Below are 72,089 nucleotides of genomic sequence, written 5' to 3' on the forward strand. Positions count from 1 at the left end.
TCATCCCAACTGTTGTTATTTTATTCCACGATATTGATCAAAATACATTAACCAAAAAAAGCAACGAAATAAACAATATCGAGGAGCTAAATTTAACACGATTGGAAAAACAAGTTCTTAGATAATTGGATTACCAAACGTTTATATAAATATAAATTGATAACATTGGAAAAATCCTCCACGCCGAAATGCCACAACCAACTTTACGAGTGTAATCGAATCAATGCACCACTGTTACACATTAGTATGAATCATGAAATATTATAACATGACAATACTATTGAGGGTTATGTTTACTTCGCACCTCTCGTGAAAAGATGCTATTTGCAGATTAGAATAAATAGGGAGTATTTTTGCGATTTAAAAATTATATAATGTTTGTTTCAATAAGGTAAATTATAACCACTACTGTCAAATTACGAAAATCCGCTTTATGTTTATAAATCTTCTTACATGTTTATCCTTACAGTTTCAAATCTAGTGGAATTTTCTAGATTATATGGAATATTCTCAATTTTGGATCCGTTTTGTCCCATTCGGGCTCCACATTTTGAAGCTAGATGATCATAAGATGTGTTTTTTGGCTTGTATATATCAAATTGTGGTGCATTAGAAACTGTATTATTTCACAAAATGAGTACAAACTAGAGAACATTCCACATAATCTAGATGATTATGTTGAATTTGACACCATAAGGGTGGAGATGTAAGAAGATTTATAGTTAAGGGGTAGATGTAACTATCCAAACATGAGAGATTTTTTTCGTAATTTAACCATACCTCAGGGCATCTCCTGTCGATGGGGGGCGGCTCCCCCGGGGCTCCCCCGACCCCGACCCCGACCCCAACCCATTTTTCGTCCAGCTGACCAATCTCTTTCTTCTAATTTTTTCCAACACCACTCTCACCATATAATAATAATAATAACAATAATAATAATAATAATAATAATAATAATAATAATAATAATAATAATAATAATAATAATAATAATAATAATAATAATAATAATAATAATAATAATAATAATAATAATCATAATCATAATAATAATAATAATAATAATAATAATAATAATAATAATAATAATAATAATAATAATAATCATAATAATAATAATAATAATAATAATAATAATAATAATAATAATAATAATAATAATAATAATAATAATAATAATAATAATAATAATAATAATAATAATAATAATAATAATATAATTAATAGAATATTTACAATAAAATTACTATTTTAAATTAAAAAGATCGAATTAGAGAAAAAAACGAGAAAACTAAAGTGAAAAAAAAAGAAATTAATAATAAAATGAAAATAAATAAAGAAAAAAGAAAGAAACAAAAAAGGAAAAAAAAAGGAATTAAAATAAATTAAAATAAATAAAGAAAATATACAAAGAAACAAAAGAAAAAAATAAAAAAGAAAATACTAATGTGGAAGAAAAAAAAAAAATGGAACAAAAGCCTCATACGTGAAAGACACGTGAGGCACCGGAACCCCCCACCCCAGCCCCCACCCCTACTCATTAAACATATCAGCCCCTCCCCCACCCCACCCCTCCCCCAACACATAGGAGATGCCCTCAGGGTGGTTATAATTTACCATTTTCAATAAGATAATGAAAGGGTAGTTCTTAGGTTTTTTCTCTTTTTTTATTTTATTTTATTTTTTAATTAGTGATGCATTACTTAAGAAAATTAAAGTATTATTGAAGTCCAGGGCACTGATATCACTAGGAATAATATATGTTCCAACTAATCTTATATCTTCAAACCGCCATACATAAACAATGTGTTGACTTGATAAATAAATAAATAAAAATTACAAATATATATATATATATATATATATATATATATATATATATATATATATATATATATATATATAATAGCAGTAGTAGTAGTAATAATAAAAAAAATTATTCATGAAACGAGATTTAAAAAAAATTATTCATGAATAAATGTGTACATATATGCTTTACAAATTGTAGTGAATGAGTGACAACATTCAAGTTGTCACACTAGGTTCATTTAACTAGTGATAAGATTCAAGTTGTCACACTAGATTCATTTTATTAGTGACAACATTCAAGTTGTCACTCTAGGTTCATTTTATTAGTGACAACATTCAAGTTGTCACTCTTCTTGCTTAAGTGACAACATGAATGTTGTCACTTTAACTAAAATCTAAAGTGACAATATTTTGTAAGTTATCACAAATGAGCATTAGCGACACAGAATTAGTGACAACGTAGTGACAACATTATATTGACACTAAATTTCATTTGTGACAATTCTATGATCTAATGTGACAACTTGTGTTGTCACTAAAATTCATTTTTCTTGTAGTGTTTGCCTTTTCAATTGAGGTGGAACGATACTTTGAATCATAGAACAATCGATAATATCGGACCAGGTGGAATGAGCTTTACAAAACTAAGAATCTTTGTCTTGAAACTAGGAGATTACTTGCTTGAAAATTTTAAAAAACTTATACTTAATTTGATTACCAAATTTTTAATAATCTTTTAATTTAATTGTTTACTATTTTTTAATAATATTTTAATGTCTAAACAATCAAATTAAAAAGAAAATATAAATACATTTTGATGGACAATTTAGTAATTTCACGTCTTAAATCAGCTACCGGCCGCACATCCAGCAAGTAAGCCACACGAAAATCAACTAAGGGGGTTTCTGTCTTTGACTAAACTGCACAGGGGTTTTTTGCTACTTTATTTATTACACGGGGATTTTTGCTATTTAGAGATAGCACAGGGGTACTTTTTGCAGTTTACCCCAGTGCGTGACTATATATATATGGGGGCAACTATTTTGAATACTAACTTTTGCTTAGTTGAATACTACCTAGTTGAAAACCACAATTGAGTACATATTTTTAAGTTTTTTCTTACTTTAATACCAAAATAAAAATAAAAGTACAAAAATACCCTTTCATACAAAATACTAATTACATTAATTTTTCTTTGAAATTACCTATTTGAAAACCAAATAAAAAAAAAAAAAAAAGAAAAAAAAAATCAAACACAAAAAACTCCCTCCGTCCACGCCGCCCGACGCCGCCGCCGCCGCTCCAACCATCGCCGCCGCCGGACGCCGACGCCAAACACCGCCTAACGCCGCCCACGCCGCCCAACGTCGCCCAAAGCCGCCGCCGTCGTCGTCTTCGAATAGTAAGTTATAGTTGTTTCGATTTTTTTTTTCTTTAATATTTATTGAAGATTTGAATGTTTGATATGGGTAATTAGGATTTGGTTGTTTTAGGTTAGAATGATCGTTAATTAGTAATGGGTGCATCTGATTTCAGTCGATTTGAGCATTGATTTGAGATTCGTGGGTCGGTTCTTCGTTCTCCATTTTCGACCTGTACATGTCGAATTTCGATGAATTTTCGACAGGTTGTTGTCGAAAATTCATCCAAAATCGACATGTAGATGTCGAAAATGGTGAAAATGTTGAGTTTGGATTTTGTAATTTTCGACAGTTAACTGTCGAAAATGGGTTGCATTTTCGACAGCAACCTGTCGAAAATGCAATCCATTTTCGACAGTTAACTGTCGAAAATTACCCCATATTTCGACAGGTTTCTGTCGAATTCGAACTGTGAAATTTTTTTTTTTTTTTTTTTTTTTTTTTTTTTTTTTTCTTCCTATTTTTATTTGCTTGTGTTTATATTATGTATATTAATTTTTATTTGTGTGTTATTTTGCAGTGGAAGAACCACGTCAACCTCGTATACCTCCGACTGTCTCGAACCGTAAAAAGAGGAAGGAATACAACATGCACGAAGTGACAGTTGTCGACGAATGCCATACCGTGCTCTTGCCTCTCGCTGAAAAGCTTTGGATCGCTCGATAGGGGAAGGAACGTGAGACACTGATACTTGGATAAGTAGACAAGCACAATATTGTATGTTGAAGCAATTACATGACCCATATTTGGCAAAGACATCCAATGATCACGAGTTGCAGGAACATCCCAGTTACTCACAATAGCTTGCATGCTTCTAACGGTTTCTTCGCCACGGTGCATGGTCGTGTAAGTGGAAAAATTAGAAGTCAACTCCCGTAGCATGTCATCTCGCACTCGACCCCATTCATCTTCTCCAAATCCCATCATAGAGGCAACTGCCCGAAATCCACAGTGTCCATCTGAACCGACATTGACGATTTCTCGAACGTGCATACGAAATCGTGGATGGATCGTGTCAATGTACTTGTTCTTGCCGATCAAACCTGGTGGCAATCCCACATCTGCATCTTCAAATAATGGTTTGACCGACTCTTGTGTCGGTATAGTGCTTTTTCCTGACTCTTGAGTTGGTATAGTGTTGAAAGAATCATTCGAATGCCCTCGTAATCTCATCAGTACGTTCCAAAATGAGTATACTTATTTGTCCACACCGATACAAGTCTCTCCTTGTACGGATCCAACCATGAATTAGCTACATACTCTATAGCCGGGAGATAACCAATAAATGTTCTTTTCAAATCCTCCCAATCCTCATTGAACTCCTCTATGGTATTTCTTTCAATAAGAGCCGAAAAACTCGACTGAAATTGCTTCCATTTGGTGATGTCCTTTGGGAACAATTTCTTACAATTGGCCACTATATTCTTGTTCACATGCCACCGACACAGCAAGTGATGACTCGATGGATACACATTGGCCACTGCTTTCATTAAACCCAAATCTCGATCTGTTACAATACAATTAGGCCGAGGACAACTGGTCATGGCCTCCTTCAAACAACGCAACGCCCATTCAAAATTTTCCGTCTTTTCGTGGTCCAAGTAAGCAAAGGCAATTGAGAACGTCTTGTTGGTACAAGTAAAACCCACAATCTCAAGAAATGGGAGTCCGTAACGATTGGTCTTGTACGTGCAATCGATGACGAATACGTACGGATACGACTGTGCCAACTTAATGCATTTCGGGTGGATCCAAAACAAGTCGGTAATCGCATTCAACTCGTTCGATCTATGGTACGAGAGGTATTCATCTTCTTTCAACTTGACAAACAATGATTGCAATTGAGATCTCCCATCCAATTCACTGAAATTTAACTTAGAGATAGTATTGTAAACTGTCTTCATACCAGTTACATTAGACGGGTCCTTTTGCTTCAATGCTCTTAGAATTGCCCTTGGTTTCACCATTGCTTTCTTCATAGTGTGAACAAAGGAAACATCCTCCTTTGATAATCTTCCGGCATAAGAGTGTCCGTACAAGTTTTCGAATAAGTTGTGGTTGTGAATACCACAACTAACATCCAATTTCCACTCAGCCTTTTCATCATCCTTGTGTTCCCTTGTCCCCTTCAATTTAAACGGACAATTGCATTTCTTTGAACCGGTGCTCCTTTTTCCCGGTCTTTGATCATCTTCACCTGGTACCTTCTTGCCAACATAATGGCCCCCACGCTCACAACGAACAATCACATACGGTGTCCTACGTCCTCTATCCCCGTCACTCGAACCCCCAATCATTAACACCATTCCAATTCTTTTACATACTTCACGAACCCATGCCATTAAAGCTTCTTTTGTTGGGAATTTTTCTGACGTGGTAAATGAATGGGTGCAATCGATCTACACAAAAGTGTCGAAAATATAAGACAAGTAAATTTGCAACAGGAACCAAATCGACACTTAAGTGTCGAATTATGATGAAATTTTCGACACTTAAGCGTCGAAATTTTGGGTAATTTTCGACACCTAAGTGTCGAATTATGATGCAATTTTCGACACTTAAGTGTCGAAATTTTGGGTAATTTTCGACACTTAAGTGTCGAAAATTGCATCATAATTCGACACTTGGGCGTCGAAATCTAAGGGTATTTTCGACACATACATGTCGAAAAATAGGTGTATTTTCGACCTGTATGTGTCGAAAATACATGGCGAGCTTTAAAAAAAAAAAATTTCAAAATCGATGTTTTAGCTCAAAAAATACATGAATACATACCTGAATGGGTTCTCCTTGCTCGTAAACTACCATTCTATTGTCATTTGAGGCCATTTTGCAAGTTGTGTAAGGTTTTGATTTCTTTTGTTTTGGGGTTTTTTAGGAGGGTTTTTGGGGAGGGAGAAGAAGGAGGTGGAGGAGGTGAGGGGTTTGGGAGTGAGGAGGGAAATGTTTTTTTTAGGTTTTTGATTATTTGGTTTTTAAGAAAGAAAAATAGTATTTGTAATATTATTTGGTTTTAATTTTCATTAAGGGTATTAAAGTAATTTACAATTAATTATTTAATTTCTATTTTTTTGGTATTCAACTAAGCAAAAGTTAGTATTCAAAATAGTTGTCCCCTATATATATATATATATATATATATATATATTCTGAACCTGTTAACTTATAAGCTGTCTTAATTTCCTGTTAAATCCAGATTATTAATGAGCAATTCAACAAAGCCAAGAATGAGATCCATGTCTTATTTGGCTTATGACAGAGGCTGAAAACCTTGAAAAACAAAAGGTCTAGTTTATACACACATATATATATACATATATATACATACACATGGAAGTCGAAAACGGTGATCGAAAAAAGAAGGTACAAAGTACCGTGCTGAAAAAACTCGAGAGATTTCTATCGTTCGATGGGCAAAAGAAACCTTCATCATCATCCAATAGCATTAGCAGGTTAACCAAGAGCAGATCATGGCACAGCAGCACCACCACTAGAAACAAGACGAAAGAGAAGGCTCCGACCGGGTGCTTCTCGGTCTACGTGGGCCCCGAAAACCAGCGGTTTGTGATCAAGGCTGAATGTGCGAATCACCCTCTATTCCGGAGGCTGCTTGAGGATGCCGAGTCGGAGTACGGTTTCAAAGTCGAAGGGCCTTTGCGTATTCCTTGCGAAGTGGATCTTTTCTGCAGGATATTGGCTGAAATGGATAGTAATATTTATGGTGATCAAGAATCGGATACTTTGGGTTTCGGGTGCAGCTCGTTCGGCCCGATGGTCCGGTAAACGCGGCACTGGTTACGGCCTTCTCACTCCGCCGCACTTGCTCAAGATAAACCACTTTTAAGGCCATATATATACAAACAAGTGTCTTAATATATATATATATATATATATATATATATATATATATATATATATATATATATATATATATATATATATATATATATATATATATATATATATATATATATATATATATATATATATATATATATGCAATCAATTAATCATGATCGATGTGAATAAGAGAAAGATTAAAGTATTTGGCTTACCGAGTTGTATTTCATTCATGTGGTTTTTATGCAGGAAAATTACAATTTGAATAGAGTTTGACAGACGTGAAACCCTCACATGAACACAGAGAAATGGGAGGAAAGTTATAACGGAATCGGACAAGAATTATATACGCTTAACATATCATATATGTATATGTGATGAATGTATGTTCTAAGAAATCTTAGTTCTTATGTTTTTGGATTGCAGTTATCTCTTATTTTTTGTTTTTCTTTTCTTGATCATTTTACTTTTAGAGGAGTGACTTTGTTTTTGTTATAGGTTTACACTAGCTGTTGGCGTATAATCTTTTGTGTTATAACTTGGAGTCGGCAACAATTGTCCAAGTACTGGAGGTCCTGTGGCAAATATAAGAAATTTATTAAAGGGTGTTCGAAATTTAATTAGAAAAAATATATAAAAGAGGAAGCACTGTAAGCTTATGGGGGGTTTGGGGGCGGCACCCAAAATTAGTTTTTTGACACGAAAACACGTAAAATAACACTAAATGTTTTTTTTAAGATATAATTAATTTACATGATCGTTTGAATGAGATGATTCACTTCTGACCTACCCGATAATGACATTTGGTTTATCGATAACAATCATGTCCAAGGGTGTGCAAGTGCACACCCTTGCTCCAAACTGGCTCTGCTAGTGGGTATGGGTGGATCAGACTAAAATTGAATGTCGCGGACGCTTGTGTGTGCTGAATGCACTGTAAAATTAAGATTTGCATCTTTACTGTGTAACGTACTAATTGGTTTTAAAACAACTGATAGCGCCTCAGACGCATATTATATATGTATATGTATTCACATGTGCCTCGGGGTTGATAATCTGCATGAATTCTTCTCTTCTACAAATAGTTAAAAGGAAAGAAAATCACCGGATCAAGCATCTGTTTTTAGGTGTATGTTCGATTGCCATTAATTGCATACACAATTTTGCAATACTAAATGTTAGTTTATTTGGACCGAAAGTAACTCGGACCGTAAACAAAATACGGCAATTAAATGTTATTATCTAATAAAATTAGGTTTTTGTTCGATTACATTGGTCACATTAATTCGGATTGTATTGATTCAATATTGGCCAATTAGTTATTAGTTAGTTAGTAAGATGTTCGATTCCATATATTAGATTTATATATGGTGCTAACTTTGATTTTTCATCCACTTCTATTATTTAACGTTAATCAAATCATATTTTGTACCGTTTAGAGGAGTAAGATTATATTTTTTTTTTCCAGCATAACCTACAAAATTAATCGCAAGGGAATGACAACTAATAACTTTTTTTTATTGCAGGTATGATCGAGTTAATTTGGATCTTGTCTGTTAGAATCCGAGAGGATTCTAATTTTGGATTTTCAGCACGTGTGTGAAAAACGTGTATAAAGCTAGGGAAATTTCCTTAGTTCTTTAAACTCTTATTTTGTCATAAATTTATTTAATTGCCTAAGTGTTTTGTTAACAAGGAATTTTCTTGAGAAAGACTTTCCTTTGTTACACAACTCATTTTCCTTACGTGAGATTACAACTAACCTAATGGGCTCTTATCTTTTGTAGGGCTCTTCTATTCAACTAAGGAATTATAAATATAGGAGCATCATCGTGTTTGGAGGCCGTCCCTTTTGTGTGAGAGAAAAGTTATTTTCTGCTCTTTACGTTGTTGCTCCTGGTAGCTGATCTTATTCGAGAAGAAAAGTATATTCAAAGATTTGCTTCTTTCACGTGAAAAGAAGATCGGTTCTTCGGGAGGAGAACTCAGAAGATCTCGGGAGGAGGTCGATCCGCCGACTAAGGGACTCAGCGTTGAAGGAATTTCAACCGTGCGGAACTAGGGACGTGGTGCAAAGTGAAGATTGATAATTCAGCGTAGTATACAAGAACGGCGTCGACAAAGAGGGAGTCTTTGTATTTCGATTAAGTCCTATTACTGTATTCGTAAAACTAAAAATTAGTAAATTTCATTTGCAGGTCCCCGTGGATGTAGGGTACAATTGTATTCGAACCACTTTAAAATTTGTGTCTTTTTATTACTGTTCCATTAACTGTTGCAACTCTTCGTAAAACAGTAGAACAGTATCTAAAACTGAATCTGGAATTTATCGGACACAAATATATAATTAATTTGCACGAAATAATTCTAACAATTGGCATCAAGAGCCTGTCACTAAATACATCTAGTGAGATTTTGGGAACTGATTACTCTTATTTTGTGCAGATATGAATACTCAACGAGAAGGATCTTCAACTACTCGCCCACCTCTCCTAATCGGCTCCAACTACTCATACTGGAAATAAAAAATGAAGATGTTTATCAAATCCATAGATGAGAGAGCATCGCGCGCCATCATAACTGGTTGGACACCTCCCATGATCAAAGGAAAAGACAAAGTGGAAGTATTCAAACCAGAAGCAGATTGGAGTGATGGAGAGATACTACTCGCAAACTACAACTCAAGGGCCCTAAACGCAATATTTAGTGGTGTTGATGATAATCAATTTAAACTAATAGCGTCATGTGAATCTGCAAAAAGAGCTTGGGAAATCCTTCAAGTCACATACGAAGGAACGTCAACTGTAAGGACATCCAAGTTACAGATGCTGGCCACCAAATTCGAAAATTTGAAGATGAAGGAGAATGAGACGATCAGTGACTTCCATGCTAAACTATGTGATATCTCCAATGAATCATACGCACTCGGTGAACCTTACTCGGAAAGAAAACTAGTGAGAAAAGCGATGCGCTCATTACCTGAAAGATTTGCTTACCGAATTGCTGCCATTGAAGAAGTCAGAGATGTTGACACGCTCAAACTAGACGAACTCATGGGGAAACTTCTAGCACAAGAACTCAATCATGGTGAAAATCATCGTGAAAAGCCTAGAGAAAAGAAGATAGCCTTTCAAGCAGAAACTTCATATGCAACACCCCAAAATTCGTCAACTCAAGAAGATGAGCAGACGGTAGAAGAATCCTTGGCACTACTATCGAAAAACTTTGGGAAATTCTCAAAAATATCGGTAAAAGGGGAAACCTTCCCAACACAGGGAAACCCGTGAACTTTCAAAACTCTAGGAGAAACTCAAATCAAGATAACTCAGATGAGTCAAAACCAAGAAGGATACAATGCCGAGAATGCGAAGGCTTTGGTCACATTCAATCAGAATGCGCAAACACCCTGAACAAAAAGAAAAGAATGTCACTTACTACTGTTTGGAGCGATGAAAAAGAATCTGATGACGACCAAAGAAACAACGATCAAGTCACTAACTTTGTGGCATTCAGCAGCAAAGTTCCTCTGGACAGCTCATAATCAACTGTTGCAACAGACTGTAAAACAGAATCCAGGTATGAAAATGTGTGTTCTGATTATGACAAAAATCTAAACGAAAATTCTTCTTTTGCAGAGGATCCAAACAGCAGCAGTGATGAGGAAGAACCAACCTTGGACGAAGTAAATGAGGTATATGAAAAAATGTACCAAAAATGGCTCGACGTTGTTAAGGTAAATAACTTCCTGGAAAAGGAGAAGCTTGTTCTTATAGAGGAAAACAAGACACTAAAGGTAAGAATCTCTACGATCTTGAGGAGAGGGTCATATCTAGTGATCAAGAGAAAAATGGTTTGCAGGCTAAACTTACTCAAACTCAAGAAGCAATTGCTAAATTGAACATGGGTACAAGTAATCTAGATGAAATCTTAAACAACAATAAGCTAAACTATAATCGTCTAGGCATAGGAGGAAGTCAGCTACCCAAAGTTGATCTAAAGCGAAAGGAAGATCAAAACAGAAAAATCAACTTTGTTAAACAAGCTTCTGTCGCACAAACAAGTGCAACTGTTGAAGCAACGAAGCACCATTCAAAGAAAAGGTTTATTCCCACCTGTTTTTTCTGTCAAAATCCAGGTCACATACGTCCTAGATGTTTCAAATATTTAAAACTTGTGAAAAAACTAGTGGCTCGTTCTCTGTACTCTGCTAGGGCTGGTTACGCTCCTTCACCCTCTCAAAAACCCAAAAATAAAATTGATATTTCCAATAGGCCTCAGCAAAAAAATTGGGTTGAAAAGTCCACGTTTAAATGTTTATCTGCCATTACTTCTTTAAAAGCAAGTACTGCTAATGATTGGTATTTTGACAGTGGATGTTCACGACGTATCACTGGTGTTAAAGAGTTTCTGAAAAACTATCAACAAATCACCGGTGGAGCTGTTACCTTTGGAAACGGGAAAAATGGTGAAGTGATAGGGAAAGGATCGCTAAATCATGAGAATCTGCCAAAGCTGAAGAATGTACTACTTGTAGAAGGACTCACGTCAAATCTGATAAGCATCAGCCAGTTATGTGATCAAGATCTTGAAGTCAGATTCAACAAATTCACATGTCGAGTCTTAGACAAAGACGAGAATTATGTTATTCAAGGAACCCGATCATCTGACAACTGCTATATTCTTGTATCTACTGGTCCACTGGAAGAGGAACCAACAAAGGAATCAGATAACAGCTCTAGTGTCACACCAACAGTTCCAACAGTTGATGTAACCTCTACCATTTCAGAAGAAAGTGACGCTGATTCTGAAACAGGAGATGAAGCTGAAGTCAGCCCTCTCGAATTGGATGACCAAACTCATAAGGAACCCTAAAAAAGAGTCAAGAAGAATCATCCAGTCGATCAAGTCATTGGTCCGGTAGAAGAAGGAATTCAAACCAGAGGTAAACCCAAGGTGGACTACAAGGAAATGGCAAGAACTCCTACGGGAACGAACGACAAACTGTCGCGACAGTTGGATGCAACCTCTGTAGATCCCACACTATATCGAAGCATGATAGGTTTTAGCGATGTTGATTAGGCAGGTGAAGCAGATGATCGAAAAAGCACGACGGGAGGATGTTTCTATTTTGGGAATAATCTCGTCTCCTGGTACAGCAAAAAGCAGAATAGTATCTCACTTTCCACTGCCGAATCAGAATATATCGCCGCAGGTAGTTGTTGTGCTCAACTCTTATGGATGGAACAAATGGTATGTGATTATGGTATTAGTCAAGATTTATTGCATATTTATTGTGACAATATGAGTGCAATTAATATTTCCAAGAATCCAGTACAGCACTCTTGAACTAAGCATATTGAAATTCGTTAACATTTCATTAGAAATCTGGTAGAGGAAGGAACTGTCTCATTAGAGTATGTCACAACGGAAAAACAACTTGCTGACATCTTTACTAAACCCCTAGATGCACAAAGTTCGATTCCTTGCGAAATTCGCTTGGAATCTGTATTGTCTGACCTGTGCAGTTGCATAAACTGTTGCAACAGTCGGTGTCCAGACTTGCAACTTTTAAGATTTTAGGGACACATCACACATACTGCATTTTGTTCATCTAGGTTATGCATTAGACATACTGCATGTGATGAAAACTCTTGTGTATTGGATATTATCTGTACTTTCGAACTTTGTGAGGTAGAACTTCATCAATCCCCAAATGATAGCTACAAAGACTTTAGCTTATTTACTACCCTTCACAGTCTCGTCATGGTTAAACACTCTCATAAGGAAAAGCTGCCTCTCCAAATGAGTGAAAGCTACTCTTGAATTTTTGTTAATACTATATTTAATGTCAATCAATTGGTCTGTGAATAGTTCGAAGCCTTTTTGAGTTGAGTCAGTAAATCACGTGGCCGAAAGCTCGCTACAGGGCTCAATTAGAAAGCCAAAGGGGACTACACATTGCACGACCATTATAAATTTTATATACGGTCAGTGAATAGTTCGAAGCCTTTTTGAGTCGAGCCGGTAAACCACATGACCGAACACTCACTACACGGCTCAATTAGAAAGCCCAGGGGACTACACATTGCACGACCATAATTATCTCGCTATTTTAATTGCTCTGCCCTTCATGAAAAAGCTACCATTGGTAGTGTGTGTATGCTACCTAATAAGAGCGTTTTTGTGCTTGATTTGAGGGTACTAAATTTGTTGTTAGTCTCCTTAGTCTGTCTCTTGGAGCTTGTTTTTTGTTAAAATTGAAGATAAACCCCATGGGTTTGATAGTCCTAATAGTATCCTATTCACTTGTGTTTATTCACTCATATTTTTTTTTCTATCTCACGTTTATTTTGCGTCCTTGTTATTCACCTCTGCATGTTAGGCATTTATTTAAAAAAAAAAAAAAAAAAAAAAAAACCGGGGGTGAGTTCGTAATTTTTGGCGGCAATAGATTTCTTCGGAGTAACCCACTGTTCTGAGCATTTTTTTTCTTCTCGAAGTTTATTTGAAGTGTGTTGGGCTTCATATGCGACGGTTGAGAGTGTGATATATCTGAATTTGGTCTTCATTAATTGAATTTATTGTGAGCATAATAATCATATTTGCAATTTTATCACTATACTCTTCCAAATTGCTAAACTACCCATGAGCAGACCAACAGTCATCCCTGGATAATCACCTCTTCACGTTTTTTTTCTCTCTCCAATTTTTTTCTCTTCTTCCCTACTGCTCTGTTTGCTTCTTCTTCTTCTTTTGCAGCAAACTCCCAAAATTTCAACAAAATCGAAGGGAATCAACAACATCGTCATGGGGAAACGAAAAAACATCGGTGTTTCATCCTCGTCGTCCAAAAGGGGGACTTCTCGACCAGCAACCACGTCTCCGGCGCATCCACCGCCGCCTCGCCGCTCCGGTCGCCAATCTGCCTTCCGGGAGCCATCGGATGCCATGCCTCTCGCATTTTGGGAGCCCCCACTCCTCCTCACGGCCGCCTCCGCTGACAATTTTGGCAATCTGCCAATTGTTTTGGTTCCTAGGGTTTCTCCACCGCCGTCGCCGCCAGTGACGCCGCCGTCACCATTTACCTACTCTCCGACATCAGCCCCACCTTCTCAAGCGTCACCACAGCCGCTTTCACCGGCTGCTCAAGCGTCACCACCACCGTCTGCACAGCCATCGGTTTCCCCACCACCTCCTTCTGGCTCTGCCTCGCCGGATCACAAAGGGAAGGGCACAGCTGTTGATTACGATGACTCTGATACACCGCCACCTCCGGCCCCGCTCCACCGCTCTTGCCGCCGTGCTCCTCCACCGCCCACTCACGGTGCCTCTACCTCACGTGCTCGGGCTGCCGCTGCTTCATCGGACCCTGATCTTGTACTACCCATCTGTGCCGCTGATGCTTTCAGTCACCATTTCTTTCTTCCATCGAACCAATCTCGGTGGTATTTGGTAAGTCAACGCTCCGTCGCCTCCGAGCGTCCTTTGGGGCCCGTTTTTGATGCGTTTGGTATTACTGGTATTCTCCGTGGAATTGGTATTTATGATACAGTCTCTCGAATCGAGCATTTTGAGAGTCAAGCTGTGTACGATTTTTACGCATATTTAGCTCGTGGTGTGTCTGACTGTCGAAGTCCGTTCTATGAACGAGTTTACGTGTTTAAACGTGTATATGAGTTTAATTATGCCCGCATAGCCGAACTGTTTGATCTCCGCACTGTTGGAGTTGTTCCCCCAACTGTTTCTGATGCGGTGGTTATCTCCACTCTTAATGGAGGTCGCACGGGATCATGGCCACTCGACACGACTTCTCTTTCCATGACCTATCGTCTTTTGTTCTCAATTGGAGCAGCGAATTGGTTCCCCACTGCCCATCATGGAATCTTGACTAGACGAAAGGGGCTTCTTCTCTATTTACATCGGTACAGCCACCCCGTTTGACATGGCTCAGTTCCTGTTTGAAAAAATTCTTGACCAAGCCGGATCGAAATCCACTGCGTACTCCCTACCGTTTCCTTCCTTAATCTACCGGCTTCTCTGTCATCAGGGTTATGTCCGCAATCGTCGTAATGCGGTACCATCTCTTCCGCTTCCACTCTCTATTCACTCTAAAATTGTGAATCCTTCCTCTGATTAACCACGCGTGGATGATTTGCCCTGCCGACCGACATCATCTTCCAAGTCTGTCAAATCTCGTCGCAAGGCTTCCCCTCCTACCACCGAGCCCTTGCTCTCGGACTTTATCTCGCATCTCTCGTCTGAATATTAGGATGCGGTAGCTCGTGCAGCAGAACTGAAGAAAAAGCTCGACTATTTTACTACCCTTGCTCACATAGGGGGAGTTCCGACAACTGTTGCGACAGTGCATCAGACAGTTGCTGGAACAGTGCAGGAATGCAGGGGGAGTTCAGACAACTGTTGAGACAATGCGTCATACAGTTGTTGGAATAGTGCAGAAATATTGGACAAATAAGGAGGAATTCATTGTAAAGGGAAGTTGATTCTGCCACTGCATATTTTTTGTTGTTCTTTGCTAAATTGAACAACTGTACACTATCTGTTGAACTGTTTGATAAACTGCTGCAACTGTTTATATTTGCAGATGTTATTTTGAATTTGCTGACCCTTGTTCATGCATGTATCATATATTTAGGGGGAGTAAATGTTCTGACCAATCAATGCCAAAGGGGGCGAGTGTTAGAATCTCGGTGGGTATCTAAGTCCACAACACGAAGTGGAATTCTATGGAGATTTGTATTAATATGAGGAACATATCTTCCTTAGTTATCTCATTAGATAATTTGAGAAGAAATAATTTATCTCTCCACACTAACACATGAACGTGTGTATCCAAAATAGAAGGAATTTCACTTTTTCTAATATTGTGTTTATTGTCATTAATTGGTTTAGATCTTCACAAGAATGAAGTCATTTACAAGAGGAGCTGTCTAAGGATCATTTACAGGGGAGAAACACATGCAGGGGGATTTGACTCCGTTGTGAACCACCTTCCGAAGCCACTACTGTGGGAACAGTTGCTGAAACTGTGGCACTCACTATTGCAGCAGTTGATGCCACTCTTGTTGCGGAAAGAGATGGAGATGATGAGCTGTTCCTTTAATGCTAATAATGATCTTTAGTTTTATTAATTCCGTCTTTCATCTGATTGTTTTATTTTCAGGTTTTTTACTCAGGGGGAGAAAATGATTATAATCAATAAATGACAAAGGGGGAGCTGATGCAGCTGCTGGAACTACTGATCCAACTGTTGCTCCAACTGTTCCAACATTTGATGGTACAACAGCTGAAGTCGATACGAATGATGAAGAGGAGTTGTTCGTTGATGCTGAAGATAGTCTGGATTAGTTTATTTTTATAGTTTTTTTGTGGTTGTCGAATTCATTTTCTGAACAACGGCCTCTAATAGTCTGCTAGGCTTAACTTTTTTCCTGTTTTGTTAACTGCTGTTTTCTTTAACTGTTCTAACAGTCACTCTATTATGCAGTTTAATGTTTTCTCAGGTATTTGATTAAGGGGGAGGACTTGATTGTAATAAATAGATGACAAATGGGGAGATTGTTAGAATCCGAGAGGATTCTAATTTTGGATTTTCAGCACGTGTGTGAAAAACGTGTATAAAGCTAGGGAAGTTTCCTTAGTTCTTTAAACTCTTATTTTGTCATAAATTTATTTAATTGCCTAAGTGTTTTGTTAACAAGGAATTTTCTTGAGAAAGACTTTCCTTTGTTACACAACTCCTTTTCCTTACGTGAGATTACAACTAACTTAATGGGCTCTTATCTTTTGTAGGGCTCTTCTATTCAACTAAGGAATTATAAATATAGGAGCATCATCGTGTTTGGAGGCCGTCCCTTTTGTGTGAGAGAAAAGTTATTTTCTGCTCTTTACGTTGTTGCTCCTGGTAGCTGATCTTATTCGAGAAGAAAAGTATATTCAAAGATTTGCTTCTTTCACGTGAAAAGAAGATCGGTTCTTCGGGAGGAGAACTCAGAAGATCTCGGGAGGAGGTCGATCCGCCGACTAAGGGACTCAGCGTTGAAGGAATTTCAACCGTGCGGAACTAGGGACGTGGTGCAAAGTGAAGATTGATAATTCAGCGTAGTATACAAGAACGGCGTCGACAAAGAGGGAGTCTTTGTATTTCGATTAAGTCCTATTACTGTATTCGTAAAACTAAAAATTAGTAAATTTCATTTGCAGGTCCCCGTGGATGTAGGGTACAATTGTATCCGAACCACTTTAAAATTTGTGTCTTTTTATTACTGTTCCATTAACTGTTGCAACTCTTCGTAAAACAGTAAAACAGTATCTAAAACTGAATCTGGAATTTATCGGACACAAATATATAATTAATTTGCACGAAATAATTCTAACATTGTCAATAGAATATATTATTTAACTAACATCTACTATTTAATCAATTAAAGTCAATAATTGCAAACAAATAACGGATGTATGAGTAGTAGTCGTCCCCTCACCTACGTACCAAAGAATATTTTAGGGTAATAATTTTTTTGGGCGTTTGACTTTTGTTCTTTGGCATGAATTGGGTTTTTCATGCCTGGTTTGGCCTTGGCGAACGCAACTCAACTCACGCCAATTTTAGCGTGAATTACGGAAAATTCGAAAAACAAAAAAAAGAAACGCTGGACATGAAATCAACTACAAAAAGAAAAACACTATATATCCAATCGAAATGCAAGGACGAATATGTAGTAGTTATACATATATAAAATGTGAGTGATGTCGATTAGGGATAGCAATGAGTAAGGATTTGTCGGGTCTTAGACTCGGAACCGACCCGTTTGAGGGGGTCCGGGTAAGTTAAATAGTTTTTGGTCGAATAATGTGATATAATGTGAGTGATGTCGATCTCCATCTTCATGGAATTCTTTAATCATCGATCTGTTAATACGAATAAAATGATGTCATAACTCATACGCACGTATATACATAAACATACATATTTAAATTTGGTTGACAATTTATATCCTATTTAATTATTATCAAGCAAAAGTTGGGATAATATATATATATATATATATATATATATATATATATATATATATATATATATATATATATATATATATATATATATATATATATATATATATATATATATATATATCAATTTCTGAGCTATTGGTAAATCCAAGCTAGTCATTCAACTATTTATAAAATGTATATATAAATGTATACATTCAACTCAAAATAGTGGATTTTGCTAAGCTTATTTTAAATAGCTGATAAACTCTTTACGTCAGATAAGATGTTTTAAGAGTTGATAAATTATTGCATCTTATTTTTAGAATTATTATTTAGAGTGTTTGGATAATGAGCTTATTTACTATTTTTACTCAATATAAGATCTTAAATAAAAAGGTGGGGGTATAGGTATTTTTTTTTAAAGATCTTAATTTTTCTCTAACAACTTATTCTAAAAAAATTAAGATCTTGTTTTAAAAATTTACCAAACACTTTGGAAGATCTTATAAGCTCTAAAACATCATAAATCTCCTATTCATCTCTTATAAACTTAGCCAAACACCCTCTAAGTGTAATTACAAAATTTCATAAAGTGCATAAAAAAAATAAATTAGGTAAGTTGTATAAATACGCCATTTACAGTTATGTTTACCTTAAATATATATTTAATACTTAACCATGTGATGCACGTGGATCAGTTCGAAGATAAAAATGTGTTAACTAAAAAAACCAAATAAACAATATCGAGAGGTAAATTTCATACGATCGAAAAAAGAATACAAATAAAACGTGTACATAGTATAAACAGACAACGTTGGAAACATCCTTCACACCGAAATGCCACAACCAACTCCACGAGGGGCAATCGAATCAATACATCAGTCTCACACATTAATTTGAATTGTGATATATTATAACACGACACTACTATTGGGGGCGGGGTTATGTTTACTTTAAAAATATGGGTTAATGAAATATAACCCCTCGTTAGGAAAAATATTAGGACTAACCACCTCACATCATTTTTAATGGGTCAAACCCCCTCACAATTAACAATTATTGAACTATCCTCATAATTTCTAATAGCAATGATCCTCCACTATTTTCCATAAAACTGCTTCAACGTCAATATAGTCTCCCCAACTTTCGCTAGTCGGCTATGTTTATGCCAAGAAAATAGCAAAACAAATCTGCAAATATATTGGATCCTTTCCCAGTCGCAACAATGCCCTAGTTTCTTACATTTCTTAAAAACAAAAATTTTTTGAGTGCAATCGTTGAGAAATACAGGTCAGCAACCAGTGGCGAGGCCAGAAAAAATTGTGAGGGGGGGCTTAAACATATCGGGGGTACGGGGGCAGAGCCCCCGAAATTTTTTTTGCTATCAAAGAAATGTAAGATAAAAATTTGATATGAATTGTTTTTCCTCCATTTTCAATATTCTGAAAATAATACCAAAGTGAATCGCAAAAGTTAAATTGCCATAAGAGTCTAAGAAACATTTATATCAACTCGATTATGAAATTTACACAATGGACTTTTAATTAATATTCATTATGAAAATTAAGATGAAAGAAAAGACGTCAAACGTTAATTGATCGCCGGTGTGCGTTTGATCAGTTGCGGGTAGCTATTTAACCGCCATTAGTACAACTATACAATAAAACAAAGTTTTTTTTCCTTTTTCAAAGAACGAGAACGAAGTTGGAAAATAGAAAATATAGACAAGTCAGACATGAAGGGGGCTTTGAGAACTGAGGGGACTTTAAATAAATTGGCTTAAATAGAGTAAAAGTAACCGAATAAAATAATATAATTGATTAGGCTAAAAAATTAAAAAAAATACATATTATATATATATATATATATATATATATATATATATATATATATATATATATATATATATATATATATATATAGTAGAGAAAAATTTTGAAGTGAGGGGGGGCTTGAGTCCACCCTAGCCCTTGAGTGGACTCGCCCCTGTCAGCAACAATGGTGAAAGGTAGCAAGAAGAAGACAGGTAATTTCTTATACACCCATCGCTCCCCTCGACATCTATTAACCTAATCTATGTACATTTACCACATAATTTCTGTTTTTGACACCCTTCTCAGCGACTCCGAAAGACAAATCAAAGTCTCCTACATCAACGGTATGCAACAGTACGCAACGACCATATGCGACGGTTCAAAATTCTTCCATGGTTGATTACTCAAAAATGAAGTTTGTAAACAAGCTTGTTTTTTAGATCTACAGATCTATGGTCGCACTATTTGTTGAATCATAAATATGTATTTCCTATGAAATTTGTTTTATCAAGAGTCCACAACAAAGAGGAGATCATTGTTGTCGAAAAACATAAAATATTGTAGTAATCTACACTCAGAGTCAACTATAAAATCGGATAGTTCACTATATTTTTTCCAAAGTCAACTATAAAAAATTATATAGTCAACTATAATTTTTACGATGCCAACTATAAAAAAATTGGTAGTTAAACATATTGTTGCCAGAGTCAACTACAAAAATTAGATAGTCAACTATAATTGTTCCGATGTCAACTATAAAAAAATTGGTAGTCATCTATAATTTCTTCATTAATTCACTATATTATTTTTCAATTTAAGATATTGTGGTGTTATAAAATTGAATACGCATGATAAAAATCTCATCTCCGGTGAAAACATGAATTTCATAGAGTAGAAAATAGATTGATTTCAACGACAAAAAAATGAGATATAGAAGAAAAGATAAAATAGTGAGAAGAAATAGAGAAAAATAAACAGAAAAAATGAAACAGAAACAGACGAGAACAGAGGAAATGAGGGAAGAGAAAGGAGAGAGAGAGAGAGAGAGAGAGAGAGAGAGAGAGAGAGAGAGAGAGAGAGAGAGAGAGAGAGAGAGAGAGAGAGAGAGAGAGAGAGGAGATGAGAGAGGGAGAGAAGGAATAACACAAAAAGATACGAGAAGAGAAGAAAATATGGAAGAGAGAGAAAAGAGGAGAGAGGAGAGAGAAGAAAAATAATAAAAGAACAACACTCAAAAGGACGGTTGAGAAGAGAGGGGGGAGAGAGAGAAAGAGTAGGGAAACAAATGACAAAATTGGAATAATAAACACGTGAGGAGGGTCTCACAATTCCTAATGTTAATTTTTAGATTTCTTTACAAATGATAAATGTTAAAATGGGCCTAGACTCTATTATTTTATGTATTGAGGGGGTTATCCCTCATTTTCCCTTAAAAATATACGTCTCCGAAAAGATGCTATTTGTAGACTATAAATAAATAAGGAGTATACTTGCGGTTTAAAAATATAAGTTCAATGTTTTTTTCAATTTAAGATAATCAAAGGATAGTTTGTTTTTTTAATAACTAGCATTTTCTTCCCGTGCGATGCACGGGATATTATTTCAAAAGTGAAAAAAAAAACAATCAATTTAATACATAATAAGAAAATATCGCACACTATCATAGTAAAATTTAATAATGTAGTATCATTCATATTTTATATAACATTGATTTTTTTAAATCTTACGTATTAAGATTTGTAATCCAAATATATAGATTAAGATTTAAAAAATCGTATATTATCTTTATCTCTTAAGATTTGAGATATATTGTTGAAAAATCGGAGATTGATAATTGTTAAAATTATAGTTAAAAATTAGTAGAGAAAAAATATTAAAAATAAATAATTACATAAAAACTATTAGAGTTTTTTAGGGTTGCCCAGCGTTTCTTTCTTTTATATATAAGATGATTTTAAAATAATATTTATGAGATAAAAAAATTGATAAAAATCGAAAATAATATTCAAGAGACAAAAATCTGATAAAAATCGAAAATAATATTTAGGAGATAAAAATCTGATAAAACTGTTAAAAAATATTTAAATAATATTTAGGAGATATAAATTTGATAAAATTCTAAAATAATATTTAAAATAATATTTAGGACATAAAAATTTGATACAAATCAAAAATAGTATTTAAAATAATATTTAGGAGATAAAATTTTGATAAAATTTGAAAATAATATATAGGAGATAAAAATCTGCTAAAAATAAAAAAAAATATTTAAATTATATTTAGGAGATATAAATTTGATAAAATTCGAAAATAATATTAAGGAGATAAAATTTTGATAAAAATCGAAAATAATATTTTGAAGATAAAAATTTGATAAACATCAAAAATAATATATAGGAGATAAAAATATGATAAAAATCAAAAATAATATTTAGGAGATATAAATTTGATAAAATTCGAAAATAACATTTAAATTAATATTTAAAATAATATTTAAGAGATGAAAATTTGATAAAAATCAAAAATAATAAAAAAGAAATACAAAAGTGACATTAGAGTTTGTTAGGGTTGCCCTAATGTTTCTTTCTTTCATATATAAGATAAATGATGTATTAATTAAGAAAATTGAAGTACTATTCAAGTCCAGGGAGCTGATATCATGATTCATGAGGAATGGATATCTGTTCTAGCTAGCCCAATTATATCTTCAACCCCCAATACATAAACAATGTGTTGACTTAAATGAATAAAAATTACAAGTAAATATTAAGTACTCGTTTGGTTGGGAAGATTAGTCATGATTAACTACATAATTGAATTTTATTTGATGTTTGGTATCATCAATAACTTGTCAGGGTCGACCTGTGTTATCATTTGTCTTATCTTATCTTTTAGCCATGTTTTTTATTGGATCATCGAAGGTCCAATAATATAATTGAGTTTCAGTAAATTATTTAATTTTATATTGGAAACCAAACGAGGCTTAAATCAACACAAAAGCATGAGATTTATTCTTGAAATGATATTTGCCTTTTCAAAATTGAGATGGAACGATACATTGAATCATCGAACGATCTATAATATCGAAGCAGTAAAATAAATCTATACAAAACTAAAAATCTTCCTCTTCAACATAGGCATGCCACTTGCTTGAAATCTAGCCTCCCCCGCCTTCTTCGACCCATACCCAGTGATAAATATCGGATAGGTCTTCTGCTGCTACGTGTCCCTTCCCCCCATATGAATGGAAAATATTTTAAAAGTATATATTTTTGTTTTTCTTTTCAAAATTCCCGAAGTTTGAATGAAAATTCAATTGTAAAAGCAATCAGAATTGCAATTTGAATCGATTTTTCACTTAAGAAATTTCCCGAAAGTAATTTTTGATCCGGTATGTTCGATTTTCCACCTCTAAGTTCAAGAGACAATGATTTCTCTATTCCAAAAATAAGATAAATAAACTAAGAGAATATTCGCTACGTATAAGGCTAGAACGGGTAATTTACTTTACATGTGTATTAAATGGTGAAGGTTTAACATAATATCTTAAAATTGAGATTTAATGTAGTGGGAATGCTATTAGTCTCTACTGCTCTTTTGGTTGAATGACTTGGATAGATAGGTAAAGATGTAATATGTAATATTGTGATTAAAATGTTGATGAGTAACAACAAACATTATATTACTTTTGGTTTGTGGTATTGTCACGTGTATGCTAATCACTTAATGAACAATTTCATGTTTTGTTTCCTTGATTTTACTGTCTTATTTTGTATTAGTTGCGAAATGTCCAAAACGCCCTTAAATGATATTATATGATCTGCCCATCTTCGTCTTGATCTTTAGATTCCCAATTGCAAAACCCAGCAAACCTACCAATTTCTGCCATAACCCTTAATTGGCTCTGTATAAAATTGCTTTAAACAATAGATATGGCAGAGAGAAAAAAATCAAATATATAACTATATTAGACATTCTATTATCACAATTATCAAGTAGTTAACTGCGGAGATTTCATTAATGAAGAAAAGCATATCATCGGAAATCACGTGGCATGTCCTTATCTTCTTCTCTCTCGTTTCCCCCTCACGAAACCCTAATTGGAACACATTCGGCACACAATTTAAGATGAACTTGTAATGATTTCTTGAATTGGAGTACTACGGCATCTCGAGTTTCAACTGGATTTGATGATTTGTTGTTGCAGAATCAAGTTCTGAATACTCGCCACGTCTTAATCGCATAAGATTATTCGAAGCGCTAATGGAGGGCTCTTCAACGGCGTCTTTTGGCCACGACGGAGGACGACGGTCGGGAGTCATGGGAGATTGCTAATGTGGACGTCAGTTCTCACCTTCCAAAATTAGGGCACGACATAGTTGAGAAGAAAAACGACTATTTATATGTAATAAATTTATAATTATTGTATGTTTGAAGGGCATTTTTGACATTTCAGTACATCTCATATGATGCGAGTAAATTAAAATTTTATTGGGTGTAAATTAAAATTTTACAAAATATCTTATTTTTTTGTTTTTATTTTACCTTTTATTTTTATCTTTATGATGAATAATTGAATACAGTGTTAGACCATCTCTAAAAATTGAAATAAACTACTATCTATGTTATTACAGCTAATTTTAGTCCCAAAAAAGAAATGTTATTAGAGCTAATGAATAGAGTGTGCCAGTTACTTCGTACAATATTTATTAACTAATTAAACATGGTGTAACTATTACTTATATTAGCTAATAATTGCACCAAAAGGCACCATCTCTAAAAATTGAAATAAACTACTATCTATGTTATTACAGCTAATTTTAGTCCCAAAAAAGAAATGTTATTAGAGCTAATGAATAGAGTGTGCCAGTTACTTCGTACAATATTTATTAACTAATTAAACATGGTTTAACTACTACTTATATTAGCTAATAATTGCACCAAAAGGCGAAATTTCTCGTCGCCAGGGCCCCCATCCCTTAGCCCGACAAGGATTGATGGAGGAATGTAAATCATGGTAATTCAAAGGTCCGCGGACCTGGTGCCCACAAGGAACCAACCCTCATTGGAGTTGAAATTCCCACACTGCGGCTGCCAGGATTCGATCCTAGGACATTGCACCAACTTATCACCTCCGGAACCAGTTGAGCTACACCCAAGCGGGCATATTAGCTAATAATTATACTCATGCACCTAAAGTCGAAATCTCTCGTCCCAAGGCCCCCATCGTCTTGCCTTACTGGTATTTGTTGGAGGAATATAACAAAATCGGTTATACAATTGTCTATATTACTATCATCTATATTTTATTATTTCTATACGTATACGTATAATGTAAAGATATATAACTATTTCAAATAAATATTAATAAAATATATTTTAGCTTAAGTATTTTTAAATATTTATAAATGATATTATTAAGACTCAAAGAGGTTATATTTTCATTTGAAATATACCCATTGAAATTTAATATTTAAAATTAATTATTTAATACTATTTTTTTCTTATTATTTATTGAGTATTTTATTATATTTATATTTACCTTATTTGATAGTAAACATGTATATTACAATCTTTGATTTTACATTTCCATCACCTTGAGATGGATTGCTCTTATCTATAAATGATTTAAAAAAAAAAAAAAAAAGTTAAAATGTAGCTTATATACATGTCTAAATAATAGAAGGCTGAAGATGCTCTTAATAACAAGAATAAATGCTTCATATATATAATGCAATAGCACAAGATCTTTATTAGAATACAATAGTTATCTGAAGATTAAACAAAAAAAAAAAAAAAAAAAAGAACAACCAACAATAAAGCCGAGCTAACTAGCTAGCTAGTTAAATAAGGGAAAATGTGATATTGACGCAAATTATATTCCGATGCACCGATTTTGCACAACGCGCAACGTGTGTCGACCATCAGTGCAATGCAATATATCGATCAAGATTTATTATAAAAAAAAAAAAAAAAACCAAGCGTACTTTTAATCGAATGTGACCACAACTTTGATTCCAAGAGTGTCGGTGTCATCACCCGAAGGACTAATAATCATGACGGAGCCTTCGTCACTAACCGCCGGTGACGAACTAATCCAGCAAGAAACATAATCAGCTTTATTTCCTTCGTCGAAACACAAACTGTCCAATCCCAGTTCATCCCATGTTCTAATTGCACAATTAGTGTTGATTAGTCCACTAATCTCGTTTTCCGATACTAATAAACCCTCTAAAAGCCCTTTTCTTGAACACATTTCAACCTTATTATAATAAGCATCCTCCTCTTCACAAGGCAACTTGTGTAGCAACAGAGACAAGCTCGATGCCATTTTCGAGCCCGTTTTTCGTTCCGCCTCTTCGATGCATAAAGCAGCAAGATTCTTGTGATTATTATGAAGAATATTTTTTGGAACTGTGAGAATTACACTTTGAGCAGATGCATTAGTATTATTTTTGCATGTCTTATGATTAGAGCCCGTAATTAGTCGATAATCATTAGGAGATGATGCATAATTAGGAAAGTAAAGATAAGGAATTTTGGAGGTATTAGTTCTTGAAAATACGGTTTTGTGGATTTTGGACCATTTTTTAAGGAAGTTTGAAAATGTAAAAGGATCCACAAGAAGAAGGCTTGTGGTGATTCCAATTGAATATCCCCCACAACTGAAGTTTGTCACCTGCAAAAATTATATATATATATATATATATATATATATATATATATATATATATATATACCAACAAAATTAGCCAAGAGCGTGTAAATATTAAAAATATAGGGGCATATTTATAAATATGCTATATAACTATATATAAGTTTTTATTTATATTTTCAGACAAACATTTTCAAAGTAAATTTTACTATCGACTATCAATATGCAGATGATTATTAAATTATGTAAATAATTACGGAAGCAACAAAAATATTTGAAAATTTGTTATTCAAATAGGTTTCTAACTTGTTAAGAATTGCAAAATGGCATACAAGGTGTCCAATAGGTGTTCTTGAACGTCAGACACAAAACATGTCCAAAAAACACGGAAACGTTAACTTGTTGAAGTTTCCGTGCTGCATGGAAAATTAGTATAAAAATATGTGATTTTTCTAATTCATTATGTATTTTTGTAGATAATATTTTCCTTTCACTAGTAGAAAAATGATTTTTACTACGATTATTAACCGTAGTAAAATGTATCAAATTCGTACTAAAAAGGTTTTCGCTACGCATTTGCTACAAATTTGCCCCGTAGCATATACGGGCGTTGACAAAAGCTTTGCTACGGTAAATTGCCGTACTAAATATTTTTTTGCTACGATAAATCTTAATATTTACTACGACTTCAAAATTACTCCGTGGTAAAAAGTACCTTTTGTTAAGTCTTTTTACGGCAGCAAAAAAATTTGTAGTAATAAGCAAATTTTCTACTAGTGTTTCCCACAGATCTAAAAGAATCTATAATGAGATTAGTAAAACCTACTAAAAATCCAAAAAAAAAACAAATTCTTTTTTTTTTTTTTAAATTTTCTTTTAGAAATATATTTCTTTTATAACCTAACAAAATTCAAAAACAAATCACAAAATAAAAATAAATAAAAAATAAAAATACCTGGATATAGAACAGTGGTGAAAACTGAGGGTTGTGCTGCACAATATCCTCCCAAAACACAAGCTCATTAGCTTCTCTCTTATTAGCATTCAACTCATCTAAAAACTCAGCCAACTTCACATGATCAGCTTTCACCTCCACCGTTCGAACCCCGGCGTCATTCGGAACAATCTCAAAATCTCCGCCGCTACCGCCGCTTTCTTCCGACAGCCGTCGCAGCCTTCCGGCGAGGATCGGCTCTTCTTCGAGAGCTTTACCGAGCGACTCCTTCATGCGCCCGGCAAAAATCCAGCCGGAATCTTCCTCGGATGCTTTTGTGTAGCAGAGAAGAATGTGGAGGCGTCTCTGTAGAATATTACTATTACTATTTTGTGGGGGGAGATTATTAATTCTCATGGATTTTCTTGTCTCTGTTGGCTTTGTTGGCATCATAGTTTGCATTGTTTCTATTTTTTTTGCAGAGAAAATAAATGAGGATGGCAGAATTGAAAATATGTATGTGCACGTAGCTGATGATGATGATATATATTTATAAGGGGTAGAAATTAAATTGTGTTATCAACTTGTGGTGTGAATGTATATAACATTAATTAATGTTACGTTTGCCTAGAATTTGTAGTACATTGGGGGTGGATTTTGTATTATTAATAGCGGCTACAAGTTATTCTAAAATTAATTGGTGTTAGGAAAGGCAGTATGTTCGACTATGACTCTTCCCACTCGCTAACTTCCACAACAGAGCAAATGGTGACTCGATCCAGTCTGCGCCTTTGTTACGACGGACAATTGTAGTCTAAACACAGACTGACAATCTCCCCGTAAGCAATTGCTCCAACTAGGAATCAAGCTTGTGACTTTTGCTTATGTGTGTGATGAATGCACTACAAAGCTATTAAAATAGTAGAGCTTGAGAGGTCTTACAAGGATAACTTTATAAAAAAAAAACTTTATAAAAAACGATATAAAAATAAAAAAGAAATAAAAAAAAATCTAGTGGGGCCATAGCCCCCTTTGCCCCGATTACCATCCGCCCATGGACGGATGCCCGGGTGGGGCTGAGTCATTAATTACTTGGTAGTGGAGGCTCTAGAGTAGGTAGAATCGTAATCTGAGGTATGTATTAAAGCACTATAAAGAGCATAATGGCGTCTGAGGCCCGACATCCTACCATCAAGACATGGATCGATCAATAATCAAACAAAATCGATGTTGAGTACTTGAATACTTAAGCAATATCATACTTCACTGATGCAGTGTAAATTACGAACACCCTCTTGTATATAATAATGTTAAATTATAAATAATTCTCTCTTCTTGCATATCAAGTATTGCTACATATCACTCTATTAATTCACAATTGATTGAATTAAGGAGCAAACGAAATTATTTGAAATTTACTTTCGATTTCTATTTTATTTTATTTTATTTTCAATTACAAAAATGAACCACTAGTTAGTATTAAAATAGAAATACAAACACATACGACTCGAGAAAGAACACTAAAGAGGAAATGTATGAGTTATTTGATGTCACAAGTTGTCCGGGGAACAATAGTGGTGGTACAGCCGTACAGCTATTTCATCAACTTGTGAATAGCTGCTTAATGAAACAACTTATATGCATTCAATAATCAAAATAAATTGTTTTATTTTATTTTACGACAATTCGCTTTCTTCCTACATACTAGACATACCTAATTGCAAGCGAACCCAGAACTATGTGATTATTTGAAAAGATTTCAAAATGTTAGCCTGAGTTTGGCCGTAATTGTCCAAGCGGGGGAGGTCTGGGTATGGGCAGCCCATAATCGAATGTCGTGGACGCTTGTGGTGTCGAATATACAATAAGGCTAGGGTTTACGCCTTTTGTGACTTCAATTGGTTTTAGGACATCTAGTAGCGTCTGAGGTCTTAGTAGTGGTATCGGAGCCAAGGTCACGAGTTCGATTCCCAGTTGTAGCAATTGTTGAGTGGGATATTGGGGTCAAAATATGAATAAGATCGAGTCAAAATTGGTTAATTGGTGAAATTTGAGTAAATTGGGGTGTAAATCATGAAATTGGAGTTGAATTAGGGTTTCAAGGGATTAAGGGTAATTTGGATATGTATGAAAGAATTTTCCTTATTACCAAAATCATTCGAACTCCGGCATACAGCTCGAGAAACACTAAAGATGAAATGTATGACTTGTTTGATGTTATAAGATGTTTGGCTGCTCGAGTCCTCACGAATCAGCTTTCTGCATGAACACTAAAGGTTCATTGGATTCCGCCTACTACGAATGTGATTAAGATCAATTTTGATGTGGCTAACAAGTAACAACTGAAAGGATGAATGTGTTGGTGTAGGAATTGTGGCTCGAACCCATTTGGGTGAGTGTGTGGGCTAGAATTCGATTTGTATAAATCAACCTCTGGACCCCACCTCGACTGAAGCAAAAGCAGCAAAATTTGCACAAGGAAGATCATGGAACAAAATCGTTCTTGAAGGAGACTCCGCCGTGGTTATTGCAGCAATCTGTGACGGATGTGAAGAATGGTCAATGTACGGAATCATTTTCACAGATATTCATGCCCTTGCAAACTCGTTTGAGCATTTTTCTGCCAACCATGTCCGAACAAATGGGGATCGAGTAGCACATAATATTGCTCAACTCCGTTTTCAAGATGATTTTTGTGCTGATTCTATACCTCCTGAGATTCAACATTTTGTAAGCACTGATTTGACGTGATAATAAAAATCGTCCTTTTCGTTCTTAAAAAAAATAATAGGGGTGATACTACAAGGAGTTAGATATTACTACTGGTTATTTAAATAATTATTCACTAAGTATATATATATATATATATATGGTTGTGTTTGTAAATATTTAGGTGTAGCATTTTATTTGCCGTGTCACAACTATTTCATCATTTTGTGAATACTTGCTTAGAGAAACTAAACAAGTAATAAATATTGGGTCTTTCTAGGGTGAGATCATGTGTTATAAACTTTTATGAGATACCCCATTTAAATTGCGACACGTGTCCCACCAAAAAAACCTATTTTTTCTCCATTTATGTATTGTCGCAAATACCCTTTTTACAATTATTATTTTAAAAAATCTGCAATTATAAATTATTAATGAAATGTCAATTTACCCTTTCTATTTTAATGCAATTTTAAATATATATTTATTGCTGAATTAAAATTTATAACGTAAATTATATCATTATTCGTAAAATTCATTAAACCACCCATCCAAAATTGCATCAACCTGAATTCGAACTTGTGACCATCTAAAAACATACAAGAATACTTACCATAAAGACAAAACACATAATTGACAATAAACTAACAATACGGATATATATCACAAAGCTACAATTTATAATGGTTATAAAACTTATATAAATAATGTTAAATAAATTATTAATTCTCATATAATTATTATTATTATATATTAAAAATATCCCATACTAACAAATCTTTATATAATATAATTTAAAAATCTAAGGAAATGTTGTTCAACTCGTGTAATTTAAAAATGAATTTCGAAAGAATTTGAAGTTTGAATTGAATCGTAAATTGTAAGATTTAATTAAATCGTAATATTTGAATCAATTAAACTCATGTGTTTTCAATTCAAAAACAACATTCAAAGATTTGATCGATTAAGCTCAACTCATTTCAATTCGTAGACAATATTCAAATATTTGAATCGGTTAAATTCAATAATTTACAATAGCGTATTAATCAATCTGTGTATAGTTAAAGTTTAGTAACCTTTTTTTATTGAATTTTATCATAAAAATAATAAAATTTAATTCATAAAAATCGTAAGATTTAATCGGTTCATGGTTAGATTAAATCTTACGATTTACGATCTAATTCTTACGATTTTACAAATTAAATTATTATTTTGTTGTTAAAATTGAATTAAAAGGATAGTAGACTTTAATTATAAATAGTTAACTCGATTAATACGTTCTTGTTAGTGGTTGAACTTAATCGATTCAAATTTTTGAATAATATTTACAAATTAAAAGGATTTGCGCTTAATTGATTCAAATCATACGCTTTAATTAATCTTATGATTTGATTGTTGCGTAATTTAGGAATTATTTTTTTTATGATAAAATTGAATTAAACATGTATCACACTTTAATTAATAATAGTTAATTTGATTAAGACGTTCTTGTCAATAGTTGAGCGCGCTAATGAATCGATTCAAATATTTTAATAATGTTTACGAATTGAAAGGACTTGAGCTTAATTGGTTCAAATATTACGCTTTGATAAAATATTATGATTTACGATTAGGTTCTTACATGTGTTAGGAATTAAATTTATTATTTTTTATGACAAAATTGAATTAAAAAGATATTAGACATTACTTATAAATAGTTAAACATGTTATGTCAATAGTTAAGCAACCGATTCAAATATTTGAATAATGTTTACTAATTGAAAGGATTTGTACTTCATCGATTCAAATCTTACTAATTGATTAAATTAAATATTAAAAGAAAATTCACAATATAGTATTTGTAGTATATAATTTTATTTTAAACTAAGAAAACTACTAATTGTAATGAGTTATAATTTTTTCTTCTTCTAAATAAATATATTATTTTATTTTTTATTTGGATTTGTCACACTATCGATTAGATAACATAAATGAGTTTGAATTAAGTTATGTATTTTTTTATATTTAATTGAGCATTCTTTACATTTTTAAATGGTGGAGTTTATTAATACTTCTAATATTATATAATTAATGATAGATGTTTGGCCTATTGAACTGCAATTCTTTATAGTTTTCAAACTTTATTTTATTAAATTTGTTAATAATTTATTTAATACCATTTAAAAAAATGAATATTGCAATTAATATTTGAATTAACAGTATTTATACAATTATGGTTAAATATATCATAATAAGTTAATGTGCTTGGATGGTTAGGAGTGATAAATGTATTAAGAGGTCATGATTTCTATTCCTAATGAATGCATTTTTTTCGATTATTTATCAAATAAAACTCGGTCACAATGAATTTAAATTAATTATTTAATTAAAATATAGTAGGGGGTAAATTAGACAATTCAATGTTAATCAATTTTATATTAATTTAATAAAAAAATAATCGAAGGATAATTTGGTAAAGTACTTCATTTTTTAGAACATAAACCATGTTATTTTCTTAGGGTCCAGATTTAATCTTAGAAAATTAATGGTGATTAATGCATATCTCATAAAAGTTTAGAACATGGGGTATCTCACCCTAGAAAGACCCATAAATATTTATAATAATATAAACTTTAATCATATTTTTTTAACTTTTTTTAACTGAGGGCATTAATATGTAGACAGTAGAATAATTAAATCTATAAATTTTACTTTTAATAAATTGATCGGCCAAATATAAAACTTAGTAATTTGTTACTTCATAATTTTATATCATCTTCATAATTGAACATAGAATTAAATAGTTAGAGAGCTAGATATTGAATTACGTACATTATAAATATGGGGCACACGCCCCTACTCTAATTTGGTTAGACCATTGCCCTAATTGTACCAAATTGGATTAATTATCTGTTGTGGAGGTCTGCCTTATAACTACTTGGTAGCTACTCATTTATTTAAGCATTAATTTTTTTATTGTCTCAATTATTTTACTTATATATAAACAAAAATAAAATATCAGATGATTTTTTTCTATGCTTTTTGAAAATTGTAGTCCTAAAGTCTATTAATTATTCCGTTTTAGTAACAAAATAATTCAAGGATCCTTAAATTTACAGATAATTAAATATATATTTATTTAAAGAACTATAATTTGAATTGTTCTAAGTAATTAAAAATTGATTTTGTTTAGAAATCGAAATCGTCGTTGATAGAAATTAGATGGATTGAATCAAACTAAGGTTTGAAAATTAAACCAATTACTAGATTCACGCTCGTTCGTTAAAAGGTTGTTTGAACATGGTTTGTTAACATAACGAGACTAGTTCGAACACATATTTTCATTCGATAACCCGAAACCTGCAAATGGCAAATAGCAAATAGGCACAGAATACTTAAGTAAAAAAAAGGTCATCTAATTTTTTTGTCTTCCAAATAAATCAACATTATTCAAACTTATTTGTAAATAAGAAAAACCCTTTTATAGATTCCAAAATTACCCCCAACTCCTTGAAACTCTAATTCAACTTTAATTTCATGATTTACAACCCAATTTAGCTCAATTTTATCAATTGACCAATTTTAACCATTATTCCAATTTTGATCCCAATTTTGGTCGCCAGTCTCCGGCGTTGACTTTTTTTTTTTTTTTGAAAATATTTTTTTCTTAAAAAATATTTTAATTAATATTACTGTATTGGCCTGCTATATTACTGTCCCGACAGTAATTTTACTATATTAATTAAATTTATCGTCTTGACCTGCAATTTTGCGGTCTGCAAATATTACTGTCTCATGCAATAATATTATTGTTGGGAAAGTAATATTAGTAATATTGTTGTTCGGCAAAGTAATATTCATAATATTATTGTTCGGGACAGTAATATTAGTGTTCAAGACAGTAATATTACTGTTTGGGACAGTAATATTACTATCTCAAACAATAATTTTGTTGTTAATGTGATATATTTGTTCAAATTTGCTCAAATTCGGGATAAATATGCAATATTGAAAAAGTTAGAGTACAATGAATGGAATTGATGAAAATTATATAATGGATGGTCTTTTAGATAAAAAGACATGGGGATGGATTTATTTGCAAGACTGTTTTTTGTTCTGGATCTATGTATATTTTAGTCATTTGTCATGGACCTACTTATCATTTGTCCATTATTAATTGTAGAGAAATTGGCATGTGCGTGATTTGAGTTGGGTCGAAACCTAATTTTCACTATATATTAATACAAAAAAACATTACCTGGTTTTGTTGACCTTATTATGCTTTGCGTTTCATCCATATCTTACACTTTCTTATTTAATGGTTCACAGTTTGGTTCTTTGTCGCCGTCCGGAGGCCTTCGCCAAGGCGACCCTCTTTTCTAATATTTATTTATTTATTGTTGATATACTTAATGGGGCCAACGCAATAGACCTACAATATCTTTACGTACTGGGCCACGAGCCCAATATTGAAAATCACTACTACCGAGGCTCAATCACCTTCAAATAATATTTGGTCCGACAATCTCAACTAATAAAACTTCAGCCCAATCAATGATGTATAAATAAAGGTTTGAATATATTCCCTAAGGTACGTCATATTATCTGAGCAATACTTCAACATGTATTATCTGGACTATTTCTACTAACCGCACGTCTGACTTGAGCGTTATAGGGGTTTCCACCGGATCAACCCCGGGCCTATTTCATGTGTTCTATGATCGCAGGTATCTCAAGGTCATCAAGCTCGTGATCCAGTGATCCACTCTGCTCTTCCAGCTCATCCTACTTCAACTCTCTAAGGTGATCTATTTCTAGCATCATCATAATGGCGCCGTCTGTGGGAAAGCAGACATAATCACGTAGCGAGCATGATGGCCTTGAAAACATTTGCTCAGTGGTAGTGTGACACTGCTAATAACCTTCCACCTCGTGGAGGCTCTGGCTTGGCACTCTCCGCATTCAGGATCCAACACAAGTTCACATTCGTGAGGACCCATTGGGTCCTCAACATGATCAACTTCTACTTGCTCCTCAAACGATTCAGATAACCGATGAGAACTTTCAGCGTATGATTGCGAAAGTTTCAACAAGATCAACTTCTACTTGCTCCTCGAATGATTCGGATAACCAATGAGGACCTTCAGCGTATGATCGCGAAAGCTTTAACAAGATCAAATGTCTATTTGCTCCTCGAACGGTTCAGATAACCGATGAGGACCTTCAGCGTATGATCGCGGAAGCTTCAACAGGATCAATTTCTACTTGATCGTCGAACGGTTCAGATAACCAATGAGAACCTTCAGTGTATGATCGTGGAAGTTTCAACTCGTGCCACTGAAGCAGTGGCACCATACATCGCCACAGTGGGAGTCAACGATCCCCTGCAGCTCCACCCACGGCAAAAACGACCTCCACCGCAGCAGATAACGCATCCACCTCAGATCCTACATCACACATGCAACAATCTATTCATCGCCTCTCCCTTACGATCTCCTCATTCCCAACAATGTCAATGACACTTGAAGTGTTTCAAGACCATAACAGGGTTCGTGTTTGCCTCATCCTAAGCTGGGGAGCTAACTCACTCCAAGGTTGAGCATCTCATCCCAATGGTTGGACATCTCATCTCAAAGGTGATACACTCCCTTACCTTTCTACCCAAATAGTTAAACATCACATCTTAAGAGTTGGGTAACATCTCTCCACCCAAAAATAAGGCATCCCCCAAGGGTTGGACATCCTATAAAACAAAAAAAAAAAAAACAAAAAAAACCCTGAGGCCTTCGTCAAGGAAACCCTATTTCCCCGTATTTATTTATTTATTGTTGATATGCCTAATTGGAAGAACTCAATAGACCTACAATTTCTTTACCTATTGGGTCACGAGCCCAATATTGAAGACCACTACTATCGAGGCCCAATCACCTTCAAATAAAACTCCAGCCCAACAATCTCAACTAATAAAACTTCAGCCCAATCAATGAGGTATAAATAAAGGTTTGAACTCATTCCTTAAGGTACGTCCTATTATCAGAGCAATACTTCAACATGTATTCTCTGGACTATTTCTACTATCCGCACGTCTGACTTGAGCGTCGGAGGGGTTTCCGCCGGATCAACCCCCAGCCTAGTTCATGTGTTCTATAATCGCAGGTATCTCAAGGTCATCAAGCTCGTGAGCCAGTGATCTACTCTGCTCTTCCAGCTCATCCTGCTTCAATTCTCTAAGGTGATCTATTTCTAGCATCATTAATTATGCAGAGACCCTCATTGCTATGATACAGAGGGCGATGGATAACGGACTTCTCCACGGAGTTCTTTCCCCGTATTTATTTATTTATTGTGCAGAGACCCTCATTGCTATGATACAGAGGGCGATGAATGATGGACTTCTCCATAGAGTTCAGACTGTTCCTATTATTTCCAACCTTTGTTTTGCAGACGACACTATGTTGTTCTACAGAGCTACTAAGGGCGACGCCCACACTTTGAAGATGATCCTTGAGCAGTATGTATATGTCTCGGGCTAGGAGATTAACTTCGAGAAAACCACCATGTGCTTCAGTCCATACACGGCTGCAGAAATTAAGGAATCTATTAAAACAACACTGGGATTCTGAGTAGTCGACAGGCATGATAGGTATTTAGGGATGCCAGTCTCATTGGGGAAGTCTAAAAAGAAAGTTTTTCAATTTCTCAGATATCGTCTATGGGCTAGGATCAAATGGTGGGGGGAGAAACAACTTTCACCAGCAGGCAGAGAAGTGATGATCAAAGCTGTATTTCAAGCTATACCCTCATACATGATGAGTTGTTTTACTCTTCCAAGTGATTTACTCAAGGAGCTAGAGTCCCTGATTCAAAGATTTTGATGGGGAGGTCTAGAGAGGAAGATGTCTTGGTCAAATCTTTGTCTTCCCAAGTCGGGTGAGGGCATGGGTTTTAGGGACTTGCGGAGTTTCAACCTAGCACTTTTAGCAAAACAGATGTGGCGGGTTTTAACGAAACCGGAAACTCTTCTATCCAGAATTCTTAAAGGTCGTTACTTTTCTCACGAGGATATTTTTCGGGCCACCATGGGCACCCGACCTTCTACAATGTGGAGGAGTTTACTCAAAACCCGGTCTTATCACCTAGCTGGAATCCGTCGGCGAGTTGGAAACAGGAACGAAACGGCAATATGGGCTGACCCGTGGTTATGCGATGATGGTAATTTCAAGATATTGACGAGGCGACCACGGACAACTAGCTTCCATGACAAAGTATCGGACCTTATTGATACGGACACAAGGAGTTGGAACGTTAAGTTAATTGATGAGACTTTTTGGCCAGTCGATAGGACTAGAATCATGGCTAATCCGATTGGTAGTAACGCAGCCAGAGCTTCGCGGATTTGGCACTACACCAATACCGGTTTTTTTACGGTTCGTTCATGCTACTATAATATTTTATCTAATGGATATAATGCCAATAGGTATTGTGGACGTGGCGGCGAATCGAGTAGTGGGGAAACAACTCAGAGCTGGAAATTCATATGGAGTCTTCCCATTCCGCCAAAGATTCGCAATTTCCTTTCGTGAGCGTGTTCTGAACTATTGTCATCCGGTGCAGAATTGTTCCGACGAAAGGTTGCCACTTCTCCGACTTGTTTTAGGTGTGGTGTTGGCGATCAGCTTCGTTCTAAATTGAGCGCATGGAACCGAGCAACTCAGTTTGCCAACGGTCGATTTTTTGAGGAATAAGTTGAGCGATAATTGATTTTCATTAGCTATAGTTATTTGTCGGAAAGCTTGGAAGGTGCGCAATAGGGTTCTACACGGTGAAGAGGGCCTCAAGCTGGAGGAAATTGTTCTTTGGAGCAGCTCGTTTCTACAAGAGTTTCAACAGGCTCGTCTCACACCACTACTCTCCCGGAGTGATACATTGCCGACTCAACGGATGCCTCCCCCGAAAGGTTTAATTAAAATTAATTTCGACGAGGTGGTTCCTAAAGGTGCTATTTTTTTCTCGACATCCATGATTGCCCATGGTTGGAGAGGCGAATGTTGCTGGTGGGCGGTTCGTAAGTTTATGGGACAACCTAGAGCAGTTGAATGTGAAGCACGCGCAGCAGTCGAAGTTTTCATACAGGCCAAAGCACGAGGGTGGAATTCAGTTATCCTGGAAGGCGATTGCTTGCAGGTCATCGATGCCTTGAAGTTCGGTGAACTTATTCCCACATCTTTTGGAGCACTGATCGAAGTGACGCAAATATTGCTAAGATTTTCATCGTTTGTAATTTTCTTTTTGTCAAGCGGAGTGGTAACTATTTAGCTCATGCAATTTCCAATAAACTTGGGGCAAGTTATTCTGAAGGATTACTACTTCCAATTCATCTGGCAAGTGCCTAATAAAGATTTATTCTTTAAAAAAAAATATGCATGATACTTATAACTTAAAAATAATTATGTTGTGGAATTCTAATTATTTTAGCAAAACTAAAATAATATCCCGGTTTTGGGTGGGGGTATTTTGCCCTATTTTTTAATTACTTAGGAATTAGGATAGTTTGGGTAGGTATATACTATACATGATTATTTATATTAGGTGGATCGCAACTGTAGATTTATAAATAATCACGCACACTCTGTATATGTGGGTTTAGTAACTAGCTATTTATTCAAATCTACAGTTAAAATTCATCTGGTATAAATAATAAAATAGTCATAGCATACCGAAACATGCATATCTTAATTAGCGCGGTATTCAAAATACAACATAGTGAGTATTTTGTTGATTTATATGAGACGATGTTTTTTTTGTTCTTTTCCAATTAAAAATTAGGGGTTTTTGTGCATAAGTCCCTAACGAAGCATCTTTATTATTCTAGGTTTAGGGGTTATATCTCTTTCACCAATAAACCCATCACTTTAATATTTATTATAAATAAAGGAAACAGTCATGTATATGCCAATATTACCATCAACCATTTATATCGAATTCTTAATTATAAACCGAATTTAATCAATTATGTCCACAACAATCCAATTTTGACCACAAAAATTCAATTTTGATCTTTTTTTTTAGCATACTTTAATATGCTCCAATTTCATCCTTAACTTAATTTATTCTCAATTTGACCCCAAATTTCACAAATTATTCAATTTTGACCCAAAACTTTTTATTTCAAAAAAAAACATTTTGCCGCCGGATTCCGGCGTTGACCGGCGGTCAACGCCGATCTCCGGCATTGACTTTTCAATTTTTTTTTCTTTCTTTCTTTCGGATTTTTTCGCCGGTTTCTGGCGTTGACTTTTTCTTTCTTTTTTATTTTCTTCCGGATTTTTTCGGCGATCTCCGGCGTTGACTTTTTTTAGTGTTTTTTTATTTTTTTTAATTTTTTTTTTTGTTTGTTTTTTTTTACGTCCGCCGCTAAACGTTACCGTAATTGTGCTGTCACTGACAGTAAATTAACGTAATTATACTGTAATGACAGTTAATTAACGTAATTGTACTGCCGTTGACAATACATTTATGTAATTGTCCTGCCGTTGACACTAAATTAATGTAATATTATTATTTTTTATTTTTTGTTGTTTTATATTTTTATTTTGTTTGATTTGTTGACAACTCAACGTAATTATATTACTGTCGTTGACAGTAAAATAACTGTAAACACAATAATATTACAGTCAACAACATCAATATTATTATTTTTTGGGTCTTTTGTTTTGTTTGAGATATTCACGGAGTAACGTAATAATATTACTGTCTATTATTGTAATTTTACTGTAAACACAATAATATTACTGTGGTTGACGGTAATATTACTGTTGTTATAGTAATACTGTTGTCAACCACATCAATATTATTATTTTGTTTGGATTTTTTGTTTGTTTGAGTTATTCACGAAGTAACGTAATAATATTACTGTCTATTATTGTAATATTACTATGGTTGACGGTATTATAATATTAATTCTTTTGTTTTTTTATTATGTTTACATTTGTTGAACGGTTAACATAGTAATATTACTCTATTACACAATAATAATGAGTTTTGTTGTGTTAATATTACTGTGCTAGAGATTAATATAGGAATATTAATGTGTTAAACTGTAGTTTAGTTAATTTTACTGTTTTTAACAGTAATATAGTTAATATTACTGTCAATCACAGCAATATTGCTGTTTAAACAAAAAAAGTTACAGAAACAAAGAAAAAAAAATTTGAAAAGTCAACGCCGGAATCCGGCGGGAAAAAAAAAGTTTTTGAATTTCTTTTTTTTATGAAAAAAAAGGTTTTGGGTCAAAATTGAATAATATGTTAAATTTGGGGTCAAATTGAGATAAATTAAGTTAAGGATGAAATTGGAGCATATTAAAGTATGAGGGGTTATTTTAGTCCTTTACAAAAATCTGGACCATGTATGGACTTATTGGTAAAAGAGTTTTTTGTCTGGATCTATTTATGAATAAGTACCCATTGATGGGCTTATTTGTAATGATCTCTTAAAATTTAAAAATAACACCGTGCATGTGCACAAATTAACTCATATCTTTCACTATAATTCCTGTGCGTCTAAACCTCTATAAATTAATTCAATCAAAGCTAATATATTTTATTAATTTAGCGAAATATTAAACTATCGAACTAATAATCTAATATATTTATTTCTTATTACTAAATTTAAAGTGACAATTATTTTGGAACCGGTAGAGTAAATATACAAATCATTTTCAATAACAAAAACTTATTCCCATAATTGAGTTTAACCAAAGTTGGAACCAACAGTTATATGAATATAATCCACGTAGATATATCAATCAATTAATTTTGATGGTCTCAAGGAAACCCCTCTTCTCTCCGGAAGCAAGATGCTTCAAATAGTCCCTTAAGCTGCTCCCTTTATACTTTCTTGAATTTCCATCCTCACCGTCGATCTCGATCTCATCAGCCGGCTCAACTACTTCATCAATGGCTAGATTATGCAAGCTGGCTATAGACAACCTAGTTATACTATCCCCACAACTCGGAATTGCTCTATGCAACACACTCTTGTAAAAACCGTTGCTTATTACCTCTAAATGCACCCCGACAAGTACTTGTAGCGACCCTTTGAGGTTCGGAACATTTTCCCACGTTCCGCCATTCTCGATCTCGAGTCCCGGGGCACTCTGCAGAAGAACGGTGATGATACTATGATCTGTGTGTGGTGGTGCGCCGATTTTCTTGTCCGATTCCGAGCGTGGATCGTAAGAATTTAAGACGAGAGTTTGGAGGCCTTGTTCGAATTTTTTTTGAAGATGATTTGTTTGGTTATCTAAGTTCAAGCTCTCCATTATTGCTCCAAATAGTTCGATGCTTAGCTTCCTCACTTCTTTCGAGTAGATACCCATTTTTTCTCTGATACAATGTGTTAGTGTGTAAATTGATGATGGATATTTACTCAGTGTACGCTTCATCGAGTGTAGCAATTTTATTCAAGTAGTTTATTCCGCATTAATCTTCAACGTATATTTTTCTTGATTTAAACCGATTAAAATCCAATTTTAAGTAAATTCAACTGCTTTATTCGACTCTAGTCGGATTCATGTACAATAGTCCACTAAAAACCACTAAGGCCGGCTTTGTTTGCATCAAGAAAAATGTTAAGTAAAAAAATAAAATAAGTAGATAAACTAGATTTCTTGTTTGCTTAGGGGGTAAAATACTAGGTATGATTAATTTGGAGAAAATTTTGTGACTAAAATAAAGAAAAATATATTTTCCCTTATAAAAAAAAAAAGAAAAAAGTTAAGAAAGAGGTTTTATATAAAAATGAATTTATATATAAATAATTAAAATTGGTACCTATAGTATGGAGGAGACCTCGGCCAAGACGAGAGAAAATGATGGAGTGGATTGGCATATAGCTTGAGGAAATCCCGTGCAAATTCGCCCATTTCTAACTTGCAAAATCTCACCTCCTTGCTTACGTCATTCGACGCAAGCTCCTCCTTTTCCGCCATTGGCAGCTCAAAGAATTCTCCACTCACCTTTAAAGCATCTTCTATAACTCTATCCGGGATGCCATGATCGACAACCTGCATGAGAGAGAGAGAAAGTATTAGAGAGAGAGAGAGAGAGAGAGAGAGAGAGAGAGAGAGAGAGAGAGAGAGAGAGAGAGAGAGAGGGTAGGTTACATGGAAGAAACCATATCTGTGACAAGCATCGCGGATTTTCTTGATTACCGAAGACTTTGCTAAAGGATCTTGGTGTAGGAGAGGGAGGTTGATTATGGGCAAATCCGCCATGCTTACACACTAATTTACTGTTAATTAGTTTTTTTTTTCTTCTTTTATATATGTATTAGCGATCGCTTTCTAGCTAGGTGGACAATTTAATGCAGCTTGATCACGTAACTTATCTAGATAATGAACCGACCATTTATAATTATCTAATGTTGGTAGTGTGCGATTTTTGATTCGATTCATGTGCTTAGTTTATTCGGGCAATTTCGTATAGATACTTCTATATTATAATGAGATTAAATTGCGGATCAGCAGCCGATATTTAATATAGGGTAATGATAAATAGGTCCATGACAAGGGCATTTAATTAAAAGATTGACATCCAATTTTTTTGTCTTTCAAATAAATCCAGCTCATTCAAACTTATTTGCAAATAAGGAAAATTCCTTTATATATACCAAAATTACCCTCAATTCATTATAACCCACTTCAACTCCACTTTCATGATTTACACCTCAATTTAGCCCAATTTCATCAATTAACCAATTTTAACCATAATTTTAATTTTGACTTCAATTTTGACCCGTCACCACCGGAGACTGCCAGTCGCCGCCGTTGACCGGCGTTGACTTTTTTCTTTTTTTTCTTTTTTTTTTTGAAAAACTTTTTTTCCCCAGAATTTTTTTTCCGACCGGTCAACTGCCGTTGACCGCCGGGTCTCCGGCGTTAACTTTTTTTTTTCTTTTTTTTTTTTATAATTTTGTTTTTTCTTAAAAAAAATATTTTAATTAATATTACTGTTTTGGCTGCTAAATTACTGTCTCCGGCATCATTAAAAACATCAACAAAAAAATTGTTTATGGAACACATTGCAAACAACAAAAATATTAAATAAAGCGTTTGCAAAGTGTAACTTAAAATATACATTGCAAATTGTAAACCATAGTAATCAAATCTCAACACCAAATGCAATTCTTCAAACAACAAACGAAGTTAACCTAACCTGCAAATGGAAATTGCCAACAACAAACGATGGAAAGGTTTTACATACGAAAGACGCATTGGCTAAGGTATTGGATTTCTGAAATTCGTTTTTTTTTTTCTTTTTGTGGAGGGGGAATGGAGATGTTTGTTGTTCGTTTTTAACTCTATCACCAAGAAATCATCTCATAATTTAAAAATGTTCCTTTTTTTTTCTTTTCTATAATATTTCTTCAACCAAAAAAAATATGAAGAAAAAGGAACGAAAAAAAAATTAGGAAGAGACATGAAATACAGATGAAGGAAGAGAGATGAGAGATTAGAGATATGAAGAGAGACGCGAGATTGGAGAGAGAGGGGATATATATATATATATATATATATATATATATATATATGGAATTTGTTTTTATTAATTGAGGGTGTTTATGTCTATACACTAATTATTTTATTTTATTTTTTTTTGGGTAAAAGGACATAGCCTATATTAATCTAGCAAGTAAGATCTCCACTTATATAAATCCAAAATAAGGGATATCTTAACAAATTTCCCCTAGTTAATTAGAGAGAAGAATGGTGTTTTGATGGTTCATGTATTAGATAGATACACGGTACGAAAATTCTATAAATAGACAATGCAGTAGTTCATTCGTATTAGATAGATACACGCTACCAAAATTTCTATAAAACAAGATGACAGTAGGAATGGAGAACTTTTTAGCGATTCGACAAATTTGTGTCGGTTGAGTAAGATATTTATAAAGTGACTGTATCGATTTATTCCGATGTTTTTACACTACACACACAGACACACATTCAGCAATTAGAACATACAATTAAACATTTATAAATTAATACAGTCGGGGCCGACAAAATTCTATTAATTTGGCGAAATATTAAATTATCAAACTAATAATTTAATACATTTTCTCTGAGTCCGGACCATAAAAAAATATTGTTTAAACAGAGTTATTAATTTATCGAGTATTAATTCATCGAGGTTCCGTTGATACCAACTTTGAATGGTCACTAAAAGAGAGCACAAAAGGGTCTAAAATCACATTTGGGCAGTTACTATTTATTACAGAGCGCATATACTTTTGTTTCTGCCTATCAACCTCCGATAAATCCTCGAAAACTAATCTTACAAAATTAAATACACCTACGTAGTAAAATCCAAACACTACTTAACAACATCCGGAAAAAAAAATATTAGTTTTTTTTATCATCATTCTCTAACTAAGCATCATCATCATCATCCTCGTCAGCATCCTCATCAGCATCCTCATCAGCTTCCTCGTCAGCATCTTCTTTCTCAGATTCCTCACCAGACCCGGCCGCCTCGTCAGCATCTTCTTCATCATCGGACATGCTTTTTATCACTTCAGTAATTATTTCTTTAACTTCTTTTTTCCTATGCAATAAATCTACCTCAAAGTGCTCTCCTGATTATCATTCAGTCAAAAAATATTTAACAAATTAAACCAAAGACTGAAAAAAACGAAACAGAAAAAAAAGAATATTAATTTAGCAGCAGTATCAAAAACAGGGATCGCATACCGAGCTGTCTGAGGATGTCAGATAACGTTGCCTGCAGTTTTAAGTATGCAAAATTATCAATGATATTATTCGACATAAACACCTAACAATTAAAAATGAAAATAAAAATAAATTAATAAATGGTGCACTTACTTTGTTGAAGTCTACTTCCTTCAGTATATCAACTACGACTGCGTGCATTGCTTCTCTGCTAGGCTCTTTTTTAACATTTTTCTTACTCTTGCCTCCTATTAATTCAAACAAAATTCATTTATTAAAAAAACACGAGACAAGTGTATTACATTGAAATTAAAAAATCGGCAATTCCGGGAGAAAAATATTGGACATTAGATAATTCTAAGCACATGAATCGAATTGAATCGAAAATCGAAATCAATATTTCTAGACTTAATTAGATTATATGCCTAGGTAATATAAATTTCGATTCGATTCGATTCATGTGCATATGGTAGCATTCTTGCACAAAATTACATTTAGCTACTACATAAAGGAAATCAATATTTCTAGACTTAATTTTATATAAAAAAAAAAAGGAACTAAAGAAATATTTGATTGCAATCAAAGCAAACTTAGAGAGAAGGTTCTTGAATTATAAAAAAACAGAGGGTGACTTTATAGATTCAGCTATTTCAAAAATCGAATATAAACATAATACCTTGATTCTTTTGCGAAGCTTTTGCCGAAGACTTGCTCGGCTTTTCTTTGGTTGAAGAAGTACCCTTTGCAGGTGCGCTCGTATCCTTGTCGCTATCCTTGTCAGCTTTTTGTTTCTTAGTCACCGGTGCCTTCGTTTTACCCTTCGATTCTGGTTCAGCAGCTCCTTTCTTGGATTTAGCAGAGGATTTCGAAGGTGTAGCAGAACTTACTTTACTAACAGGCTTAGTATCTTTCTTTGCACCTCCCTTGGAAGAATTCGGCTTCTTGGTTTCAACTCGATTTTCATCCGCCTCTTCTTCAGAGTCATTCTCTTCGCGGTCGCTTTCTGCTGCAGGAACTGTGATGTCATCATCATGATCGTCTTCGCTGTGTAAAGATTCGCTTTTATCATCATCAACTTCTTCGGTGGGTTGTTTTCTCTTCTTTCCAGATTCAGAGTCCACTTTTTGTTTCTACATGTCAAATAAGAATATTACGGATTTACTCAATACATATATAGACACATTTTTATACAACATATAGACACATTATTACACACACACACACACACACACACACACACACACATATATATATATATATATATATATATATATATATATATATATATATATATATATATATATATATATATATATATATATATATATATATATATATATATATATATACACTCACATACCATACATAGTAATATTTCTAAAATATTTTTTTACCGTACTCAGTGTACATATAACAGGGCTAACCTTAGCAGATTTTGCTGCAGTCACGTTAGACGAACTTGGGCTTTTGCTCGCTGAGACCTTACCCTTCCGCTTCTTACCCTTCAAATGTTGTGGTGAAATATAATATAAATTAACAGGATCAATCAGATTAAATAAAAAACATTAAATACAAAGCAGATAAACTTTACCTTTTCCTTGTCAGCAAGCAAGGTATCTGTTGTAGCATGAGGAGATTCTAGGAACTCCAATATCTTTGCAGAGAGTTCTTCCTGTATAAAAATAATTTAATATTTCACTACTGTAAATATTATGGACATTTTTTATATATAATCCGTACCAGAATTATTGCAAGACATTTCATATACCTTCTTTGTAGCAGCTTTATTGACTGAAATATTAAGGACGTCACAAAAATCCAGCAATTTTTCTTTAACACATTTGTCGAGTTTCTCCTTGACTTTAGTCCTCTGCTTTTCCTGTTGAAGATGTCATGAAAACCGAGTAATCGAAATTAATAACAAACAAGAAACACAGGCAACATACCATTACGGGACTTGGTTAATTCAATAAATAACCCGAAAACAAACATCTGCAGTTTGCATTTCTTGCATTTGTAAGAGATGAAAAACTTTAAGATTTGATTAGCACCCAACAAATGAAAATTTAATCAATCGACAGGCATCAAACTTGTAAGAAAACAATTTTAGAAAAATGTGCCTTCTCATAAAAAAGTTAGAGTTCAGCGAATTCTTCAAATCCTCAAAGATTATGTACTCTCGTTTTTTTCCAAAGTATCTTACAGACATCTTATTCAGTCTTTCAAGGAGCTTTAAGACAACCAAACACCCTCAAAGTGAGTGAAATTTTCTTCACAATTTCCTTACATTCACTAAACTTAAGTTGACTCGTTTAACAAAGACATTATTCTCTAGGCATTTTCCAAGAACTACATATTCAATATTATCTGGTGGTATGTTGTATCGACACAATTACTGTAAACCTTCAACAATTATGCAACTGCTCTTGCAGACCACAAGTCATCACATATTAATGTAGATACCTTAAGCAATAAGTCATTGACAAGAATTTTGACAAACGAAACATAAAAAACGAGAGACTAAAAAAAGTTAAGATGCTTACCTCATTCTCAACCCATACAAAACCAGAAAAGAGGCCTATGTTTTTCTTCAGAGTATGCGCCTGAAAAAAAGATGACATGATTAGAATCCATGAAATGCTTCAAACCAACCGAGCAAGATGCTAAATCTAAAATAAATAAAAATTTAAATAAGAAACCTTCGCTTTCTTGCCAAAAAGAACTGTATGAAGAAGCTGCAGATTCTCATCAACTTTTCTCTTGGACAACTTGAAAGCCACTGAAAAAAATCACAGCAAAACAGCTCATTTTCTCAAACTTATTACATCATGAAAAATATCACAGACCCTATACAAATCCTGGCAAAGAAGCTACAAGAAATCATATATGATGCAGTTACAAGTTTTCAAACTCTATTTACAAATGATGGTAGAAATTAACTTGTTAACTGACCATACAGGATAAACTTGAAGCACTGGAAATACAACTAAATTAGACCCAAAAGGCTAGGAGTAGGGATTTGTAAGACAGCACTTTCTATCAAAATAAAACGAAACTGTTTTTGATTTAATGCTACAAACATATATAGAATTTCATATTAAGAACAAAATGTAACAATTTGATAGAACCTTCTCAATCCTCCTAATACCAATCAAAGCACCATTTCTATAATACAAGTGCGCATAAGTTCCAAAACAACCATCTTACTGGAGAGAGGATTGAAGGCTTTCCATTTTATTTTCCAAAAACAAATTGCATTAGTCAAGTGTGGGTTAAAAGGAAAACAAAAGGAAAACATACCATTGGGGATGTCCTTAAGTTGTGTTCCTCGGCCCTGGAAGCATTGAAACAATACAGTTATTAGTGAAAAATTCAATACCATAATACACTTTCTGTGATTCATTATATGTAAACACACTATCAGTTAATCTTAAATTTCAATTCTCACTACATTTTAATCATAAACTATTACGCAGAAAGCCAGAAACTCCGTCAATTATGAGTTGCATACAAACAAAAAAACTTTGCCATCTCTCAAGTTTAACTCTTAAATCCCATCATTTAATTGAAGCAGAAACTTTTAATCAAATCCATTTTCAGTTTTTTTTATCCTTTCTCCTTTAACATTGCTAAGTATTCCTCAAAAACAACACTGCATCAATCATTAATACTGCTAGGTGAAAACATAATATGATGAACTTCAAGAACATTAAAACAATTATTTGACAACTGGATGGATAAGAACATCCCAGTCCAAATCAATATCAATCAACGGACACATAAATAACTGCCCCACAAAACACATGCTACTAGTTTTCCAGATAGACCAAAAACATACCGAAATTAATTCATAGCTATTGAACATCAAACCGAAAGAACGCTTTTACTATCTATACAAACCATACACTTCGTTTTTTTTTTCCCACTCAACACAACAAATATATAATTTATGTTCTGTATATTTTGATCCAAAATTCAAATCACTGTATCAAACACAACACAATTTCATAACAACAACTACAAAAAATAATGGTGGTTGGCGATACCTTCTCAATGGACAAAGTTTTGGTGGCAGATCCCCTTGCACTCTCACCCACCATAAATCTTTCCACCGTTTTCCTCTCCCTCGTCGGCCTCTCGCTCCCAGGCGTCCTCGGCGATTTCAGCTCCTCTGTTTCGCCTTTCTTCGCTTTTCTCGTTCCCTTCTTCACACTTTTCTTCTCGGTCTTTTCCTCCTCCGATTCATCTCCTTCGTTTTCTTCGTCTTTCCCCTTCCCCTCTTCTTCTTCATCCTCATCTCCCTTCACATCTTCTTCTTCTGCTTTTTCATCTGCCTTTCCTTCTTCTTCCTCATCCTCCTCTTTCACTTCTTTGTCTTCTTCCTCATCTTCATTCCCCTCTTCTTCTTTTTCTTCTTCCCCTACATTTCCTTTTTCTTCATGTTTCTCTTGATTTCCCTCCGCTTTTTCTGCTTCTACTTCACCGGCGCCTTCCTTAACTTCGCCTTTCTCTTCGATTCCAGTTTGATCCTCCTCCTCTTGCTTCTCGCTCCTATCCACGGTTTCCTTTTCGGAAGCCATAAAAAAAAATCTCAAGATTTAACCAGACGCAAAAACCCTAAAATCTGCGCGCATATATGCACGGGTACGAACACCGAATCTGAGAATTCCGGAGCAATTACGATGAAATTGAGCCAGTAGGGAGAGTTTGCTGCGTGTGTACGCGGAATTTGGAGTGAGATGTGAATTGCAATTGAAGAAATTAGGGCAAAATATTTGGGTGGAAAGGCGGGTATATTTTGGAGCTGAATTTTGAAAAATTTCGCTGAAATGAAAAAAGTGAAATTTACCCAAGGCGGTTCGTGTCAATTGTCATCCCACTATCACCTTTAAAAAGGTATGTACCAGCGATACAGCACGGTGTACAATACCACTTCTTAATCCAGTTTCTTCTGCATTTGACTTTATTATTTACAATTTATTGTTTTCAACCATTTTTTGCATTCAAATTGTACAAGATAATTCTAAAAATGAATGTAAAAAAACTACGGAAATATAGTTTATATTTTTAAAGGGTAAATTACGGCAACCCTCGTCACATTAAATTAAGGAAAAAAAATCTCTCATATTTGGATAATTATAATTATTTTTCTCAATTATAAATCTTCTTACACGTTCACGATGTCAAATTTCGTGAAATTTTCTAAATTATGTGGAATTTTTTTACGTTTGTACCCGTTTTATCGGATTCGAGCTCCACATTTTTAAACAAGATGATCATAAAATGTGTCTCTTGACTTGTAAATATCATATTGTGGTGTATCAGAAACTGCATGTTTGCATAAAACGAGTACAAACTTAGGGAACATTTTATGGAATGTAGAAGATGCTGTTGAATTTGACACTATATGGGTGAACGTTTAAGAAAATTCATAGTTAGAGAGGTGATTGTAATTACGCAGACACAAGGGAGGTTTTCCGTAATTTGACCTTACCTTAGAAGCTGGCCGTAATTTCTCCTATTTTAAATGAATAATAAAAATCACAGGAAGCAATACTTAATCCTTTTTAAGTCGTATATAATTTATGAAATTAGATCTAAAATATTTTAAGTTTAAAAGATGAAATTTTATTTTCTTTTGAAGCTTTAAAAGATGGTCATTTTTATTTGTTGTTGTATATAAAAAAATACGAATTTGATAAGGAAAAAAAAAAAGAAAAAAAAAAAGAATAAACATTAAACGAAAATTTTATCAATGCACTATGTATTTGATCGATCATTTTCTCTTCTGAATTTTTTTTCCAAAGGCACCCAAAATATTTAACTTGACAAAGTATATATTTATTGTTGGATAAATTACGTCTATATCTTTAAGGTATGCTAAAATAACTTTAAGGTCCCTATAGTATTAGTAATTAAAGTCACACTTGAACAATTATAGGAGCCAAGATTTCATGTCCTGGGGACCTATATGCACTATATTTGTTTTCCGCGTGAAAAATTTATTAAGAAATGTTAGGAGAATCATGTCACCCCTAGCTCTATGTTATCTTCACCACTGCCTGAAACTAATAGTCAGTTAGAACCCCAACGGAAAAATTTATCGAATGCATTATTCCGTTAGTGTTTCTAACAATGTTTCAGGGTATAATTGTAATTACCGATACTACAAGAATCTTAAAGTTATTTTATCATAGCTCAGGAGTGTAGATGTAATTTACCCTTATTTTTTCAGAAAGAAAATTCAAAGATCTACGAATAACATATATTATAGAGATAAATATTCAAGACAATATAGCTCGTTGGTAAGCATCTTGCACTTCAAGCCTATTTGGTCATGAGTTCAAGACATCATGATGGGAATTGGAGAACCAATAACATATGTAACACAGACACGGAAACAGTGATACGGGGAAACTGGTAAACGCTATTGGATTACTCCAATGCTTCGGGTAGTGGTGGACCCAATGAAACGGCATATCCCAAAAATGGTTGTTAAATCGTAAATTGAATCGAAAATCGATTTGTCCAAAATTTAGATCGTAAATCGAATCGAATCGTAAATCGTAAGATTTGTAATTCTTTCAAAAATAATATATAGTAATTATATATTAAAGAAATTATATAGTGTTATAACAAATTTATATGTCTTTTAAAATTTATAAAGTCAAACTATAAAGTTGTATCCTGGACATTATAAAGAATTTTGTTTTGAACAATATAATGAATTTATTGAATTAAATATAAATAAAGAAATGTCCTAATACAAGTTCACTTATGCTATTAAAATTGGTGGCGTGTGAGAAAATCGAATAAAAATACAAATGTCTCTTGAGAACTAATTACACAAAATTATTTAGAAAAAAATAGAATTGAACTTATTCCTATTGATTTTCCTACTTTATAGTGCAACAATAGATGAGGAATAGAAGCAAAAGTAATATTATATTGTGATTTTCTTTTTATATATGCTTGATTTAATGGTATTTAAGGGGATAAAGTGTTGACAATAACGTAATAATCACATTAATTATTTCTCGGTAAAGTCTAATGTCTTTTTAATTGAAATTTGTTATAAATAATATAATAAATTAAAATTTTCTTAAATCGTAAATCGTAAGATTTGATCAATTTTTTTAAAATTTAAGATTTGTTTTAAGATTTGAATTGATTTAGGTGTGAATCGAATCGTACGATTTGAATCGTAAATCGTAATTTAATAAGCATGATTGAAAGTATAGGGGTGTTATTTATAAATATGCTATATAAACATATATAAGTTTATTTATATATAATTTTGTTTTTATATTTCCACATAAATATTATTATCAACTATAGATTTGCAGTTGAGTAATAGATCATGTAATTAATTAGTGAAACAACAATTTTTTTTTTGAAATTTGCTATTCAAACATGTTTCTAACTTTTTAGAAATTACAAAATGACCACAATGTGTCCTTGAGTGTCGAACAGAAACATGACCAAAAGGCAAAATCATTAAGAAGTTGAAGTTTTCGTGCTACCAATTCGGTAACTATCTGCTTGCTACAATTACATGCAGAAACGAGTTATAACACTTGTGAGCTCGCATAGGAAGTATGGATGAAATTTCACTTGAAGCCAATTAATTGAAAAGTATGAAGTCCCACGGATCCACAAGCCAAGTCCATTTAAGTTTCACAAAAGTTCATATTAAAGTCCAAAGCTAAAACTCTTAACAAGATAGTTGGGCTTTAGATTCTATAATAAACATTAATTTTTCAACACTTCAAAGTACAAGATATCATATATTGTTAAGCTTCTACAATATTAGAAATATTACTTTAATACCACTTAAACTAAGCTTTGGTGATATTGAAGAGAATATTGTCACACTTTTAACTCTGTGGCAATTAAACATATAAGCAGGGCGGAACCAAGATCACAATGTAGAGGGGCTAACTAAAATTTTGGGGTTCGGGACAGCGGTCCGAAAAAAATTTTAGGTGCACAAAACATTACAAAAAAAAAGTTTATATAACTAATTTTTAATTAAAAAAAATATATATATATATATATATATATATCATATTTTAATCATCACAAAAAATTCTAAATTAATTCAAATTATTCTAATAATACACTGCACTTAATATTTCGGAGATTCATGGCACGATCTCATCTTTTTTTTAAGGTGTTAGAAAAAAAATTCAAAAATAAGTAATATTCATAAATTTTATTTAAAATAATACAAGTTTTAACCATCTTATTTTATATTTTATATTAAATATGATATATTTATCTATAATATATATAAGATTTTGGAGAAAAAACAAAAAAAATAATGGATCAAGATAAATATTTACAAAAACTTTGGGGGGCCAAAAGTAATATTCAAAAAAATTAGTACCAAATATCTAAAAAAAAATCTTGGGGGGTCAACGGCCCCCCCATGCCCCTATCAAGTTCCGCGAGTGCATATAAGGACATCTTTTATTTTTAACTTTGGTTAGTTATTATGCAAACTAGTAACCATTCCCGTGCGTTGCACGGGATAGCATTCCAAAACAAAAGAAAATTATAATTGAAATGCATTGCTCTATAAATGCATGAATTTGTTTAAGAAAAACATAAATTAATTAATACATGTAAAAACCAACTTTAAATTTCTTACCTTGATGATTTTATTTGTTTAGAAAATATATGAAAAAATTGAAGCATCCATAATACAATTTATACTAAAATATAGATGTTATAATTAGATGCACGACGGATTTATTTGTCTAAGCTCTCAGTCGTTGATATGGAAATGCATTTTTTAAATTCTGGAAAAATAAAGAAATTACAAAATTTCGGTTTAAAAAATTACATGTTTGCATTATTATCACTACCAAAAAACAGGGCTTTTGTAACGGAAATTTTGTGACCCACCCAAGCCGTCACCACGAGTGACAAAATTCTTGACACATTTGTGACCGTTTATGATTGAGAAAAATAAAATTTGTTTAAGACAGATATGTGATGAATTTCGTGACGGAAGTTGTGACGGTACAACTTCAGTCACCTTGTAGTCACAATATGTATGACAAAAATTGATTTGGTCATCAATCGGTAACAATTATGTTATGGAAACGAAAATCCGATTTACTTCTGTCACCAGTCCGTCACACATTCATTCCCATCACTACTCCGTCACCATCATTCGGTCATAGATCCGTTACAATGTAAATGTCGTCACTGACCCATCACTGCCTCAATGTTATCACAAATCTGTCAAATATAAGACGGTCACAGATCCGTAATAGTTCATAATTCGCCACACATCCGTCACTAACTTTTTTTATCACGAATCTGTCACATGTAATTCGGGTCATAGATCTGTCACAAATGAAGGTTCGTCATTGATCCATCACCAACGCATTTTCATCACAACTCCATCGCATTATATTTCTAGCCTACAACATTGATAAATTAAGTGATAATGAAAGTATAACCCATCCAATTTAATATATGTTAGGTTTGTTTGTCAATAAATTCTAAAATTGCTTTTTAGTTTCCACCCATAATTATTGAACAAATAAATTCACTTTATTGGAAAAAATAGATATATCTATATAAATCGAATCCAATTCACCCGTATTTAATTTATCTCAATAACTAAAAAAAAAAATATTAATGAAAAAATGATTAAGGATATATACACACTTACATAGAATATGAAGAAATAAGAATAAGAGAGGTGGAAAAGTGCCTAAGCATGAGAGAAAAAACAATTTAGATTAATATATTGGGTCTTTTCAAATTAAATCAAAACAAGGTCCCCACACTATTATATTCATGTATATTATTGATTGTTATATTGAGTAGAGCTAGACGCAAACTCAAATTATATATATATATATATATATATATATATATATATATATATATATATATATATATATATATATATATATATATATATATATATATATATATATATATATGAGTAAACTGCAAAAACTACCCCTGTGTTATCTCGAAATAGCAAAAACCCCCCTGTGATAAATAAACTAGCAAAAACCCCCCTGTGAAATTTAGTCAAAGGCAGAATCCCCCCTATCTGATTTTTTAGACTTGAAATGACAAAATTGACCCTCAAAATGTATTTATATATATACATATTATATGTATATTTATTCTTTTTAATTTATTTGTTTAGAAATTAAAAAAAATAGTAAACAACTAAATTGATTATTTTTTAAATAAAATAATTAAAATATTTATAAAATATAAGAATTTATTAATTGCAAGACTCCAGGGGTATTTGTGTCTTTTTATATCAAGTCAACCCTCAAATAGTTCCATAGGGGGGTTTTTGCTATTTAAATAATTTCACAAGGGGGTTTTTGCTAGTTTATTTATCACAGGGGGGTTTTTGCTATTTTGGGATTACACAGGGGTAGTTTTTGCAGTTTACTCATATATATATATATATAAAAGAAGAAAAATATTAGTAAATAGATATTACAAAACCTAATCTTCTAACATTAGTTGAAAAGGAAAAGAAAATCAATTTTAGTATGACGGCTGAAAAGAAAAAATAAAAGAAGAGAAGAGGAAGAGTCACACGGCCAACAGAAGAGTCACACGGCCCTCAGAACATTCCACGGTGGATATTAACATAGATAGAAACAGAGTCTTCTTTTTCTCAACCCAACTCTCGTCGATTGTTACAGCCCCGTAACCTAGTTCCTTCACTTTTTTCCACCCAACCCCGTGAAACAAAGATTCAGAAGCATTGGTGGTTTGAGTGTCGATTTCTACGGTGAAAGATTCAGAATCTAATCAGCGGCGTCATAATTGGGGTAAGAACACAACAATGGATCAATTGATTTCTACGGTGAAAGATTTCAACGATTAGACAACATCGTAGCGCCGACGACAACATTCGAGCGTAATTGATTTTCTACCGGTAGATAAAAACACAACAACAGATCAATTGTTGGCGATTGCATCAAGGTTTCAATTACTTAACCCAATTATAAACTGTCAATTTGCAGATTTGTGATGTTTTTGAATTGATAAAATTATAATTCGTGTAATAGAAAACTTCCAACTATATGTCTATCTTGCGAAACTTCTATGTTTTGAAACTTCTATACGTCTTGACGGATTCCACTTCACTAGCCTTAGATTTTACTCTCATATTTTGGTCAGTAGAATTATTCGAGCAACCATTGCCACTCCTACGGTAACTCATTGCAGTCATTGCCACTCCTACAAAAGGTACACCGTCAACTGTAATATATTTGTTTCTCTAGTTGAATGTTGCTCGAATTTTTATAATCATTCATGTTTCTTGTGCACGAACAATCTATTGTCGTTATGTATAAAACCGAAAACCATTTAGTAATAAAATCAAGGAACTAAACCATTTACTTATATGATTAACATATATATATATATATATATATATATATATATATATATATATATATATATATATATATATATATATATATATGTATATATGTATATTTGTTTTTAAAATTAATGCAGCAACATGTCAGTTCATCGTAGTTGGATGTTTTATTTAAATGTCAATGGTATGATATTTCTGACACAGGGGCTAAAGTATATCCACGGTTCGGGTTTGTCGAGATCAATATTCGAAGAGCGCTAAACACGAATGATCCTTTCATATTGGCTCAACAGGCACAACAAGTGTATTATACTACTTTCCCATCTACACGTAATGATAGACGCGATTGGCGGGTTGTATGCAAAACAAAAGCTAGGAGTAGAATAAACATTTCACTGGTAGGAACACAAAGTGAAAACGATCAGGAAGGTATTCAAGATCCTTTCCAAGAAGAGATAATGCCATCTCCGCATGAAATTCCTATTACATGTGATTTAGACGTATCACATATTTTAGTGGATAATACTGCAAATCCAATAAAAATACTCCCTAGTGAAGTTATAGATGACTCGATGGCCTTAAGAAAAAATATCGAAATTGAGCAAGAAACAGAGGAAGAAGAAAAAGAATTTGAAGACTTAATTTCCGAAAACGACAAAGATCAACAACACTATGATTCCACTGGTACCGACGATGAGGTATATTTCATAGTTTGTGTATTCTCAATGTTTATCCAAGCATTGTTTGATATTGTCACCTGCATTAATATTTTTGTTATAGTGTGGTAGAGTATATATCTAAAGTACTGCATGATTGTTTTTCAATTGTACATCTCTTAATATATTTTGATGTTTACACGATACACACAAACACGTTGTATTTGATTGATTCAATTTGATTATTTTTCATGTGATTATTCGCAGGATTTCAGCCGCTAGGGAAATGGTACATCAAAAGGTTAATTAGAGCGATGGGATACTGATAAAACGATAAATACTATGGTGAAATAAGATGTGAGAAAATCAATACTTGTAAAGGAAATAGTCACATTATGATATCGCTACGTACTTATTGTGATCTTGTGAGCGTTCTTTCGATATGATTTCATATATTTTCGACGTTTATGAGTTGGTGGATTGATTGAGATTTAAGCCCTTGCCGGGATTTATTGTTTTTTTTATTAAAGTTATGAATGTTTATGTACGTTATGTTTAAAATATTTATTGATTTTGGAGATTTATGAAAATTTTAGAATATTTAATTAGCAGGTTAAGAAATTAATATATAAATTTTAATAAAATATAATTAATGCATTAATAATTTGTGACGAAAATGTGACATTCTTATGATGGATTATAATTTTCAATTATTAAGGATTTGTGACTGATGATTGACGGAAGTACTGTGACGTACTTTGGTGACGGAGATTTGTGACCAATATTATATGACGGATATATAGTTTGTGACGGCTACGTTGTGACGGAGGTTGACGACATACATTGTGACGGATAGTGTGTGACGACGAGTTAGTCACAAAGTACTGTGACACTATTTATGACGTAAACATGACGGAAAATGTTTATTGAGTAGTGACAGATTATGGACAGAATATCTTTGTTGGTGACGGCATCCGTCACCGAATTTACGAAAAATATTTTGATGCTTACTGACGGAATACTGACATTATAAATTGTTTGTGACGGACTCCGTCACAACCATGAATGACGGAGTTTGGACGGAAAAAAATTGTTAGTGACGGAATCCGTCACAGAGTTTATGGAAAATTTTGGCCTAAACATTGACGGATGGATGACAGCAATAATTTGTTGTGACGGAATCCGTCAAAACGTTTAGAGACCTTGTATATGGTATCAGTGACGGAATTAATTGTGCTTCGTGACGATGCTATCCGTGATACCGGATGTGACGGAATTAAAATATCCGTCACCGATGTCATTTGTGACGAGGGTTTTTCTGACAAACCGATTCAGTTACAACGCCGTCACAAAAGCTTACTTGTGACTGATTTTGTTCAATTTTGTTACGAAAATGTCTGTCACAAAAGCCCTGTTTTTTGGTAGTGTATTGTAATGTACTTTCTATCAATCTATAGACATTTTCGTTTTTGCACAGATAAATACTTGAACTATATTTATCTAGAAATTCATATTTGGAATTCTGCAAAAATATTAAATTATTGAGTTTACAAATATGTTTCTACTTTCCACCTTATTTTCTATTGAAATATTTTACACACAAAATGTTCTAGACGTCTTCTTAATAATATTATTTCGTGTCAAACGATGTAAAAAATTATTGCTCAAAAGAAAATAAAAGACGAACTTGTGTACGTTCATGTAACCATGTTGAGAATAGTGTACTCATTCGAACCAAAATCTGTCAAAATTTATGTTAAACCTTTTGCTGACATTAAATTTAACTAATGTAGAAGCACCAAATAAAAAACGTGTATACAATAAGATGTCGTATCATAAAGGAGAAAAAATGAAACATATTATATACAAACTGTTGTGATACATTACACTGGTTATACATACATTTAAAAAGGCAAAAAAAGACAGATACAGACACGGTACACATATTATATACAAACTTGCAAAATATTATATGCGTACTGTACTACATACAAATTTGAAAAATATTATACACATTGTGAAATGCTTTTTACGGTTTGAAAATTGCTATTTACCGTTCATAACAAAAAACTCTTTATCTCTCTAAAACTCCAAAATCTCCCAAAAAACCCAAAAACCCCCAAACTGCAAATAGCAAAAAAAAAAAAAATGGAAAATTCGAAATCAAGCCTGAAGAAGGGTTAGGCTTCGATTTTTTGAAATAATTTCGACTCCTTTATGTGTAATATTCATTGGGTAGGTCGATTACGGAATCAATTTCATGTTAAAAAACCCTACAAATCGATTTGTAGGGCTTTTTTTTTGCACATACACCCACGAACACCCAAGACGGGCGCCCACGGCGTGTACGAACGCCCGTAAAAAGCAAGTCCCATACACATTATATACAGACTTGCAAATTGGGAGAGTAACTACCAATCTTATGATGGATGAGGATGTTAATCCATTCTTCATTCAATCAGATAATTTGTGTATTAATCGACAGATTAAACATCTTCTCGTCACAATTTTTCTCTGAAAAATAACCACAAACCTATAAAATAAAGGAACTCCATAACATTAAACATTAAGTGTGGTAAAATAAATTCAATTGAAATAGTGAGTACTCCTATCAATTATGCAAGTTAAGGTTCTTCTTAGTGTTTCTCTCTTTGTCATTCATCTTCGTCCGAGAATAACGAAAAATGACCAAGTTCTGCAAAAGTGATTGTCCAATCGATAATAAGTATAGAACGGAAATGAAAAAACATAGAACCTCAGGTAGCTTATTATCATAATAAAGAGAAGGAAAAAACATATTTTTTTCCTAATTCGGAAAATTGAGTTTCTTGATCAGTCTGAGAGTTTGAAGTATATGAGGCACTTGGGAATCATATTTGGAACTAAAACAATTCAACAATATATGTAAGAAAGCAAACACAGTTCCAAAACATCAATCTTTCTACAATATATGAAATTCACCAAAAGCAATAGAGATATACAGTAAAACCTCGATAAATTAATACTCAATAAATTAATAACCTCGATTAAATAATAGTTTTTCTCGGTCCCGAATCGGTGAAAATGTGTTAAATTATTAACTCAAAATTTAATAATTCGCTAAATTCGTTGAATTTTCCTAGTCCCGATTGTATTAATTTACAGAGGTTTAACTGTAAAGTCATCCTTAACCTCTGTTTACCTGAATACGGAATTGCTTCAGGAGCTCTCTTTTAACCTCTGATGTTTGCTGGTACAAAATTTGTAATGCAATATTTTTTGAATATTTAGAACTCGTGTGAAAAAAAAAAATTCAGCTCAATGCTAAGAAGGCATGCTATTTTCTACAGTCATCAATAACCTCTTATTAAACCGTCTAGAAAATTATTTCCGGAGCCGTTCTTAATCGTTGTTGTTTGATCATACACAAATTTGGCTGTAAAGGAATTAAGAATATGGAACTTTGGGGGTGTGTTTCCCTAAACACACCATTGATTAATTTAATGAATCGTAAATCGTAAATAAATCAGAACATTAGAGTGAAAAGGTAAGAAAATAACACACAAAACATAGGCATATTGCAATTATTTGTTCAATACTCACGAATTATATTGGGCGAAAGAAACGAAGAAACCGGAATAACTGGAATTGCATCAAACGATGTTTCAATTGTACCTTGCATAAGAAAGAGGAGAATGGCAGATCAAATCGTCATCATTCTGGAGGTTCTTTTATGTTCTGTGAAGACGTAAGTTTATCGCAGCCGACTGATGCCAAACCTTTGTCGTCCAAAGAGAAACTAAAATCCATTAACAAATAGGTTGTAAGAATGTAGAGTGTACAACACTAATTTCTACAACCCTCACTATAATGAATAATTTGAATCAAGAATGATAATAGTATACCATTAGTTTCATTTGAGCACTACCACTGCAACTCTGAGTTATCAATCTTCAACAAATCACATACATGAAAGTTTAAACCTTTAATTCACAACTAACACGCTCAAAATTACTACAGTTAATAAATCCCTCATAGGATCGAAACAGTACACATGCACAGCTATATCACATACACATAATTTATCGTCACTAAGAGAAAACATAGGCAATACCAACTAAAGCAGGTAAGAAATTACAACATAAAAACAATTTTTTTAGCCAAAAAAAAAAAGAAAAAAAGAAAAACCACTCAATTTCCGTGGATCAAACAATCAAAATGCAAAATTTACCTAAGAGGATACTAATTCACCTGAAAATACGATAATCTTTTGAGAAGAAGGTATTGTCGGACGGAGGATTTGAGAGTTGCATTTCGGCCCCTTCCGCCGATTCTATAACATTCTCTCTTTTATATATATATATATATATATATATATATATATATATATATATATCCGATCCTATAAAATCTAAAGGGGCAGAAATATGCTCTTTTTCGGTTTTTTCAATTACCGATTGGTTAACATAGGGAAGTTATCAGACAATCGTGTAATTATGCGTGAACATGTGGATTTTTTTTATTTTTTTTTTTTCCGAGTTAGTGCGGTCATGTTTTCAGTTTCTTATGTCATGGGTGGTTTTATTTCTTTTCAAATTTTCATCAAACGAACAAAAAAAACGCAAAACATGAAGAAACCGAAAGGGAAACAAACATATGACAAATTTTGAATTGACAAATTTACCCTTAGGTTTAGGTTTAGGTTAAAGGTCAAAATATCTTCCTTTTATATATAAGATGGGATTTTAACTAGGTCGAGAAACGTGCACATGTCGCAAACTTGTTCTACTCGTGTTAGTAGATTATTTTTGAGTTGTTTTACTTCCATGCCCTTTTAGAGTACTTGAGTGGTGATCAGGTTCCCAAATTTTTTTCTCACATGGAGTATTTATCACTCGACCTCATAGGCCGACTTCTAAAGGAAACTAGGAATCTTTGAAAATACTGACAATGATGAATTGTCGCTCAAGGTAAATACTGGAGAATGAGAGGTTGGTTACTGCGCGTGAACTAGTGATACTAATTGGAGAGGTGTACCACATAGAGATCATAATAAGAACACATGATGATGAAGTACTAGATCGCGGTCGATCCGACAGAATCCCTCGGACACTCAAGTTAGTATTGCAATTATGTGATCAAATCTGATAAAATATAAACGTTATTTCTTATAGTTAGTTATAAATAACAAATGATAATAGTAATTAATTGTGTACTTCAAATATTTAGTTGATGTGATTATAGGCTAAAAACTTCTTGTGCAGTAGACAATTTCATGGCCTATAACGGTATAACCTATGAATTTATATTCTTCTCAATTGAAAATGAATGTTATTTCTAAGCTTATAGAGATGAATCCGTAGAACATATCATACATATACTTCTACAGATGATTCGGAGGAAGAACCCCTGAATCCACGTAGTAATAATCAGCGGTACAAATCCGATTCGAGTATATTATTACCTACATATAAAAAAGGGTATTAAAGAAAAGTGTAATATTATATTTAACATATGAAATCTTTAATCCCTTTTCGAATTAAAAATGTTGAAGTTGATTCTAATACGTGGAGGTTGATAAAGATGATGAGAGGCTCAATCAATCATGTATAAAGTGTTCAATTTATTTGTTTCCATTGGTTAACACAATAACACTTTCCTCCTAAATCTTTGTATTTTATTGGCCCGAATAATACTTTCTTGATTCTTCTATTTCAGAAGCCACCTGTCCTTGGCCAACTAATTAATACTCATGTAATTTAGTTCGTGATGGGAAATTTATTTATTTAATTTGGAAATTGACAAAAGTACTTGATTATATTAATAAAATGGCAAATTGCACTTCACCCCCTAAAAAATGCTTGTTTTGCACCTTCCCCCTTCAAAATACAAAAACGAGAGTGTCCCCCTTCGAAATATACAACTAGGTGTACTTTGCCCCAAATATGTATTTTCCATTTAATTTTTCTCATATTTGAGTAAATCGGAAGGGTAATTTCGTCTTTTAGGGCTTTAAATGTCATTCAACCTTTTTTCAAACCCTACTTTGCAATGATTAAAAAGAACAAGAAACAAATTTTGTCGATTTTGGAAAAAAAATCCTCTGATTTGGAAGCGAATTTCATCGATTTGGGAAGAAAATTTTGTTAACTTGGGAACCTTATAACTCTGAAAGGAGGGTTCTCAAGCGGAAGATGTAAAATGATATATACACACTTCATTCGATGAAAATTAGTCCGAAAATACATATTTGGGACAAAGTGCACCGAGTTATATATTTTGAAAGGGGACAGTCTCATTTTCATATTTTGAGGGGGAAAGTACAAAGCATGCATTATTTGAGGGGTTGAAGTGCAATTTGCCCTTAATAAAATCTAATCTTAAAATAAATGGTCCATTACGAATAAACTCATCATCGCATACTAATTCACAAAAGGGATTCAGACAAAATTTTTTTACAAAAAGATCCACACATTGTCCAGATGTGTGTAAAAGACTAAAATACCCTTTCACATTTTAATATGGTCCAATTTCATCATTTAATTTAACTTAACCTAAATTTGACCACAAATTTCATAAATTATTCAATTTTGACCCAAAACTCAATTTTGAGTACAGTTTCGCCCGCCGCCGCCGTTCACCGCCGGTCTCCGGCGTTGACTTTTTCTATTTTTCTTTTTCTTTTTTCTATTTTGAGTACAATTTCTTTTTATTTCTTCTGCAGAAAAAACATACACAAAAAAATGTCAACGCCGAAAATCGACGGTTAAAAAAAGAAAAAAAAGTCAAAATTGAATTTTTTTGGTCAAGATTAATTAAATTGGGGTTAGAATTATGAATTGAGAATAAATGATTAAAGGGTAATTTTATCAAATACATTAACTTTTCCTTTAATTATAATATATATTAAATGAATGAGTTTATTGACGAAATAGATATAATCACTGAACATATGCATGAAAACCCATAAAATAAATCAATATTTGTGCATTCTTACACAATAATCCACTCCCACCCAATCGCCGTCGTCGTTTCGCTCCCGAATCTAAGACATGATCTTTTTATTTTTTTAATTTTCAACATCAAATCAAAGTAAACCATGTATTGCAATTTGCAACAACTATCATTAGCTTATAGTAAAGTTTTCACTATAGTATTCGACCTTTTCTTTTTCTTTGTTGAGGAAACTATATAATATTCAACCTAATTCTCGTGGTTTCGTTTGTATAATGAAATATAAGGACACCTATCGATATGTTTACAGTGGGCTACCTATTAACAAATAAGTCTTATCTAAAACAACATTTACATAAAATGACAGACAAGCCTAAAAGAGTATCAAAGACAAATAATACTTCTCAAATTTTATTATACTCCAATTTCATCCTTCGAACTCTAATTTAACTCCAATTTCAACAATTAACTAGTTTTGATCAATAACCCAGTTTTAATCACTGTCATCGTTGATTTTGTTTCTTGAAATTGTTTTTCCCATTAACTTTTCTTTGGAATCCTATTGTTTTGTTATTTTTTTTTTTAGTCAACACAGTAATATTAATGTGTTGATCAATCAACACAAAAGTTAGTAGGGTATTTATAAATATTACAAAATTTTAAAATAGTACTTTATGTGTTATATGATTTCTATCTCATTCATATATCCTCATTGTTACTCCCTTAGTCGGTGACATCGGCTATGATTCGAGTGTGGCCGAGTCATGGCCGAGAAAATGGTGCCAAGCGAGGGTTGGCACAAGACAGCCACACAATCGGCCATTGAGTGGTCGAGTGTTGGGCAAGCATTTGGGGTGTTTGTTCGATAAAGTAAGGAATCACTTGAATTAAGTGGGAACGGTGATCGAGAGTACTTGACGTTTGGCACGGGTGAGTGTCGGCAAATGGCATGATTAATATTCGGCAAGACTTGTGGTTGGCACGGGCGTTGCTCGGCAACCAAGCGGACAAGCATGGGCAGTAATCAACATGTGGCCGAGAACTTGGGCAAACGAGCGTTCGAAGAAAATTGATCACGACTTGACAAGTGAGGAAAAGTTGGCACGACCAGTTGGCAAGTCAAGAAAGGCAGCCCGATGAGCCGGTGTACATGTACTAACGACCGTGTGGGCACAAGACTAGCAAGTGATTGACAAGGCAAGTAACGTGCGCGGGCAAGGCAAGACAGGCGTGCTGCCTAGCAACCGGCTGGGCTGTTTTGCTCGTTTGGTGTGCGCGCGCACGCCTGAGCAAGGCAGGCGCCCCACAACCAATCATATGGGTGGTTTGGAGGGAAGTTACTGAGCGGTTAAGGCCTGGAAAGCATGCATAACTATTCCTTATTACTTTTAATAGTTAACCAAGTGTTAGGTATGTGTGCCGCCAAGTGTTCCTAGGTAGTTTAATGTGTAAAACCGCATTCTTCCTTGTATGTATCTGCCTATGAGTGCACAAATCCGCACCATCTGGTATTAGAGAGTTCAGATTGCAACTATAAGCATTCTGAGTGAGGATTTTGTATGTGCACTTTAGTCTCCTTTATATTTTTTGTTGAGAAATTAATATAAAGGATGGGCATTACCTGTAAATGTGTTTGTGTGTTGTTTTCCATTGCATACTCTTGTTCTTGTTTACGTTGGCTTATAAGACTTTTTTTATGTTTGTGCGAAGAAAATCAAGAGGAAAGGTTGACTGATTTGGTAAACAAATCAGACCGCACAAGCAAAAATTTCTTGAATAAAGAAACCCTACGACACTTTTCTTTTATAGGAGGCCCCTGTGACAATTCCCATCTTGGTTATCCTTTCACTTATTATTTTTTATTTAGTTATTTTTTTAATCGAGCGTGGATTGAGCTTTATAAGCTATCAACGAAAGCATTATGTAAACAAAGATTTATATATAGACAAAAAGCATATGTAAACAAAGACTTACTAAAAAAAGGCACTACTAATCCAAAGAAGCACATGGCACATATATCTCAATTTATATATTATACATATTCAATACAAACTTTAGCCCATACAACACACTCAAACACACGTACACTAATCACACGTACACTAATTTCTATGTTACATCCAGTGAAGTTTACATTGGGTAAATTTTTACCGTCGATCTACACACATCAATATAATTATTTATGTGTGCATGCTTATAAATGGTAACGATCTACCCAATGTATTCCACCCGACATAACATAGTATAAACCAACTATGGTCGATATATATTATATAGTACCTTAGTCGAAATCCTCTAGGGATACGGATTTATTCCGAACTTATTTTACTTGTGATTATTACATATATATATATAAATTAATTAACCTAAGCAGATACAAAACTTTCCTCTAGGTCCAGTTGCGCAGGTTGCACTAACATATTTTCCCTCCAACACTTTTCTGCATGCAGCTATGCATTCTGGCAACGTGCATGGATTCAGGTCAATCCCAATTGCACACTCCACGTACTTTGGAGCCAAAATCAAGACCACAATTATCATCATAATTGCAATCACCACACCACATTTGATCTTCATAATTGCAATTAAATCCTTTTTTTTTTTTTGAAATAAATAATTGTTACATCCTGAAGCTAAGTAATAGGGTATATATAGAGAGAGAAATTGAGAAATGGAAGGATGAGTCATGTCAATTAATTATTACTTTTAGATAATACATTGTTAGAAAAGTAATTAGTGGACTATTATATTGGCTGCTAATTAATTATTGGGAATAGACCAATCAAATTGCAGAATTTTCCATTACCTATGTTCTGTCATCACAATCAAATTTCAATCATCACCACATTCTTGTACATGTTAAGCATTAGTCGCGTACTGATTCGCCACAATTATTTAATCAAATTCCAATTTAATTAATGCAATCTTATAGAAAGAAAAAAAGTCACAAGATTTGTTTTTGTTTTTTGTTTTTCTTTTTTTTCTTTTTTGATTTTCTTTTTATAAGAAATCACAAGATTTGATGAGTCCTCTCCTCTCAGCTTCGATAATGTTGATTATTTGTCTCTTTTTTTTGGCTTAATTCCACTTTGCACCCTTGAAATGTATCACTTTAGTACTTTTGCACCCGATTTTTTTTTTTTTTAAATATATAGCAGTTTGCATCATTGAAACACTATAAATCATTCAAAATGCACCCGCGTATTAATTTTTTTTAACTCAGTGAGGATAACTTCTACTTAATACTGGTATTTTTCAATGAAAAAAAGAATTGCGTAAGGTAATTATTTTTTATAAACAAAACATTTTTTTACCACGCCATTGTAAAATTCATTTTAGTCCCTATAAGCTTTCGAGTAATTTCCTTCAATGTTTTTCCTGGAAGCCAATTTTTCCGCCATTTTTCATATATTTTCAAAAAATCCCCACACTCCTTATTTTACTTGTTTGTTACATATAATTAGTTTTATCTTTGTTATTGTTAGTGTTTTTATAGATAACCGTACGTAAATAGATATAGATGGCTAAAAATATAAGTTGAGAAGCAAAACCAAAGCCTGATTAGTATGAAATTGAATTACATTTTTGAGTTTTAACATTGTTTGCCATTTGAATTCGTAACTCTTTTATCCGACACCCAAATGATGTGGTTCAAGTTGTATTAAAAGCTAACCAGACGGGCTACAACTTTCATGTTTTGATCGGACATAAAAAAATATCAAAAATTAGTTTTGAAGTTGAATGTTGTGCGTTGCCATACCATACCTCGATCCAATAAGCAATAATTCATCTCGGTTATCCGGGATCGCAATGCCAATTCGTGGTATGTTAGTTTAAGGGGCGGAGTAGGATAGTTATATATAAATAAATAAATAAATAAATAAATAAATAAATAAATAAAGGAAAACGATAACTTGCAAAATTAACATGTGGACTGCAAAATGACTTTTTAATTAGTTTTTCAATTTTACATCTTCTCAAACTTCTTACACATCATTTTTCAATATTCATGAATATTAAGATATCGCAATGAGGCACACATGGAACTTTCTGATTAATGATTTGTTTTCATAATTAGTTCACAATTGCTAGTCATATAATTATTTTTCTTGCTACTGCATCTACAAAATTCATAATGTCATATATGTAAATGTAATAAATACTCATTGGTACAAAAACAATTTATACTATTGATGAATTGGAAATTTGAATTGTGTATGTCAAAAAGTAATAGATATTAATCAAAATTTAAATTGTATGAAAGGTTTTCATTTCAATAATAACAATAATAATACAAAGTAAAAAAAAAAAAAAAAAAAAAAAAGACATTTAAGATGTGGTTGCTAAAATACCAAAGTTAGAGGAGGTAGATGTAAATTACCATGTACAAGTTAGGGCTCTAATGTGCATTTTCCACCAAAAACTAACTAATCACAAAAGGAAATATTAAAAATGATGAAAAATTGAAAATGATTTAATCATGGCATATAGTAGTTGGGTATGCAATATGCATAAAGCAAAATTATATTATTTAGTAATTGAACTTTTTACTTTTTTGGCTTATCAATCAGAGAAGAACACGTGTCACCTGGGGGGAGATTCCAGGGCGGCGGCCTTTCCACGCGGAGGTGTAGCTCGTCTTCCGGCGAAGGGTTGCTCAGCTATGTGGTCTCACCACTATAGACTATATAGTATAGCTCAAAAGGTGGGTTAAGGTGGCAATCTATTAAATACTAAATTTTTAAATAAATGTTACAATATTTAGGGTTAAATACAAACAACACCCATGTACTGTCATCACTGTTGCAGGTATCTTATGTACCATAAAATGCGATAAAGTGGCCCATGCCGTCGTTAACTATGTTAAAGAATAATTCCATTTATAAATGTGGACTGACCGTTATACTAGATGTTGGACAATTTCATACGAAAAATACACTTATATATGGTTACGACTTATGCATAAAAAATGTGACTCTTTCTTTCTCTCTTGTACTTAATTTTAAGGGTAAATAACACTCAACCTCCTTGTGGTTTGAACATTTTGCTCATGACCCCCTTATGGTACTAGATGTTGGACAATTTCATACGAAGAATACACCTATGGTTACGCATAAAAAGTGTGCCTCTTTCTTTCTTTCTTGTACTTAATTTTAAGGGTAAATAGCACTCAACCCCCTTGTTTGGACAGTTTGTACATGACCCCCTTATGGTATGAAATTAGGCACATAACTCCCTTGTAGTTTGGACATTTTGCACATGACTCCCTTATGGAATGAAACTAGGCCATAACCCCCTTGTGGTTTTGACATTTTGCACATGGCCTCCTTATGGTATGAAATTAGGTACATAACCCCATTGAATAGAAAACTGGAAGAGTATAATGTTCGTTGGTTACTCTATCAAGTCAAAATTTCTTGTTTTAATTTGAAAATAACTATGCTATAAAATGAAAAGCTTAATGTATTTTTTTGTAAAATGATAAATGTAATATTATTATTGTGTTTTTTTTTAATTTTACAACACAAAAGGTATATAATACTAGTTATTGTACGAATGATAATTTATTCAATTTTAGAAACCGATTTGAAAATCTCATATGCTACAAAGGATAAAGGGATTAAACTCGATATAAAATTATTAACTATCAATTTCTTTGTTCAATTATAATTCGGTAAAGTAATTCTACATATTTCAAAGCTTTAATATAATTATTAATTATGATTATTATTTACTATTTTCTATAATATATTATATTATAGATGTTATCGAATTTTAATTTTTTTAAGAAACAAAGTCTTTTTTTTTATTCTTCTGGAAAAATCTAAAAACAAACATTTCTCTAAAGTTAAAATGAAAATTAAATTAAAAATATATATATAATGCTAAAATTAAAATTAATTTCTTGACATCAAATCAAATATCACTTCAATTTAATCCCAATAAAAGAATAATTTAAAAAGAAAATAAATTTAAAAAGCAATAGGATATTTTAGTCTTTTACAAGAATTAGTTTGACCTTTTTCTACAACCACTCTCTTTTTTGGAGAGTGAACTTCACTTGTAGTTTAATTTGATGGAAATGTAACTGAAACTACCTCCATCAAATCTCAAGGGGGTTATGTGCCTAATTTCATCCCATAAGGGGGTCATGTGCAAAATGTCAAAACCACAAGGGAGTTATGTGCATAATTTCATACCATAAGGGAGTCATGTGCAAAATGTCCAAACCGCAAGAGGGTTAAGTGCTATTTACCCTAATTTTAGTCTTAATTTTTTCATATTTTTTCCCTAATTTTTCTTTCACAACCTTAAAATTCACCCAAATTTTCTGAAAAACAATTATATTCTGAAAATTATTTATAAATTCCTTTTAAATTTATGAAATTTTGCAATTATATTTCCAGCCTAAGAATATCACCCAAAATTTACGAGTTTCTATTATTTTGCATAATATTTTTAATTTTTTTTTAGATATTTCTGAATTTTTTTTTGAACTTTCAGCCTAAAAAATGCTTCCGGTGGTTCTAAATCTCAAAAATGCATTTCATTCTTTACATCAAAAAACTACAAGGCATATTTTTCTAGAATCAATTGTCGATGCCACCGGAGCGTTACGTAATAATGTAAAAAAAATCGGCCAAGTAATAAAATCAAAGAATGCTTATTTATATCATATAAATGTAAGGGGTAAAAAGATAACTACGCTACATAAACTAACATTGTTAGAGATTTAATAGTTGACCGTTAAGTAGAGGGGCAATTTTGTCGCATTTTATAGTACATGTCTACATATGGTATATACGATACTGTCCGGTGATAGTCTAGGGATGCAATTTGTATATAACCCTAATATATTGTCGGTTTCACTAATTAGATGCATGATTTTATTGGAGTGTTTATAACTGGAGAATTTCAGATCGTAAAATAAATACATATTATATTGCAATTCAACATACTGACATAGTGAATTTAAAATGCATGCATATATATATATATATATATATACATATATATATATATATATATACCGTATGGCAATTTGAAGTAGCAAAAGGAAATCTAAACGACAACCGTTTTGAAAATTGAAGTTTACTATATATTTGAGTTAGTAACTTATATTCTTACTATTTTTCTCAAAAAAACTTATATTCTTACTACGGAACAATTTTGAAGTCGTAGTAAAAACTAGGATTTACTGTAGCAAAAAAGTATTTGGTACGGCCATTTACCGTAGCAAAGCTTTTGTCACGCCCGTATATGCTACGGGGCAAATTCGTAGCAAATACGTAGCACAAGACTTTTTAGTACGAATTTGATACATTTTGCTACGGTTAATGATCGTAGTAAAAAACCATTTTTCTAATAGTGCTATATAACTAATATTACGGATTAAAAAAAAAAAAAACTAATATCACTTTATGTGCAATGCACGTGATGACATTTGTAAAAATGAAAAAAAAAAACAATTATTTAAGTACGTGGATCTTATATTTATCTTATGTTTCAGTTCATCCCATCCCATGATCTTTACTTATTCATTCTTTGATTTGATTTATTATCCAAAACACAATATTGTCACACTCAACGGTCGTATTGTTCTGCAATTCTAGTTCAATATTATTATCAACGAAGATTGCATAACATTCAATCACAAGTTCTAGTCAATAAGACATGCAATCCACGATGCCATACACCTATCGACCATGTAATACACATAAGCCCTACACAAAAACTTACATTCAACAGGTGTGCGTCTAAATCACTCTTGTTTACAGTCCAATTTCTATCGATTATGCGTTAATTAACTGATACAGATTGAAAAGTTATTGAATGATCAAGTCTATGTGTTAGACTGTGTTTGACATCAATTGTCGACGTGGTGGAGGTTCGAGTATGGTTGGACCACAATCGAATACCGTGAGCGCTTGTGTGTGTTGATGCACCATAAGGTTAGGGCTGACGCTTTTTTTAATACCAATTAATTTTCACACAATTGGTAGCACCAGAGGTCCAACAAGTATCAGAGCGTGTTCGATTACCATAAGCTGGAGCAATTGCTGAGGGGGAGATTGTTAGCCTGTGTTTGACAACAATTGTCTACATGGGGGAGGCCTGAGTACGGATAGCCACAATCAAATATTATGGGTTTCTGTGAGTAGACACGGCCACGGGCCGGTTCATACCGGTTCACGGTTCACTTTTTTCGGAA

General features: G+C 33.3%; 5 protein-coding genes across 5 annotated transcripts; 1 reads left to right on the plus strand and 4 right to left on the minus strand.

The window, feature by feature from the left end:
- Positions 1-4,402: 4,402 nt before the first annotated feature.
- Positions 4,403-6,340, minus strand: LOC148771009 (protein FAR1-RELATED SEQUENCE 5-like). Its single transcript, XM_088817445.1, has 2 exons — positions 6,006-6,340; positions 4,403-5,629 (listed from the first exon to the last, which is right to left on the minus strand). Exons 1-2 carry the CDS (start codon positions 6,057-6,059, stop codon positions 4,403-4,405), a joined length of 1,281 nt encoding a protein of 426 aa, XP_088673571.1. The 5' UTR covers positions 6,060-6,340.
- Positions 6,341-6,560: 220 nt separating this feature from the next.
- Positions 6,561-7,013, plus strand: LOC105951630 (auxin-responsive protein SAUR72). Its single transcript, XM_012975080.2, has one exon. It carries the CDS (start codon positions 6,561-6,563, stop codon positions 7,011-7,013), a length of 453 nt encoding a protein of 150 aa, XP_012830534.2.
- Positions 7,014-25,858: 18,845 nt separating this feature from the next.
- On the minus strand, positions 25,859-27,992 carry LOC105951647 (uncharacterized). Its single transcript, XM_088817643.1, has 2 exons — positions 27,505-27,992; positions 25,859-26,573 (listed from the first exon to the last, which is right to left on the minus strand). Exons 1-2 carry the CDS (start codon positions 27,943-27,945, stop codon positions 25,884-25,886), a joined length of 1,131 nt encoding a protein of 376 aa, XP_088673769.1. The 5' UTR covers positions 27,946-27,992; the 3' UTR covers positions 25,859-25,883.
- Positions 27,993-40,888: 12,896 nt separating this feature from the next.
- Positions 40,889-42,669, minus strand: LOC105951665 (2-oxoglutarate-dependent dioxygenase 21, chloroplastic). The gene is made up of 3 exons (XM_012975116.2): positions 42,338-42,669; positions 42,006-42,238; positions 40,889-41,558 (listed from the first exon to the last, which is right to left on the minus strand). The coding sequence occupies exons 1-3, from the start codon at positions 42,446-42,448 to the stop codon at positions 40,979-40,981; spliced, it is 924 nt and encodes a 307-aa protein (XP_012830570.2). The 5' UTR covers positions 42,449-42,669; the 3' UTR covers positions 40,889-40,978.
- A 1,734-nt stretch (positions 42,670-44,403) lies between these two features.
- On the minus strand, positions 44,404-50,003 carry LOC105951666 (DEK domain-containing chromatin-associated protein 1). Its single transcript, XM_012975117.2, has 11 exons — positions 48,952-50,003; positions 48,206-48,239; positions 47,605-47,684; positions 47,449-47,508; positions 46,674-46,784; positions 46,497-46,577; positions 46,330-46,407; positions 45,582-46,035; positions 45,059-45,153; positions 44,927-44,957; positions 44,404-44,811 (listed from the first exon to the last, which is right to left on the minus strand). Exons 1-11 carry the CDS (start codon positions 49,483-49,485, stop codon positions 44,606-44,608), a joined length of 1,764 nt encoding a protein of 587 aa, XP_012830571.2. The 5' UTR covers positions 49,486-50,003; the 3' UTR covers positions 44,404-44,605.
- Positions 50,004-72,089: the final 22,086 nt, after the last annotated feature.

The sequence above is a fragment of the Erythranthe guttata genome, chromosome 4 (genome assembly GCF_056151865.1).
Source record: "Erythranthe guttata isolate IM_541 chromosome 4, IM_541, whole genome shotgun sequence".
NCBI classification, from domain to species: domain Eukaryota; kingdom Viridiplantae; phylum Streptophyta; class Magnoliopsida; order Lamiales; family Phrymaceae; genus Erythranthe; species Erythranthe guttata.

Bases quoted from the DNA above. Each gene is read 5' to 3' on its own strand.
- LOC105951630 (XM_012975080.2), top strand. From the start codon at position 6,561: ATGGAAGTCGAAAACGGTGATCGAAAAAAGAAGGTACAAAGTACCGTG.
- LOC105951666 (XM_012975117.2), bottom strand. From the start codon at position 49,485: ATGGCTTCCGAAAAGGAAACCGTGGATAGGAGCGAGAAGCAAGAGGAG. The intron at 48,240-48,951 runs GTATCGCCAACC...CAATGCTTCCAG, and splicing joins AAACTTTGTCCATTGAGAAG to GGCCGAGGAACACAACTTAA. The intron at 45,154-45,581 runs GTATTATGTTTA...TTGAATTAATAG, and splicing joins AGCTTCGCAAAAGAATCAAG to GAGGCAAGAGTAAGAAAAAT.
- LOC105951665 (XM_012975116.2), bottom strand. From the start codon at position 42,448: ATGGCGGATTTGCCCATAATCAACCTCCCTCTCCTACACCAAGATCCT. The intron at 42,239-42,337 runs GTAACCTACCCT...TCTCTCATGCAG, and splicing joins ACAGATATGGTTTCTTCCAT to GTTGTCGATCATGGCATCCC. The intron at 41,559-42,005 runs GTACCAATTTTA...ACATTGTATCAG, and splicing joins AGGTCTCCTCCATACTATAG to AGAAAAAATGGGTATCTACT.
- LOC148771009 (XM_088817445.1), bottom strand. From the start codon at position 6,059: ATGGCCTCAAATGACAATAGAATGGTAGTTTACGAGCAAGGAGAACCC. The intron at 5,630-6,005 runs GTATGTATTCAT...ACTTTTGTGTAG, and splicing joins AGCAAGGAGAACCCATTCAG to ATCGATTGCACCCATTCATT.
- LOC105951647 (XM_088817643.1), bottom strand. From the start codon at position 27,945: ATGCAAACTATGATGCCAACAAAGCCAACAGAGACAAGAAAATCCATG. The intron at 26,574-27,504 runs GTATTTTTATTT...TAATTTTTGCAG, and splicing joins CACCACTGTTCTATATCCAG to GTGACAAACTTCAGTTGTGG.